General features: G+C 45.9%; 2 long non-coding RNA genes across 3 annotated transcripts; one reads left to right on the forward strand and one right to left on the reverse strand.

Moving 5' to 3' along the window:
* Nucleotides 1-21,643: 21,643 nt before the first annotated feature.
* Nucleotides 21,644-23,166, reverse strand: LOC142362581 (uncharacterized). The gene is made up of 2 exons (XR_012765174.1): nt 22,975-23,166; nt 21,644-22,212 (listed from the first exon to the last, which is right to left on the reverse strand). It is a non-coding gene; the product is annotated as an uncharacterized LOC142362581 (long non-coding RNA).
* A 7,830-nt stretch (nt 23,167-30,996) lies between these two features.
* On the forward strand, nt 30,997-47,458 carry LOC142362571 (uncharacterized). 2 transcript variants are annotated; one of them, XR_012765160.1, is made up of 4 exons: nt 30,997-31,246; nt 33,752-33,975; nt 42,701-42,780; nt 47,287-47,458. It is a non-coding gene; the product is annotated as an uncharacterized LOC142362571 (long non-coding RNA). The 2 variants fall into 2 exon arrangements; XR_012765159.1 differs by lacking the exon at nt 47,287-47,458 and adding an exon at nt 46,994-47,184.
* The last annotated feature ends 15,600 nt before the right edge of the window (nt 47,459-63,058 follow it).

The raw sequence follows: 63,058 nt of genomic DNA on the forward strand, positions 1-63,058 counted from the left end.
GACGATGTGCAGAAGGCCCCCTAGACTGTCTGAATTGGTCGTTGTTCTGGCTTTATTTCATTGCTTACTTTCGTGTAGCTTCCCAGTTTGCAACATGGGGCCCCAGTGTATTTCTACACAGGAAAAAAAAATAAAAAATAAAAACAAAAAAATCCAGCTGGGCAGGAGGTCAAATTGGTGATGCAGACTCTTTCCCAAACATTGGTGCGAGCGCTGCTCGCATGATTTATTATTTGTAAACACTGACCCTGGTGTTGGCCCTGCCTGCTCCGAGATGTTTGCCAGCTGCTGCTCGGCCTCTATCAGATTTCGCCGGTCACACCCTGCCATTCCTCTGGCAGGGCAGCGCTTCTCTGCGGGATGAAGGAAGAGGTGTAAGGGGCTTCTAAAGCGAGAACTGCCTCCAGCTGGTCACAGAGCCTAGGGTCCAAATCCACATCGACCGTTCGCCATTACTTGCAGAGCTCCACAGCGCTGTGTACTGGGCACGTACCCGGTCAAAGACACGCTTCACCCTCAAAAACTGTTATTCACAATCACTGGATGGGAACCCTGGGTGTGAATCCACTCAGGATTCTGCCTTCCGTGCTCAGGCGTTAGATAGGAGTGATGGGTACACGCTGGGTGATGTCCCACACTGGTCTTTACGTCCGTTCCTTTGGTGTTCCTTGGGCAAGGAGAGCTGAACTGCAAAGACTCCCACTCAGCCTGCTCAGAGCCGAGCGCTGCTGGCTTTGCTGTGGGGTGACGCAGGGCGGGTGGGCAGCACAAAATCCTCCTGAGCACGAAAAATCAACATTGCTGGACCTACAATTTCCCTGCGATTGTCTCTGATCTTATCTCGGCGTTGCTGCTGTGGTGCTGGACTGGCAAAGGGGCACTGTGAGCTTTGTAAGCCAAGTCATTTTGTTTCACATCCATTTTTTAATAGAGCCAGACTTTTTCCTGAAATAAATATTCTGCAAATTTGCAACGGGATTTGCTGTATTGTGTGAGCCTATCAGTGTAATTTCCTCTGAAACGCACAGCCCGAAGCATCTGTTACTTGACTAGCATAAACCGGGCAGTGGTACATGCTGGATCCAGCACTTTTGTTTGACTTTTATTGCTACTTCAGGTTTTTTTCGTGTTCCCGTGGCAGATATTTCAATCTACTAAGATTTAGGCTGAAAGCCAGCACAGGGAATTAATATTTATTGTCACTACAGAGTTGCTCTATTTGACAAGGTGCAATTGTACCAGTGTGTGTGGTGTCAAATATATTCCAAACAGTCTAGAAATGATAAAGCTCAGGATTCTTCTGGCTTGTTTCTGATCCCCCTAAGAAGTAGGCTTATGCTGTTGGGATTTTTGGTGCTCACGTGAGAAGCTGCACAGCAGAAGGAAGAAAAGGCAGCCATTACCCGTGTGCAAGGTGCAATTAATTCAATTTGTACCCTTGCTCTGTCCCCTGCCTTCTAAGGATCTTCTTTATGACCTCTTCTGCGTGGGTCTGAACATAGTTGGGTTTAACCAGCCACTCTGCAATGGTGGCTAATGGTTTGGATGCATTTTATTGCATTCCTTGCATTCAGGTGGTTTCTGATCGGCAATGTCTAGACACGAGGTGGGGTAGAGGCTTGACTGCGTTTGGAAATGGAGCCTGCAGAGTAGGGGGTCCCATCGTTCGTACCTCTGTGTACGTCTTGCGTGAACCCTGCCTGTCTTTTCCACTGGATGATGTCAGAGAAAAGCAGACGTGACCGAAGGCAGAGCGTTTCAGGAGGCTGGTGCTGAGCTCACATGGCAGCAGTGCTTGGAGCCACATCTGAAGCTCTCTGAAAGGGAGAGGAATCTTCCTCTTGGCTTAGGTGACCCTTCCATCACACTCTGCGTTGCTCTGAGGAGTTGAGCATGTGGAGGTGTCTGTGACCTTCCGTGAGGCGATGGAGCAGAGCTGCTGGCTGGCGCTCTGCAGCATGGGTCCCGTGGCTCACCGAGTGAACCGCAGAGAATGTCCCCTTCACAGGGCCAACGTGGGGTGGCTCGTGCGCAGCACCCAGCAATTCTGCTGCTCCTTTTGGCAAGGGATTGCCTCTCTCTGTGGCTGCCCTGAGATGTTGTACTTGGAGACTGGAGGACCTGGATTTATTCCATGGTGTCTCCATTCTGCAGTGCAAGGGGACATTATATTCCACCACGTTGTGCGGGATGCTGAGGAGCTGCTCAATTACAATTTAATTTGGTTTTGTTCTTTAATTAGGCCAGACTGGGCGTTGTTCCCATCTGTTCAATAGAAATCTCAAGCGACTGATTCTTAAGAAAATAATATCTAAGCTCTGATCTATTTTTTTCTGAGCTGTACAAGGTATTTAGTGTAGTCTCTTCCCCTTCATATGTTAAAAAGGCTGAACCAGTGGAAAATGGCTGAACTTGCTTGAGAACAAGGCATAAAGCCCCAGGAGGTAGTATATCTCCTGAGGACTTCTCAGCATCTCAGCTAACTTTAGACAACATAAACTGATCCAGCTGTCCTTGCTGTCTTAGCTTGCTTTGGAGCCAGAAGAGCGAAATTTTAACCCAGAAGTCAAAATACTAAACCAGCCTCAAGAAATGCTGTACTGGAAAGAAATCCCAAAACTGTAACGGAGGGGGGAAAAAAGCCCTCATCTCCATGATGGTCATGGAGTAGGACCTGCCATGTTTTAACCGTGCAGTAAGCTGCAGCCATTCAAAGACTCAGCTTTCAGAATAATGTTATACTTGCTCTTCATATTAACATTCAAACAAGTAAATAGGCTGTTGGAGCAGAGGAAGTGTGGAAGCTTTTTTACTGTCTCACCCCTAAGAACGCCATTAAAGTGGGAAGCAAGACATCCAGAATCTCTGTCAAATGGCAGTATCCAGAGGAAGTATTTGCAGATTGTTGCTATACAAATAATCTGTAAATATTGTCCCGAATTTTAAATTAACTTTGCAATCCTGGCTCCGTATTCTCAAGATACTGAGGACTTTTTGAGTAAATTTATTTGAAGAGTCATTAATATGACAGTTTTGGAGAATATAATTTGTTTCATGTGGCTTCAGGTTTTTTTGTTTGGTTTTGATTTTTTTGTGGGTTTATTTTTTTTTTCCTTGTAGATGCTTTACTGATATATTGCATGTCATTTGCCTAATTTGGGAATCATTCCTGGTTCCTCGTCTGGAATGTGGGATTTCGCAATTTTGTTCTTCAATGACATCATGTGGTTTGTTCTGCACAGAGCAGTAATAAATAAGAGCAAGGGGAGTTTACCAGCTCTTCTGTAATAAACGTTTTGTCTGAACAGTCATCTTTTGGGGTTCTGAACTAATTTGTGGGGTTTAGATTTTACCTAATAGGTCACATTTTCCGTGTATGTAGGACAAAGAGTCCCAGCTGGATAACAAGGAGACTACAGCTCGGTTTCATCTCCCCTTTAGCAGTGGTTGATGTGAAAGTCTGCGCTCCCAGAGCTGTGGTAGGAGAACAGGACCATGAGAATTCGAGAGGAAATTCAGTATCAGTGCAAAAGGCAGAAAGCGTTTGGTTTCCTTTCTGATGAGAGCTTGCTTTTCTTTCCTGACACAAACATGAACCTCGGGGAGAAGGCTTTGCTGATTGCAGGGGTGGGAGCTGGTGGAGCTTTTCTCCCTGCTCTGCTGTTCTTCCAGTTTTCACCTGTTCAGCATCATTAGAAGTCTGAGGTCTCACTAGCAATTGCACTTTCTGTAGAAGAATCTGGTGCTGGCTAAGCAGAATGAGCGAGAGCATTTCTATATGCAGTTGCTTCTGGGAAGGGCAGATTTCTGTATTTGTGGATGCCTGCTACAAGAGCATCCCCATTTGTGGGGAAGGCTCTTCATGCATTGCTTATCAATGCATACGAAGCTCAGGCTGCCCTTTCCTTTGTACTCTCTGATGGCCTCCAGGCAGCACCCAGATGTATTTTTAGCTCTCAGAATAGGGGAGAATTTGCAAGAAATTGTGCCGAGGAGAAATAAGCAGAGCAGTTGAAGCTGGCTCAATCGCTGGATTTAGGCAAGCTGGATTTGCAGGAAGGAATATGCGTTTCTGTGCAAGAAACGAAATGTATACAAAATGAGGCGAACTACCTTCCCAAGGATTTTCTGCAGAAGTAATACACCTTCTGGACAAAGACCGGAGTTCCAGTAAGGAAGGAAATAAAGTGTAACATGTAAGGGATCAGTGCTACATGAGCACACCTCTGACGTCTCAAAAGTAAAAACCCAGGCTGCTAGCAGAGATATAATTTCAAGAAGCGACCAAGTCTCGGTCAGAGAGTCTTTGAGTTTGGATGTCAGACAAGAGCGCACATGGTAATTGCAAGGATTAATCATTCTTCCAGTGACTATCGATAGGTAACCTCAACCAGCAGTGCAGTAAAACGGCAGTGCCTCATCTATCACGAGCGGTCTGAGGGCTGCTGTGAAGTCCGATTGCTAATTAAAGACCAGTGATCTAGAGCAAGCAGCAGCTTCAGATGTGCTTGGACAAGTCTGACTCCTCTGAACATTCCTAGTTAGCACGTTATATTAGCCTGTTAGTCCTGTAACACTGTAAAACGTTTATGGCTTTTTATGGACACCTAAAAGCCAGGGTTACTGCTGCAAAAGGCTTGCAATTTAAGTCTATGATGAGCAGCAGATTGCTTTCGAACAAAGGTTGGTGCAATCATTAAGCTGGGGTGCAGAGGTTCTCTCCTGAACAGGTTCCTACAATATCGCTAATATACACAGTGTCGCAGTGTAGCAGTTAATCTGAAAAAAAACAGGGAAAGGAAGGACACCAGTAAACCACCAATCTTTGTTTAGTTTGGATAACAATAATCAAGGAACACAAAAGCCGATTATGACTTTGCCTCCCACTGCTTCGCTGCCTAGTCATGCAGTACGTCCCGGCTGGTCTGCTGAAGTGCAACCTGAAGGAAGCTGACAAATAATTCAAGTCTGTTTTTTTTTTTTTTTCTAAAGATAATTTGCAGATTTTGTCCTTAGACTGTTTTTCTTCGTCTCAGCTGCATAAAATAAACTCATCAGGGTGGTAGCTGCTAATCTCGCAGCCTCAGATGGCTTTGGAGGTTTATTGATGATGTTACGGTGACTGCCAAGTAGCAGGACTCCATCCAGAATTACAAGCGGCCTGGATGTGAAAAAAACAAGATTGGATTTTAACCCCTACTTACGCTATCTCCTGGTCCAGCTCAACTGTTGTCGCCCCCAGACATGACATTTATTTTGTCAATGCAGGAGAGATAAGTCAAATCAGGTCAAGGGAGATACATGTGGGCAGTAACGGTATTTCTCATCCGTCAGTACCTGCTTGCCTATGTCTTAAAGTCCTGCGCAGGTATAAGAAGCGGAGAAGCCACCTGAGCCCTTCCAGGATGCTGCACTAACACATCACGATCGTTACCACCGTGAAAGCAACTCCGGGGTGTCTGCACGCCGTCTGTCACGCAGACATCCCTTTGGAGGGTGTAGCTGGTCTCCAGAAAGCCTGAGGCTCACGGAGTTGCTGTGTGGCTTACCTGTCCATCCCAGGGTGGGACACCTCACCCTGACGAGTGCCTCACCTCTGGGGAGGTCATGCTCTCTCTCCGTGACGCACGGCGCCTGTGGACTGGAGTGACCCCGCTGATCCCGGGTGCTCTGCGGTAAAGCCCGTGCCATGTCGAAGAGCTGCAGAGGAGCTCGCTGCTGAGAGCAACACGCCTTGCCAAACATCTGCTTGCAGTTCGCAGGAATCCTGACACCCAATGGAGCAGGGATGAGGCAAACTGCCTCCTGGCTCTGCTGAAACGTTCCCCTTTAAGCAGCAGCAGACTTTAATTCTGGGTTAACGGAGCAATGCCTGTAGCTGTCATCCCAGCACCAGCCTTTCCTTTGGAATGACAGTGATCTCGAGTTACCTCACAGAATCGTAGAATCATTCAGGTTGGAAAAGACCTCTAAGATTATCAAGTCCAACTGTCAACCCAACCCCACTGTGCCCGCTAAACCATGTCCTGAAGTGCCACATCTACACATTTTTTGAACCCCTCCAGGGATGGGGAATCCACCACTTCCCTGGGTAGCCTGTTCCAATGCTTCACAACTCTTTCAATAAAGAAATTTTTTCCAATATCCAATGTAAACCTCCCCTGATGCAATCCAAGGCCATCTCCTCTTGTCCTATCACTGGTTCCCTAGGAGAAGAGACCAACACCTGCCTCACCACAGCCTCCCCTCAGGTAGCTGCAGAGAGTGAAATAAGTCTCCGGGTGGAGCAGCTCCCCTGGAAGCCGTGAGATTAAACCCTTGTGGCATCTCGTTACAGGAATCAGCAGATGGAGGATGACAGATGGGCAAGTGGCACCCACTCTCTGGGGAAGGTAGGGAAATATCTGTTAACGTCTGCAGCTGGGCTTCCAAATCCTCAGTGTGAACCAGACCTAAGACTGTTTCATGACAAGATGGATACCGGGAGGATGTCCCAAAAGGTGTACTGGCAGGGCAGAATCCATGAGGTCTTGCTACCGTTTGTTGCTTTCAAAACAGGCTGAATGCTGTGGCTCGTTAATGGAGTTTTTGTGTGGTTGTTTCTGCTGTGATTTTCAGAGAAGCATTTCGCTGGTTTTACTTTAGAAACATGGGGCCTTATCTTTGTTTGGCTGGAACATCTGTAAGGATGAGTGGAGAAATACTAGGATTACGGCCTTACTAGATCAAAAGATAAAAGATAAGCAATCAGGAAAGGAAGGATTATTTCTTAAATTGCTAGAAACTCACTGTTGCTTGTTATCATCTATTTAATTCAAATATCGGAAAGACACCTGGGGTAAGAATCTAGATGTTCAGAAGATTCAGGCATCTCATTGCTTTAAAAAAAACCTCACACCTACTTTCCACTCTGTTTAAAAAGCAAAGCAGAAAGGGAAAACATCTTAATAGTTCTCAAATAACAAACACGTTTCTTCAACTAAATTTTTGATCCTCTGTTACACATGAAGATGAGTTGTGAAATATATTTATTTCCTTTACAGAGCACCTTTAAATCAGCTAAATAAAGGTAGCTACCCATTACACAAATTGTCACTTAAGCCAGCCTTTGTGAGCTGCAATTTCTACCTGCCTCTTGTTTTTGCTGCCTGAAACACCATTTAAAATATTTGCAGCATCACCTCAAATACAGCTGGTGATCTTTGGAAGCAAGCATTTCAAATAAGGTTGGCTGTAAAGAATTTGCCTGGCACTAAACTTCTGCTGTCAGTGCTGTTATCAGCACAGTCCCACAAACCCTTCCTCACCTGCGGGATGCTAATAGGTTTATGGCAGTCAAGATGAAAGATGTCTAGTCCATAAGCCTATCCTGTTTCTCCCCATTTTCTTTCCCCAATCCAAACACCTGTGAAAGAACGTAGTGTCTAATACCACTGTCTGGAGTCAAACAGAACATAAAATCCTCCCTAAGGAGGCCAATTCACCATGGTCCTGGCTGTGAGGATTTGCTAATCTAGCCTCTACTCGAACTCTACCCCTGCCAAATTTGCTGTGCCTCTAAATCCTGAGCACTAAGACCCCTAAAAGCACTTCTGAGCCAGATGTACTTACTATCTTCCAGTGTACCATAAACTTCATCTGAAATCAAGCCCCTTAAAATTTCAGTCCTAAACTTTGAGCACAGCTCTACCCAGTGATTCCTCACTGGTAGGCTGATCCATGTTAGAGCATCAACGCTCACACAGCCCAGGGAGCGGCATACCCATTCTCTAGAAGAAGGGCTGATATAGAAAGATCAACTCATTTGAATTCAGCTTGGGAAAATTTCCACTTTATGACATGCTTCATGCCAGCAGAATGCAAAGCCTTTTTATCAGACTAAACCTTCTCCAAATCCCTGGGCAGTGGGTAATAATGTCTACTTCTATAGTGTACTTCAAAGCATTTCTTCAAAGCCTTCACTACCTGTACAACACCATAATGACCTTTATTTTACAGTGAGATAAAGCCAGGCTCGGAAGCGGTGTAGGCCAATGGAGTAAGGTGAATGGCACACTATGCTCTGCATGCGGATCTGTACGTAGTGCTTTGCCTGAGCGATGCGAGTGGTAAATTGGAAAGTGCTTCTAGGTCACAGAAAAATGAAATCATGCAGACAGTTGCTCCACAGGCTGGTGGGCATTAGCTAATGCCAGACAGGGTGGGGTGGACCTACAGGCCAAGGTCATTCCTCTGCTCCCACCTAATACAAATCCTTCAGCACCGGGTGCTCTGGGGCCACCTAAAGCAATCTGGCGTTGGGTTTTCTTGTCCCAGTTCCCTGGCTGCAGTGCTCCGTCCTACCGCTCCTCCGGAACATTCTTCCCTGGCTGCTGGTGTAGACGCTGGAAGGGAGGGATGCCACAGCGTGGCAGGGAAACCTGCACAGAAGAGTTGCTCTGGACTGACTAAGCTTGCTCAGTTTCCCTAGGGCTTAAAGCTCCATGATCCATTTGCAGTTGGCAGCGTCCCTAGGAGTCCTCCACCTGCTCCTAGTCCCCTTCTCCTCCAGCCAAGGGGTGCTGGGAGATGGGTGCAATGGGTTAAGGGAGCTGCAGACTACCTGCACGCCACGGCAGATTCCAAGTCCTGAACCCAGTTTGGGATCTCTAGAATCCCTCCTTAAACAGAGTTTGTAAGTTTAAATCCAGCCCCAAACACCTAAACCAGAGGAAAGACAGTAGACATTTTCACTTGTGAATTTTCATCCGCCAGCAGAGGAGCGAGTGTAGGTTTCAGAGAAATAAGGGTTAGTTACGCTTCCTTGAATAATCCACTCTTGTCAACAGAGGTTGCTAACAGAGGCTCTGCCTGGGCGTTTGGATGGAAATTAATGCACTGAGGAGACAAAGCCTTGTGCTGTTTGCAGACATGACACTAGCACGGTGAATGAAAATGATACATCGAGTTTTATTACAGAAGATTCTTGGTAGTGGGGTATATTAAATGGCTTGCCTGGCAAAAGGGCTAAAGGATTCTCTGCTCTTTTCCTTCTGGCTTCCTGTATCACACATCTCTAGGTCTTCAGGTGGAGCATCTCCCCATACACAGCACTTTTTAGGCTTTTCATCCCGTGGCATGACCTTAATGAGCATAACCTTAAATCGCATCAGCAGATAGAAGGCTTCCAACCTGTCCAGGGCTGAGATTCATTGCGCTGCAATATTTTCACTCTGAGTTTCTGGTCTATCCAAATTCTTTTGCGTTATCTTTCTGGTTTCCTTGGTGTTTGTCATACCTTTCAACTTCATGTCACTTTTGTGAATGCCTGTCATACTTTTGTTCAATCCTTCTTTAGAGTCATCAATAACAATGTCAAAAAAGACCAAAGACCCGATCTCTGTGATGCCCCAATCAACAGAATTCTATAACACTGTAACTCCCTGTTTAGTATTCCTCTTTGTTCGCAGCCTCTCAGCTGTGATTTGGTCCATGGACTATTGCATTCAGATCATCCAAAGAGCTAAATTTTATGATATGATATTAAATGCTTTACCAAATCCAAACATGCTCACAGATTTTTAAGATCAGAAAGAAGCATGAGAGCATCAAATCTGCTCCTTTCAGTCCTCGGCTGAGCATGCTAACGGGTATCACTAATGCATCTCTTCCAGAATGGCTGGAGATGAAGACCCCGTGAGATGGGAAATCAAATACTTTGCTTCGTTAATCACACATATTGCTTTTTTTGGTTTAAATAACATATTGTTAAATTTAATCAGGCTTTACCTTCTAGACATTGTTTTTGTGTCTTTTTTCTCTAGATTAAAGATTGTCTAGTACCCGGTTGTTTCTCGCTGTGCTTATTGATGTTTCATGCAGTGATCTTTGGGGTTTTTTTTTTCTTTTTCTTACTAACACTGCTCTTGATTCTGCAAACTCTTCTTTTCATCTGTACCTGCGTGTAGAAGTCAGTCAGTCTCTGTGATGAGGAGGATCTGCTTTCATGGGGCAATTTGCAGACTTTGAACTAGAGTTTCTGATTCTACCCATAAACAGACGCCTGTCAGCTCTGGCAAGGCTCTCCTTCCTGCACACCTCGCTATCGCCTGTGGGTTCCTTGATGTACTTAAAGTTTCATCTCTCTATATAACTCGTTCTCAATCATCTACAGGCTTAGGTAAGGTTCAAGTCTATCTTTAAACAATGGTCTTGATTCCCTACTCACTCAAATGTGGGCAAATGCAGAGTAACTGCTTTGAAGTCAGCGATGGAAAACGGGTATAAATGTCAGGGGAGACAGACGCAATCTCTTTTGATATCTCTGGAGCAGGTCATGCAGAAATAGCATCCCAAGCAATATCTACAACCAGCTGTTCATCCTGTGCCTCCAGTCATTCTCCACATACCTCTGATCCCATCTCCCAGCTGGCAAGAAAATCAACTAATCCAAAAAATGGAATTACCTAATTTTCTTCCCCATTATCTGAGGCTCATAATAGAAATGTGAAACGACCTGCTGTATTTCAGCAGCAAAACCGAAGATGCTAGTTGACTCTCAGGTCTCAATTCTCACTACATCATATTTCCATTTGCAAAGGTCAGGGTCAAGCCTGGTGGGGTTTTTTGTTCAGGAAAACCTCCCTACAGACTGAATAGGATTCTTTCGGCGTTAAAGAGGGAAGGGGGAAAAAATGAAAGAAAGAGCCGCAGGATTTATTTAGTGGAAAAAGCCTACTTCTCAGGTGGTACAACTGAGCGTAGTTCCGCTGACTTACACCACCTGAAGACCCTGTGCTGGTGCTCCACTGCCTCACCCCATAAATTGTGGCCAGGATGATCCAGGCTTCACTGTGTCCTTTCCTTTCAGCCAGCGAGGTCTGTGTCCTGCCTTTCTCCATGGGAAGGGTAGTGACACAGGGATGTGGATTCAGGGATTCCACAGAGCCATTGGTGGAGGAGACAGGTAGGTGTCTCCTCACACTTGTACCTGCAATGAGTAGTAATCCCACAGGCAGTGAAGCAAGAGGAGGGGGAGATATTTAAACATTTTCTTTGCTTGCTTAACCTCTGAGTCCAAATGTATGGGTGTCTCAGTCTGGGCTTCATCTTGAGAGCAGTAAATAAGGACCTGTAAGATATCTTAAGCTTGTAAATCTCCCCGTCGTCCTGAGAAATCAACTGGTGTCATCAGTCAGACCCGCCAGAACAGAATTCGTTGCCCTCATTAGGGTCTCGCAGGTCAAACAGAAAGCAGGGCGAACACAGCACCTGTAAGGAGCCCGTGGCCCTGGTGCCACCGCCAAGGCAGCCAGCAGAGCCGAGATGCTGCTCCTCCGGGGCCGTGGCGTCATGCGAGCGTGGCTGGCAGCCGGCTGCGATGCCGTGCAGAGCCGGCGGTGTGTTCGGTTCCCTGGCATCGAGGTTGCCAAGGAAGCAGTCGCAGGATCCCCTCCACGACCATCTGCGTTGCCTCATAAGGCATCAAACACGTCAAGAAGATTTCTCCCCTGGGCCATCATCTAGACGCTTGCCGGTGTGTTTGACTTGCATGGTAGTGAAATGCCATGAAGTTAAATGAATTATTCCAAAAGCAGAGAAGATGAAAAAACTCTGCTGTGAGCTCAGTGTCACAGCAGTAGGAAATTATTTTGCTCTTAGTTTTGGGTTTCACAGTGTCAGAAAGGCCACATTTTATGTCTGAGTAGCAGACCTCTACATCCTTGTTCATGTGCTTAAATTAGCGTCAGCCCCAGGCTCTGAATTCAGACCAGGGGGTGTTTCCCAGGGCCCTGCAACAGCTTTCCACAACGTGCTGCTCCCAGACCAACGAGCTGTGTGGCTCGCGATGCATGGCACCGCTCCGCAGGCACGCCGGTGATGGAGGGCACAGGACCTGCCAGCAGTTCTGTGATGGTAAAGGCATCCTTTCTTCCCTGGCCGTCTTTTTGCAGTAGAGGCTGCAGGAGGCCTGTTGGCAGCACAGGTTTCTCTGGGGACAGTGAAGCCAGAGGGATGAAAGGGAGAAGGTTCTGTGAAGTGAGGAAGGGGGAGAGGGAATCAGGTGGGAGCACTGATCCATGTCCTGCACTGTGGAGCTGCTGTGGAACCATAGAATCATAAAATAGAATCATAGAATCATTAAGGTTGGAAAAGACCTCTAAGATTATCAAGTCCAACCGTCAACCCTACACCCCCATGCCTGCTAAACCATGTCCTGAAGTGCCACATCTACACATTTTTTTGAACCCCTCCAGGGATGGGGACTCCACCACTTCCCTGGGCAGCCTGTTCCAATGCTTGACCACTCTTTCAGTAAAGAATTTTTTCCTAATATCCAATCTGAACTTCCCCTCACAGAACCTGAGGCTTTTTGGAGCGAGAGGCCAGGCCCTGACTGTCAAAGATACATCCAGACAGTTGCAGTGATGAAGGGGATGTGATTCCTGTAGCAAATGTGCTCCCGTGATGGAAATTGCTTTGCTGGAGGATTGATGATGCTTGGCATAGGTCAGTTCGTCTCTCCCTGTTCCCTGCCCCTCTGCCCTCGATCCTGTGGGACCCAGAGAGCACAGCTCACCCTCCACCAGCCCCGAGCATCACTCAGGTTCTGGGAGTGACTGAAGGCATCTGCAGGGGCTGGCTCTATCAGAAGGATGGACGGTTGTCCAGATCTATTTGTGGGCAGCTGAGAGTTGTTTGGGAGCTCCAGCAGCGTGGCCGAATGCAGCTTTGCAGCCCCCACTGGGAAGCTGCCCATGGCTGCAGGGAGGCTGCAGTGACTTTATGCCGCAGACCATGCAGCCTGGGCTGGCTAAGCAGACGGTGGGGAGCCAAGGGCTCTGGAAGAGGGGGTTTCTTCATTCGGACTGCAAACAAGAGTGGAAGCAGCTATAGGGCAAATCCTTGGTGGGAAACAGCAGGAGGAATGAAAGCTGGTGACTTCTGTGCTACCGTGTGGAAAGCTCTTTGGGACTCCAGGGAGAAGACAGTCCTGTTACGCTTCTATTTCATTCCACATCAGAGTGCAGTCAAGAAACCATATAAGAACTGTAGTATGACCTGGGGACAGGCCTCCAGTTCTCGATGAATAAGTGATTAAACCCAAGCAATTTTGTGACTTTCTTTTCCCAAGTTCAGGACCATCTTGTGGAACCTTTGGGGATAACAGAAGGAAATTTTCCCCCTCGTTGGAAGCATCATTGCCGTGTGATGCAGGCAGGCGGGGAAGAACCACGGAGCCGCATGTGGTGGAGGAACAATGCCAGCCTGCCTCGGAGATTGGTGTTGCTGCAGCTTTCTCTCCTGCTATATTTCAAGAGGTTTTTAGTAACTCTCGGGTCCTCTTAAAAGAGATTGTCTGATTCTTGGCAGTATATTTTGAGCGCCCAATTTGTTTCATGGCACAGAAGCATTTGTGGACCATGATGTTTCTATGTCAACACATGCTTGAGGAGGTAATTTTTTCATCAGAAGTAGCAGATGCTAGAGTCCAGATCAGAGCTCTCTCCGCATCATTATTTTTAGTAAAGGACTTTTTTAATAAGACATGTTGATATGTTTTCTCTATGTGGGATTAAAAGCACTTTAGGCTCATGCACGGAATTTCGCTTTATAAATCTGTGGGAGTGCAGATTTTCTCCACTCTTGTCCACTCTTGTTATATTGCCTTTGTGAAATGGGAATAATAAACCTTGTCTGCCTCCTGAAGGGGCAGAGAATTAACTCTTTGAAGTTTGTAAGACCATATAAATGCCTTGCTATTATTAAAGTTACTACTACTCGGGGCTTTTAAACAGCTGCCACATTTCACTTCAGAGGAGGTTGCCTTGAACTGGTAGGTGAAGCAAATGCAGTATATCAGGGTTTTCGGCTGAAAAAAAGCTTGGGGATCTGTTAGGTTGAAAGGCACTATATAAATATGAGTTATTTGTAGAAATGGCTTTTATAACCCTATCATTCTCCTCTGGTGTACCTCTTAATCTACGGGTTTCAGTATCCTTTATGAACACTTAACAAGACCTATATTATTCTTCAAGCCTCTTCAGTGCACATGTTGTACATTTACATCAAGTCAATGCAGCCGGGCCAGCTCCATTTTTTCACCCAGCTCACACAGCAGGTCAGCGATGGACCTGACTGGCCTGCTTTGCTAATTAGAAATTCATAATGACCCACCGCACAGAAAACGGCAAGAGCAATGCAGTAGCTTTAGGAAGAGGTGGCCTCTCAACGCTGCCAGTTTTGGAAGATTCGCTGCCTCTTCCTGTCTTTGCAGCTTTTTGAGGAAGAGCTGAAGACCAATGGTCTCGTTTAATGAATTTAGGGTGGTTTTGGATGACAGGCACAAGGGCTGGTCTCCGAGCCTGCTGTCCGTGTTTGATCTGCACATACCCGTTCCCATATCTTTCATAAATGTTGGGACAAGAATAATAAATGAAAGCCTGCAAGTGTCCCAGTTAATGCAGTTATGGAGACACAATGGGTGAATTATACAGACTGGGAAACTAAGGCAATGAGCTGCTGTTTCAGACAATTCTGTAGGCATGGTGCCAGGCGTTTGTTTGCCAGAAGATGTAGGATTTGGGCCCAGATAAGCATTTCTTGAAGGAAAATACTGAGGACTTCACTACTCCTAGTCCCTACATTTTTACACTGGGAACCTTTTGAATCTGCCTTGAATATTTGTCAAGGGAGCAAACCCATTTTTTCTAGCGTTTGATTTAGTATTTCTGCTTGAGGAAGAAAGAATCAAATTTTGATGCGTGATACTTCAGCAGTGCGGAACGACACTGATGGGCAGTAGCAGTTTCAGCCTGTGCCTGGCAACTCTCTCTGAGCTTTCAAAGCCGCAGAGCAGCACCAGCACAGTGCAGCTCTCTGGCCTCTTCTCAGGCAAAGGCTCTTCTCGTGATCTCCTCAGGACAGTGTGTATGGGAAGGCAGCAGTGTGTTAATGTGGAGTGGAGGAAAGCCAACAAATTAGTTGCTTGATTTTTCTAGTGTCAAGCCTAGACCAAGTTCTGTAAATCAACAGAGGCCACGGGGATGCATGGACAAGCCCACGGCGCTTCTCTGGGTGTGAGGTAGCAGGGAGGTTCTCCATCCCTCGGTGACCCATCCCCTTCCTAGTGTTGGAACAAGGTCTGCGTGCACCATCTGCCAGGGGACAGAAAGCAGCAGGGTCAGAATCCTTCCAGTCATCTCTGCAATCTGCTTTCATGCCTCCCAACCTTGTCTTTGTCTTATTTAAGAAAAAGCAAACATTAGGTTTCCCCTGTGCTCATTAATGAAGCCCAAGTCCTTGGCCATACCAGATGGTAAATCTGTCTGGTCTTCACTCCGGTATCTCAACAGGTGCCTGCAGGCCACAAATCGGTGCGTGCAAAGGAGCCTGCTACTGCAGGGAAGGGGCTCTAAAGCTCCTGCCGGGAAGGTGCAGAGCAGGCAGTGATGAGAGCTGCCTGTCCCTGCCTTGCCTCCGCAGGCTCCTACTGATGTGCTGCAGCAGGTGCCACCCTGTCCACCTCCTCCTTCTCCTGAGTGGGAACAGCACGGGGAGTGGGATGCTGCCGACAGACGGAGCTGTGTTTGGATCCCCCAGCCTTGGCCTGAAGGGACCTTACCCACTGCCAAGGGGAGGGTTCCATTAACGAGCCTGTTTAATCATGGACAGATTTTTATTTTGCCTGTGAAGTTTCCGCTGGCTGCTACGTTACACATCACACCGCTCCTGAACAGCATGGTCCCCAGGTCTGGGACAGTGTTTTAGCACGGAATGGTTCTTGGTCTTCCAGCTGCTTCCCGGGAGCCCGAGACGTTCACTCCTTCTCTCTCCTTCTGTTGTGCCTGCTAAAACTTCTCCCACTGTGCCGGCTCACAACTGCTACAGGCGGCATGCGCTGTCTGGAAAGGAGGAACTGCTTGAGGCAGGGAAAACCATGAGCGGGCTTCAGCTCCTGGAGTGATCCACCCACCCCTCGCAAGCCCAGACAGCTTCAGGGCATGAACGGTCTGGTGAGTCTCTTCCCTCGTCTGGGAGAACTGCTGTTGCTTTCAGATTCATTGTCTGCGCAGCAGAAGGCTGTACCAACATCCCCGTTCTCCCGCTGCGAGCGGCAGTGGGCACGTTTCAGGGGGGAGCAGGAGTATGTGCATGGACACGTGTGCTCCCCACCGTGCATCGGGGCCAGGACGTGGGTATCCAAGTCCCTGTGTGCTTCCACACCATCCAGGTTCCTCCACTAGTGTCTCTGCCAAGTTTCTATTGATTTCAGGCATGCTGAACACAGCCCCTTAAATGCATTTGTTGCTTTATGTCTTCAAAGTACTCAACAAGCATTAGCTAAATAATCTTTCTAGTGTGGCCTGTAAAATAGGTAAATATTATTCTTGCTCTGGAGCCAGAGAAGTGAAAACAAGAAGCAGTGGTGGCTCCACCAAGCTATCCCAGAAAATTGTGTTAAGGCAGTAGCGAAGACTCCTGCCTGTTGACGGCAGCCATCATCTGTGCTGCCGTGGGCATCCATGTGTGTGGCACCCCTTTCTAATGGGATTAACAGCGCAGACCTCATTTGTCATCATGGTCATATGCTGAGATGCAGCATGAATTCCGATTTCTAGCCCTGTAACCCACATGGGCTTCACCAAGCACAGAGCTACCAGAAGGGACAAGGTGGAGCACGGTCCCCGTTCTCAGCATCACTGCGTGTTAGATTCTCAGCTCTCCATGCTCAGCTGCATTTACAGGTGCCGTGTGAGTTGGAAAATGAAAGACTGTGAGACAGCCTCTTCTTTTACAGCCACTTCATTCACAGCTGCTGAATAAATCAGATTTTAAAGACACATCTGAATTTAGGACAGTTCTTTCCACCAAACCACTGAAATTCTCAGACAGGTGAACTGTGGAGGCATGAAAATACCCTGGATGTGAAAAATAAAGACGCTTCCTATTGCTGTTCTCAGTTTAAGCTAATTTCCCTATAAAAAATACGTAGCTGCCAATGCTGTGGGTGGAAATTATTTGCCTCAGTTCTGCATGCTCGCCTTTTGAAGAACATAAGTCTTAATAAGAAAAAAAAGCCAACCTAAGAGCTTGACACCATTTTGCCCAGTTGGATATCAAAAGTGCTTTCGTACTTTCTGCTGCTCCTGTTGTTCTACATGGAGAAGCCTTCAGTAAACAGAGAGCGAGGGTGCCCAGGCAGCGGCAGAGGGGAGGATTAACCTCCAGGAGCCAGGCGCAGACAATACCTGGAGGTGACGCGCTTTGTAGCGAAGATTTCATTAGCTCCCACAAAGCTGCCCAGCTGGCGCCTGCTCGTCAGCCACAGCCATCCCAACCCAGCTGCCCATGCAGCTCTGCAAGGGGTCCCATTGCTTTTGCCCACAAAACAGCGAAGGTACAGATTTCACAGAATCACAGAATGTTGGGGGTTGGAAGGGACCTCTGTGGGTCATCTAGTCCAACCCTCCTGCCGAAGCAGGGTCACCCTAAGCAGGCTGCACAGCACCGCGTCCAGGCGGGTCTTGAATATCTCCAGAGAAGGAGACTCCACAACCTCCCTGGGCAGCCTGTGCCAGGGCTCTGTCACCCTCAGAGGGAAGAAGTTCTTCCTCATGTTCAGATGGAACTTCCTGTGCTTCAGTTTGTGCCCGTTGCCCCTTGTCCTGTCACTGGGCACCACTGAAAAGAGTCTGGCCCCATCCTCCTGACACCCACCCTTCAGATATTTATAAGCATTCATAAGGTCCCCTCTCAGCCTTCTCTTCTCCAGGCTGAACAAGTCCAGCTCCCTCAGCCTTTCCTCGTAGGAGAGATGCTCCAGTCTCCTCACCATCCTTGTAGCCCTCCGCTGGACACTCTCCAGCAGCTCCTCATCTTTCTTGAACTGGGGAGCCCAGAACCAGTATTCAAGATTTCAAGCTAGCCCCTCAGTGGGAGATGGAATTAGGGAGCCTGGTCCGTCAATATTTCGCCGCATCTTTGCTCCGTGAGGGAACGGGCTGCGGGATGTTTCTCTGGAGCTCATGCACTTCTCTAACTTATCTCCTTGACAACTCCTTAGTTTAAACAAAGATTATTTTGGAACCAGAGCTGTCAAAAAACCCAGCAGCTCCAGGAAGTTTTCTTGTTAAAATATGTTGGCTCGGCAGCACCATCTTCTGTTCTGCCCTTTAAACAGCCTCCGATGTCACACTTAAAAACGAGTGCGTGTGTCTTGGTTAGCTCGGGGCAAAAGAACGGTTTGAATAAGATCAAGTTAATGTTTTCCGTGCTGGGAGTCAAAGCCATAAAACAGATCCGACACAAGAGATTGGGAGCGTGAACCCAGCGCTGCAGACCGAGGAGAGGACAGCAGGGTCGCGGCAGGGACCTTGCCACCGCGGGCAAATCGCCCCGAGTCAGGCGCTTTCCCAGGTGAGGTACCTTCACTGCGGTGGTTGTACTCCTGCTTGTCGGATTTTTCCAGGACCGTGACCCCCTCTTGTTACTGCGCTGGCTTCGGGGGAGCGGGAGCGCAGTGCCTGCTCTGCGCAATCCGTCTCGCCCACTCGCTGAGCCCCGCTTTCCCCGGGTTTGTGCTGCTGGGTTTGCTAGGCTTGGAGGAGAAGATGTTCCTCCTTGCTAGAAAAGTTGCTTCACCATTGCTGCTTGGTGGTGCTGCCTAAATGCCAGGTCCCCCCCGGCAGAGCTGAGGGACAGGAGAGGAGGCAGGGAGAGGGCCGAGGGAGGAAGGGCTCGCAGGAGCCAAGGCAGGATGGGGAGCTCTCGTACAACGGCGAAAAATCAGGAATTACAGGAGCTGCTCCTTGTCCCAGGGCTCCACGGCACATTGGGATTCAGGCAGAGATCTGTGGTGTGACAGTTGAATTAAGAGGGCAGCTACAGTAATTTCTTGTATCTTCTTGTGGCTGGCTGCTGCCTCCTCGCAGCACCCTGCACGCATCCCCCGGGCTGGCAGCTCACCTCCTTTCCCTCCAAACACAGCTTTGCTTCTCCAGCCCACCATACAGGCAACTGCCCATATGCATCGCTACAGTGTGTGCACAAGAAAGACTATCTGTATTTACCTTTTTCTTTAGAGAATTGCTGCAGGCCCTCAGTAATTAATATCTGAGCAGCTCAGATCCTTGCAAGGCAATCACCACACGGGAGAAAAGTGTTCTTATGAAAAATACAACAAAGCCCTTAAATCTAAAACACAGCAGCTTTCTTGTAAGAGACACTCTGTGGCAGGATTCTGCAACACAGGAATCGGTCTCGCTTTAATATACAGACCAGGGTAATGTAAGAAATACTTGGAGAGCAGCCACAGCTTTCACAGCAGCTGCTGCTACATTCTTTGTCAGGATTAAGTTCATTTCAATTATAGAAAGGCTTGTGATCACCTGCTAGGAGGTTTTCAGCGGCGAGGCCGAGGGTGTGTGTGCAGCTATATTTAAATAGCAAGTGCGTAGCACGCTCCGGCACCACCCCATTTGCAGAGCACTCTGCAGACGTCCCCTAATTAAGTGTTTAAGTATAGATTCCTTCCTCCTTTATGGCTTGATAGGAGCGGATTTTTTTCAAGATCCACATAAATCCCAATTTGACGTGGAGACAATGTAAAGGAGCTGAGGAGACTGACTAAAGCGGACATCACGCCGGGCATCCCTTTGTTGCTGCTGCATCGCGCGGGCTGTGCCAGAAGAGGGCTGAGCATTGCGCCTTTTGGTGTGGCTTCGACCCTGCACTTCACACAATGAGGCCGTGAAATGCTCTGTCCCGGCGTGAGGGCACAAATGCCAAGGCAAACCTCCAGAAGGGAGAATTTTATTTTGCACGGAGGTCGACAGACAATGCAGGCAGCAAAAAGGCTGAGAAACCCACATGGAAACCTGGAGCCCCCCATGCAGCCTCAGAAGGAGGAGGACTGGGAGCTGGGACAGAAAATGAACGTCCAAGAAGTGGTCAGCGGTAGGAGGATGCGCAGTGTCACACAGCCCTTCTGCCCACCACTGACCCCAGAGATCTTCTCCACGATGCAGCTGGGCCCAAGCAGCCAGAGCCCAGCTGGCTGCAGCTTGAAAGGGACTGTTCAGAGGTTGTGGATTCTCCTTCACTGGAGATATTCAAGACCCACCTGGACGTGGTCCTGTGCAGCCTGCTGTAGGTGACCCTGCTTCAGCAGGAGGGTTGGACCAGATGACCCACAGAGGTCCCTTCCAACCCCACCATTCTGTGATTCTCTGGTTTTGCACAGTACCTGCAGCCTGCGCCGCTTCCGCCCCCACTCCGACTGGGTACCACCACAAACGCAGACCTCTGGGGCTCCCAAAGCTTAATCGTGTGAAGAGTTTGCCCTCTGGTGCCCTCATTTGTGGGAGGTTTGCAGAATTAGCAGCAGATGGTGCTGCAAGGAATACCATTCACCTCCTGCTTGGCCTCCTGCTCCCCATCGGCCGGCCGTAAGGGATGTCGCATGCAGGGCTGCCCAGTGAGGTCACCACTGATGCTCCCCCTTCCTACCACGCCTGTCTTGTCATCGTCAGAGCCTGCAGTCACTGCCAAGGTAGCAAAACCGGGACAGAAAACACAGAGGCCAGAGGACACTGACAGCTCCGGCAGAAGGGAGACCTTTCAGAGCGACAACAGCAAGGGCCTGGCAGCTGTGGGAAGTGAATTCTGGTGAGAAGGTCTGGCACCTCATCTTCTGATAGCCATGCTGGCAGGCGAGTCACAGCTATCATTTGACCTGGGGAACAATGTGGTTTCACTGTCCTTTTAAAAATAAATCAGGAAATTAGCCAATTTTTAAGAAGTGTCTGAACAACAGAAGCTTCCTAGCACTTTCCAAAGTGCTGCCAGAAGGTTGTTCTCAAAGGAATTAATTTTGTCTAATTAAATATCTCCACAGAGCTCTCCAAGTATCAAACCAAAACATCAACACGCAGCACTTTGCAGACTAATCGGAATGGCGCTGGAGGCTGGCACCGTGTGCTGAAGTGTTAACAGATGGAGCAGACGGTCATGATGGAGGAGTGGGAAGACAAACCTCCCGTTCCACCTCTGCCCCGAACGATGCGTGTCATCCCCCGTCTCAGCTTACCCATCTGTCAAATGCATGGAAAACACTTCCTATAGCCCAGATTTACCCCGAGGGCAAGCTAGCTCTGGTCACGGAGCGGTGCAGGAGAGGCTTGGAGGGAGCTGAGAGCTTTGGTTTCTTGGATGAGGTTCAGATGAGCAGGGGGGTGGAAGCCCTGGTGGGATATGGGGGATTACACTACTGCACCGGGACTCCCACTGCTTGCAAACCCTGAGCATGCAGCCCTGCCGGAGGCTGGCTCCCAAATCTCTCCGTTTCGTTGTACAATGGAGCAGGGAGGAGCTGGAGGGTTGAGCTGCATCCTGCGAGTCCTGCCCTGGAGCATCTTCTTCTTCGACTGCTAATTCACACCAAAAATCAAGCATTTTTGCTTTCAGCCTGATTCAGTTACTGTCACCGGCTCCTTTTTAAGTCCCTAGAAGTGGAAATGCTGTGTTACAGCTGGCTTCGCAGCTGCCCCCAAGTTGTTGTTCTGAACTCCTCCTCTTTATTGAAGAGCAGTGTTCACATGCATGGCCACGTTTTGGCCAGCTGGAGAGATCTTTGACACTTGGAAAAGAGAGCTTTCAAAAATATTTCTTACATCAATCCCTTCTATTTTATAAAATCTGGGTGATACGTTACAAATCAGGTTAAATGAAAAAAAAGTGGGAAACAGCAAAGTCCTCAAACAAAGTATAAATCACAGAATCACAGAATGGTGAATAGCCAGCTGAAACTGCCGGTGCAGCTTGGTGCGTGGTGTGATGCAGCCCTTCAGTGCAGGCTCAGTCATTTCTCAAACTGTTCTGGAAAGCCCACTCTCTTTGTTACCTGTTGTAAGCCTTTGCCCTATTTATAGGAGACATTTCCACACAGTGCAGACCCTGGGTGCGGTTTGACGTGGTGGTGGTGCTCCTGGAAGGTCCTCCCCGGGTCAGCTGCCACCGTTTGCAGCGCAGACGTGGTGCCTTCGCATGGGATCAGCTGCGTGCCGGACAGGAGCATCACATCCTCTGAAAAACTGTCACCGTGTCGATCCCTCGCGGCAGACAATAAAATCATCCCAGGATAGTAGGTTTTTTGGCTGTTTTAGTGGAGTGACAGACACTCCAATGATTTGTTTGCATGCTGGATGATTTCCGTTGATGGGGATAATCTTGCTGCAGTAGGGGGGGAAAAAAAAACAAACCAAAAAATGACCTTTTGTTTTGTAAAGCCACTGCAAATAGTAAAGGAGATGAACATAAATTATCAGTGCTGTGCATCTACATCCATTTAAAATTTTCTATTTATAGCCTCTCAGGATACCAGTGGCCTGATCCCCACAAATGCCAGGTAAGAGCAGCAAGTCTCCCGGGGTGGACGGGGGCTAAAGATGGTTTTCAGCAGGAGGGGGAGCTCCCTCTGCACCAGCTGCTGGGGAGCCACCGCTTGCTCCCGGCAGAGAAAACGTCCGGGGAAAAGCCGCGCTCACCATTTTGTTCTTTATGTGTCTTCTCATACATTTGCACGAATTTCACAGGCTGTTTAACTGCAGTGATTGGTTTTATATCTATAGTAATGCTCCATAAATCTAATAGTAAAACAAGCTTCCATGCAAAGTGTGTTTTCATTTGGTCCAAGCAGAAACAATATGCCTGCTTAAATGCAACAGCTTATGTTTTTGGAGAAATTTGGCGCAGCAAGGGGAGAGCATGCTTGTCACACCCCTTAGAGGTCTGCAGGATAGAACCTTTCCCTTATAATTTCAAGAAGTTTACAGAATGCTAAAAGCTGTGCAAGACACAGCCACACTTGCTACCTGAATTGCCTGTCAGAAAAAGAAGAGAAATTCAGATCGGACCAAAGTATCACTGCCCTTTTTATAGCCTCAAGTTGTATCAGGGGAGGTTCAGATCGGATATTACAAAAAAATTCTTTACTGAAAGATTGGTCAGGCACTGGACCAGGCTGCCCAGGGGAGTGGTGGGGTCCCCATCACTGGGGGGGTTCAAACAATGTACAGACGTGGCACCTCGGGAAATGGTTCAGCAGGCACGGTGGTGTTGGGCTGATGGTTGGACTTGATGATCTTAGAGGTCTGTTCCTACCTTAATGGTTCTGTGATTCTATGTTTTTGACCTGAATAAATGAAAAAAAAAAAAAACGTAGTTGCAATTTATTTGGAGAGAAGGGAAGGGAAAGGGAAAGGGAGAGGGAGAAGGAGAAGGAGAAGGAGAAGGAGAAGGAGAAGGAGAAGGAGAAGGAGAGGGGAAAGGGGAGGGGGAAAGGGGAAAGGAAAGGGGAAAGGAAAGGAAAGGAAAGGAAAGGAAAGGAAAGGAAAGGAAAGGAAAGGAAAGGAAAGGAAAGGAAAGGAAAGGAAAGGAAAGGAAAGGAAAGGAAAGGAAAGGAAAGGAAAGGAAAGGAAAGGGGAAAGGAAAGGGGAAAGGGGAAAGGAAAGGGGAAAGGAAAGGGGAAAGGAAAGGAAAGGGGAAAGGAAAGGGGAAAGGAAAGGGGAAAGGAAAGGGGAACGGAAAGGAAAGGGGAAAGGAAAGGAAAGGGGAAAGGAAAGGGAAGGGGAAAGGAAAGGGAAGGGGAAAGGAAAGGGGAAAGGAAAGGAAAGGAAAGGAAAGGAAAGGAAAGGAAAGGAAAGGAAAGGAAAGGAAAGGAAAGGGGAAAGGAAAGGGGAAAGGAAAGGGGAAAGGAAAGGGGAAAGGAAAGGAAAGGGGAAAGGAAAGGGGAAAGAAAAGGAAAGGAAAGGGGAAAGGAAAGGAAAGGAAAGGGGAAAGGAAAGGGAAGGGGAAAGGGAAGGGGAAAGGAAAGGAAAGGGGAAAGGAAAGGAAAGGAAAGGAAAGGAAAGGAAAGGAAAGGAAAGGAAAGGAAAGGAAAGGAAAGGAAAGGAAAGGAAAGGAAAGGAAAGGAAAGGAAAGGAAAGGAAAGGAAAGGAAAGGAAAGGAAAGGGGAAAAGAAAGGGGAAAGGGAAGGGGAAAAGAAAGGGGAAAGGGAAGGGGAAAAGAAAGGGGAAAAGAAAGGAAAGGGGAAAAGAATGGAAAGGGGAAAGGAAAGGGAAAGGGCTGAACGATTGATTCCTTTGCCTCAGTTTGGTGCGTTCACAAACACACAAACTCCTTGTTTTCTGACCGGGTCCGGAGCCCCGGCGCAGCCCCCGCGCAGTCCCCCGGCACCGCAGACCGCCCCTCGCTCGGGCTGCGCCGGGCCCTCACCGCCCGCTTGCGGCACCATCGGTACCATCGCTCCTCGCCGCTCGGTTCCCCTGCCCCCCGTCCCGCAGGGCTGGCGGAGCCGGGCTCCCGTTCCCCTCTCCGCGGGGAGGTTTCTCCCCGCAGGCCGGGTCCGCGTGTCCCGGCACGGCCGGCACCCCCCGCCCCGCAGCCGCACCCGGGGGCCGCGGGCGCCGCGGCCGGGAGGTGGCAGCAGCCGACGGGCTGCGGCGGGGCGGCCGCTGCGGGCGGGGCCGCGGGGGGGGGGGAGGCCTCGGCCCCGCGGGGGGGGTCTGTGACCCGCGAGAGGGGTCTCGGCCCCGGGGAGGGGGTCTGTGCCCCCGCCCCGGGAAGGAAGGGGCCGGCGCAGGGCGGGCGCTGGGTGTCGGGGCCCCTCGCCGGACCTGCGGGGCGGTGGGTCAGGGCTCCCCTGCCGCCGCCCTCTGAGACCCCCGGGCGGGGCTGGGGGGGTTCAGCTGCCTTTTCTCTCCTGTTCCTTTGCACTTCGTGTCAATCTCAGATGTGGTTGAACTCTCATGGCCGCTAACACACAGAGCAAGCGTGGCAGACCAGCAGCCCTTTCATTTGACTTCTTAATTACTGCTCTTATTTTTTTCTTCTTTGCAGCGGGAATGCCTTAACTCATCAGTGAGAATGAGTTTCCAATTTGCCGCTGAGGACAAGGCAGTGTGTGGCGAAGGCACGGCTCCTTCCCGCACGCCGTGTAGGCTATGGCTCGGCTTCGAGCCCGACCTCTCCCTGTGCATGTGTAGGTATCTACAAGGGGTTTGTGCACTGTCGTGGTTGGTGCTGGTCAGAAAGCATCACCAGACAGGCAGACGTTCTTTTCTTTCTCTTTTGCAACGGCTTTGTCTTTAGCTCAGGGGACCTAATAAATGCCTATAAATATCTGCAGGGTGGGTGTCAGGAGGATGGGGCCAGATTCTTCTCAGTGGTGCCCAGCGACAGGACAAGGGGCGACGGGCACAAACTGAAGCAGAGGAAGTTCCAGCTGAACATGAGGAAGAACTTCTTCCCTCTGAGGGTGACGGAGCCCTGGCACAGGCTGCCCAGGGAGGCTGTGGAGTCTCCTTCTCTGGAGATATTCAAGACCCGCCTGGACAAGGTCCTGTGCAGCCTGCTCTGGGTGACCCTGCTTCGGCAGGGGGTTGGATCAGATGACCCACAGAGGTCCCTTCCAACCCCTGCCATGCTGGGATTCTGTGATTCTGTGATTAGCTCAGAACAGGAGGGATGTAAGTCTGCTGGTATCAATTTGATTAAGAACACGGAACATTTTTCGTTATTGCTTTTTTGTTTCTTCTCTTTTGGGATATTCTCAAGCACTAGAAAATTATGCAGCAAAAATGACTGGTTAACTCATAATTGCAACAGCCTTTGGACCCAAGTTACGCCTGCCTGCTGAAATAGTTTTATTCACTGGTAGAAGATTTCTGAGTTTAAAGAAGAAAGCCTATGATACATACCCTTAAAGCCAGGACTTATGCTTCAACCTTATAAACAGATGGGAAAACCATAGGGTTTGTTTTGTTTCTTAGCCTAGAAGATCCATATTTACCTCTCAGCTTTGGTCACAAAATTCCTGGCAGAGTAACGGCATTTCAGGACTGATTTAATCTCTCTGTATTTCATAGTTACTTCCATGAGGCGCACAAAGGACCTCAGCATTTCACAGTGACAACAGGACTGAGATGTGGACCTGCCTCTGCAAATCTCCCTCAGCCAGCAGCAGATGAGGGTCTTGGGGTTAGAGCAGTCCCAGACCCACCTAGCAGAAGGAAACGGGGCCAGAGTGCCACCTATTAACCAGCTCCTGGCACACCCCTCTCAAGAGAGGTCCACCAGTTTCCAAAGGTGCATATGCAAGGCCTGCATTTATGGACGCGGGTGAGATGGCGAGGAGACACCACACATCTCGTCGTAGGCCAGGCTCTGAATGTGTGTCAGGCAGCACCACGCTGAGTGACTGCCTTCACCTTTAGCTTGAACAGAAGCTGGAGCAGCAGGGATGAAAATTGATGCAGCTCTCCCAGCAGGTCAGTGGTCTCATTAGGTACGTATTTAACAGGAATAAGTTCCAGCACGGAGCCACACCACAGCATTAGAGGTGAAGTCAGAATCCCTGAGAAACCCAGTGCCCCCGCACACTGCTTTAATCTCTTGCCTACCTTTGGTATTTGCATTCATTTGTTCATTAAAGGTTTTTTGTTTGCCCGGGGTAATGTCTCACTCTTCCCAGCAGGGCTCAGATTTTGGCCAGGCGCAAGTCATGGCAGTGCTTTGCCCGGTGACCTGTGCTGGTATTTACTGGCGCAGCCGTGCTCTCAGCAGGGCACAGCGATACGGCTGGGACGCCCATGTTTGACCCAGCCTGCTGAGGGGCCTCCCCATCTTCTAACACCCCTGCAGTGGAGGGCATCAGCCAGAATACCAGCTGCCCTTACAAGTGCTCTGGTATTGTGTGTGTCCTGCAAAGGAACACGTGTCCTCTAGCATGCCCCTCCAGGTCTGCACAATAAAGCAGACAAATGGGACGTGCTTCTCCATGAGCAGGAAGTAAAGCCTCGTTTCCTGCAAATCGGTGTCCTGTATTACGGCAAAAATCCCGGCTCCCTCCCCCTGTCTCCCATCACACCCACGCCACGTGGAGAGCACGTGCTGTGATGAGATGCACGCTAATTAGCAGGCTAAAATGCACGTGCAGCCTGGCCGGGCAGCTGCCGCCAAGCAGGATGGCAGATGGCCGCGCTCGCAGCCTTCCTACCCCGAGCTCAAGCGCTTGGAGGTCAGCTGGGGGATGGGGTTTTGGGAGACACGCAGAAACTGCGCTTTGGTTCTTCTACGCGTCCTTCCAGTGTGGTTAGATTCGGCAACAGAGCTCAGAGCTTTGCAGGAGGCACTGCCAGCCCATGCAGCGCAGCATTCCCATAGGAAAGTGGGATAACAGGGCTGGGTTGAGCTGAGCAGGCTGCTGTCTCCCATGACTCCACAACCTTCTGCATCTCCTGAACATCCTCAGCAAGTCTGGAGTTGCAGATGTCCTCACAGCAGAACAAGCTCCCGTTGGCTGCAGCCTGTAGCAGTTTCCAAACTTCGCCTTTTCTGGGCTAACACAGAAATATGTGCCGGAGTTAGAAAATGTATAAACACTGAAACCAGAAGTGGGGGAACTTCTTCCTAAGAGCGAAAGAGTTGGTAGGCTCCCTCGTACGGTTCCTCTTCCTGTAGTTCCTCTATGCCTACCAGCCCCCTTCGATGGTCATTTACCCCGGCATTAAGGCAATGCAGAGTGAGCCGTGGGCTCCTTCTCTTCCCCTCCTGACTTCGCAGTGCTCTGCAGGCTGTTTGGGGGTCAACGCGCACCAACCCCAGTCCTTGGAGCTGCTGGCAGCAGGCATCTGGCACTCCTCTGTCCCAGTCCCCTGCTCCCACTCCGGGGTGCTGGCCCGTGTGCTCAGGGAACTGATCTGGCTGAAAAGTAGAGAAAAAAGGAAAAAGGTGGAGTTTGATTCTGGATTAATTCATCAGTCTGGTGGACGACATGACCACTCCATAGCAAGCATCTCCTCGAGAGAAGGGGCCGCTTTCTCTTTGAGCAGCAGCTGATATGGAAGCCAGTTATTAAAAAACACCTTCCACAGGCACAAGTACTGGTGCCAAGAGCAGTCCTGGCTCCCTCCAGCCCCGGCTGCTGTCTCCCAACACCACAGGACCCCCGCCTCATGCTCATGGGGGGATTCAGCCCGATCTGAGCTGGCTGGAAGCTCCTGGTTAGCTGTCAGCTAAATGAGTTCCCTGACCCAGCACCCTGGGTGGCCACGCGTGGCTGAGGGTGGTGCGAAGTACATCCGTCTCTCTCATTCAAGGCTACCATGGATTTGTGCCCAATTAAAATGACTATCAGCTGCGGCCTTCGTTAGTAGGGTTGACAATGGCAAGTTTTAATCAAGCGGTTGGCTTGTGGAAGAGGCGGAGGAGGGAAAGGATTGCTTCTCCATTTACCACTGACACGTCGTAAAATAAAAAAAGAACCTAAAAAAAATTCCCCATGAGTAATTTGAGTGTGATACAGCTGGATTTTAAAATTCAGGATTTAGGCGTGGGAGGGATAAAATACATTTTAAATCCCCACATTCTCTCCCCAGCCAGATGAATTTTAGCAAGTATCAGGTTAAGGTGGGGACTGTTTTCCATGTTGGCTCTTGAATGTTTCTTCCAGAACTGGATTTTTACGTCCCATTTATAATGTGGCTGGAGCAGGGGAAGGGTGCTGTAATGGAAGTGCTGACACCGCTTCGTCGCACGGCAGCCCTGCTAACGATGCTGGTGGAGCTGGAGCAGCCGACTTGGCAGCTGACACCGGGCCAAGCCTGACAGAAAAGCTCTTTGAAAATAACTTACTGCTCTAAAAATAAATACAAAAAAGTCCAACCTTCTTTGCACTGAATGGGTGGCAAAATCACTTTTGGCTTTATTGGGGTTCCAGGACACCATCCAGGGCTTCCCCAGCTGGCGCTGCCATGGGTTAATTGCTTGAGGTGTGGTGGGAATTGTTGGGTGTGATTTATTGACATTCGTTATCTGATGTAGGAGGTTCCTGAAGAAGAGGAAAAACCGGCTGAGCCGGAATGGCCCTGGCCTTGCTGAGGGTGGAGGCGAAGCAGGGTGCAAGACTAAAGGTGTCTGATCTAGGCTAAAGGTGTCTTATCTACGCCATGTCCTTCTGTCCCTGTGGGACCGCAGGAGGAGACCGCGGGCCACCAAGTGTCCTCACCCCAGCCCCGGGACTGTGCTGGGCTGGTGCGGTCCCGCTCCAGGCTTTCTCACACATTTTTCATGACTGTGATGCCTTTTGCTTGTGTGGAGTGGAAATCCGTTCCCAGGAGAAGGAACAAAGTCCAGGTGCTTCATGCCACCACGCTGCGTTCTTCGAGAAGTTTCTCATTATGTTCCTGGAGGAGCTGCCTCTCTCCTTCCTCCTGCTGAGACACACATTGTGCCTCAAACCGCAGGGCAAACCCAGCGCAGGTGTGGGCAGCAGCTGCTCTGCTCGGCACAGGACACACCGACCTGGGAGAGGTGGTACGGCAGGAAAGGAGTTGCTATTTAACACCACGTGAAAGCCCTTCAGCTGGGGACACCACCATTTATCTCGATTTTTGAAGAAACCAAGTCCAACGCTGAGTTTTGAGCAGAGCTGAACTCAATTGCTCGCGGCGGGGAGAACTGTGCAAAAAATCAGGAAGTTCTGAGGCTTGCTGAAGCGGAAACGCTTGCTCAAACCGCAAAATCTAAAGGGAAATTTAAGGGAGCCTGGGGCTTTTCACAAGAAATTGTTCTTTTACATAACGAGAGTTTCTCACAGCAATGCACCAATGTTTCAGCAGGGAGGTGACAGCTCACCAGCAACACCCAGAGCACTGGAAACGCAAGGGATGCTCAGGAGGTGGGAAAGCGACGGGGACATCACGAGAGCTGGGCAGAGGAATTCAAAATATGTATTTCGAGTGGACTACCGCCGTTTGGAACAGTGTAGGGCTTACTTGAAAAGCGGGCTATGAGCAGCTGTTTTAAACTCAAAACGCGTTAAGGTGACAAGCCCCAGCGCAGCTGAGCTCAGCGAGGCCCCTGGCACGGCGCGGCACATCCCTCACTGCAGTGCGCTGCCTCGCTTCGGAAAACATATTTATATTTAGTGGCGGCCAGTGGCTGTGTTTAGCCGTTCTCCTGGACAGTGGGGTCCACTGCGTGGAAACCCAGGTTGCCTTCGTAAAGCTAGAAAGCTAACAAAGCTGGGGCATCTTTGCATTCACTCGCTTGTGCGTGTTTACTGAGCTCAAGCCCTTTTGCTTTCTTTGTCTCAGACCGCAGCCTTGGAAAGGCAGTAGAAAATTCCAGCAATTCCCTCCAGCCGAGCAGAGGCTGCCACGTGGGCAGGTCCATGCCCGACCAGTGGTCTTCTCCTCCATCAGATGTCTTTATGTAACTCCAGACTCAGACCCAGATTAGCTTTCGCCCGGAATGCAGGTTTGCAGCTCTTCCAAGGAGCCTTGGTAAGAAGTCTTGTGTGCTGTTGAAGGGTTTCTTTTCATTTCTCTGCACAGCTTGTAAAAGGCTTCTTGGAAACCAGATCTTTGCATTTTACTTGAGTTCACTTATCTGCCAAAAGCTGTTTCAAGTTACTCTTTCCAGGTGGTGTTAAATGAATCCTTAGGTAAGAAGGAGGTAGCAACAACAAGTACTGTATATCTTTGTTGAGAAGTCACCGCTTCTAATTACGTTCCCTCCTTATAAGCTTTAATATCGAGGACTACAAAATGAGGTCAACCTCTATTAAATGTAATGACTTTCCCTGTGGAGCTTGCAATGAAAGCAGCTTCACAACAAAGGTTTCTATTTAAGGGGAAGGAGTTTCTATTACAAAGAAGTCCCCTAACTCAGCACAGGGGCTTCATTTCCATTCGCTGGCTACAACAAAATGAAAAGATTTGGGTTGAGACCTTAACTAGCGCTCATCTGAGAAAAAACAGATAAAAGGAGATGAATTAAAACATGAAGACGGGGAAAAGCAGAAGCCATGTTGCTGCAGGAGCTGACCTAGAACCGGTCTGGCAAGCAATGCCTTAACCTGCAGGCAGTTCCAGAGAGGGCAGCAAGCAGAGCTGCACCCTCCAGCCAAGCCAGGGTGACAGTGAGCCACCGCTGCACGCCCTGAGCAGCAAGGGCAGGGCAGGAGGAGCGCGTTTGCCTTGCTCTTTTCGCTGCAGGCTGGACGGAGTTGGTTCCCCATAGGCGCCCCGAGGAGCAGGCAGTGCCCTCTGCTCCTCCAGGAGATGAAATGAACCCCGTAACGGATACGGGAGCTCATTTTGAACCCCCAGAGAGCTCTTGTTTGTGTGGCAGCGCTGTGACCTCTTGCTGGGCAGCTCTCGTGGCCGGGTGCCCGGCAGGCAGGGGTTGCCCTGCCCAACCGGTAAGTCTGCAAATCTCCCATTTTCACATGGCAGAAGTGCAGCAGCTCACATGGGCTGTTTGGTGCTGCCGTGGCTGTCTGCGTGGCTCTGCAGCTTGGTATTTTAAGCTAGGTAGGCACAACGCTGTCTTCAGAAACAAGTTCTCTTTCATACTAGAAGCTAGAAGTAAATATGGCCATAACTTTTAAAACTTGCTGTTGCCCTTATAGTAGCCTAACAACTAGCAAGGTACGTTTCGCTCTTTCTTTAAAGGCATTTTTTCTTCCTGCAGCCTTGCAGGCAGAAATTTGCCAGGCAGTTGTTAAAACACTGCGCCTGCCAAGCGCGAGCGGCTTATTTTGGCATCAGCTCTCGGCTAACATTAACTGCGCGGCGTTAAGGTCGCCATGTTTGAGGCTGGGCGGAAAGCAGTTGTAGAAAGGCAGCTGCAGGCTTGTTCACCTCCTGCCTCTGGCGGCTCAGCTCTTCCACCCCCCACCCCACCCCACCCCACCCCCCGCCGCTTCGCTCTCTGCTTTCCGTTTTTTATCGCCGCAGTCAGTTGAAACATCATGCAAATGCTACCTGCCTTTATTAACGCCCCGGCGTGCTAGTGACGCACTGCAGCCTTTCTCGCAGGAAACAAAAAGTTACCCCGGGGCGCGCTGGGAAGCGGGATGCGGACCAACCTTCTCCGCCAACGGAGATATTCTCGCCCTTTAAGAAAAAGCCTGCAGTAATTTTCCATTACCCTGCACGGTCTTGCCTACGTGGCAAGAATTGTTTGTGGAGGCTGGAGCATCACGGGTGAGGCGCAAGCCCCGAGCCGGCTGCCGTTGCTTGGCTACGCGCTCGGCATGCCGGCAGCGCGCCAGGCTCCTGGGAAGCACCTTTGTTCCCGAGAAGGGATTCGAGTTGTGTTTTCGTGCTGAAGGCAGGGGACAAATGCTGCCTTTCTCGAGCAGCCTGGCAGAACTGGGGTTTCCAAATACCACGAGCCAGCCAAAATACTCGGTAGTAATAATACGCTCGGGGTCCATCTCCGGTGGTGGTTTCTCTGCCTTTGCAACCAGGAAACGTCTTATAATGAGCTTGTGTTGTTTGTTTGCCGTTGCACTGATCATAGTAATCACTTAATCAAGGCAGCGTGTTGGATCGGGGAGGAATAATGTCAGCAAAATCTCCCCCTGCTTTTCTTGTTTCCATCTAATAAACTAGATGGATAGCTGTTCTGCAACTTGATAAACAGATTTTTTTTTTTTTTTTTTAATGCAAGCTCTGGAGTCCTGACAGGTGAGTCCCTGCTCTAGTCTGCGGAGGCTTGTCTGAAATGCCTGAAATATTTCAAACGCCGCCAGCAAAATCTGCAGCAGCGTGGAGGATCGGGTTTGCATGCATTCCCCGCTCACCAGGGCTAGGCTTCAAGGACGGCAGCAGTGACAGTGCAACAGGCATTTATTCTCATGAAGTCTCGGGCATGGCCTCAGCTCCAGGGTAGCTTATTTGATTTGTGTGAGGCTTGGTACTTCCATTAATAACCCAGCTTTGTGTTCCTCTGCTAGCAGCCTGTGCTGTCAAGGACTCTCCCTCCACCAGCAGCCAAACCTACACTGATAACGGTTAAGCAAAGAAGTCCTCTCTTACTTGGTATAGGTGGAACACATTGAGGGTCAGCCTTAATTTCGGTTCACAGAGTATGAAGCCAGAGGGGAATTTTGTGCTCGTAACCTGGCATCTTTCATTGCATGGATGAACGAACCTCACCCAGCAGAGCCCTGGCACAGCTACAGATGTGACCACCTACACAGCCCTGCTCCTTGGAGGGCTCTGGGTGGATCGTGGCTTTCCGAGGCACCTCTCCCCGGGCACTGGCGTAGCCCTACCTGCAGCCCTCCCCTGTAGCCCCATCACCCCATAATGTTTGTCTCCTAACCACAGCCTCTCTGAGGTTTAAAGATGTTGGCTTCCTGGAGTTTCTCTAGAAAATTAGCCTTGTTCTCTGCTTTCTGTGCTCCTTTTTGGTCCTGTTTCTTCACATCCAGCCTCTCCACCAGCTCGTCCTCATGCCTGCTGCCCCGCAGCAGCTCGGCTGCCGGCCCTGCCAGCTGGGGACCTGCACAGCACTCCCCGTGTCCTGGAGAGCCGTGTGGGAAGGGTGGAGATGGGCACGTTTTGCAGCTGTCTCTCACCTGGAATGTGCTTGTCCTTCATCAGTGAAGTCTGCTTTGTGTGTTGGGAATGACTGAGCAGATGTTTAGGACGGTGAGTTTCCGTATCCCGAGGTCAAATTTTCCCATATAGATACCTTGATGGTTAGAAACAGCACCTTTTCCACCTTACACACTGCTTGGCTCTCTGTTCAGCTAAGTTTTTGACTTATCTGTCCTTGGATTTATTTTTTAGGAAAAGTAGTCAACTACTGCCTCTTAGCAACTTAGAAAACCTTGGTATCTAAGAAAATATGAGTTTGGCTCTTGAAAAGCAATTGTTAGTAGCAGCCCTTTCTCTTTTCATTCTGTTTTCAGGTGTGAAAAGCAGAACTTCTGAACTCTTGAGTTTTTTCGAGAAGGCAAGCTAACACAGCTGCTTGCGAAGGAGGGTCCTGCGCACGTCTGGCCGTGCTGTCTGCTAGAATGTGCCACCGCCGCGGCTTGCCTTTGCTTGGGATTTGCTCCACACATAAAACCCGGAGGATCCGGTCTGCCAGGAGGAGGGTTTGCCTCCCTTGTTGGAGCAGCCAGGAATGTGGGTGAGTCACTGCCTTGTCTGAGGAATGAAACCTTCTGCTCCCAGTTTCTTACGCCTTTGTTTGCCTTTAGAACTGCGGTGTTGTTGAAGGTAACTCGCACCCCCGTGGCTTCTCTGTGGCTCAGTCTCAGCATCTGGTTTCCCATTTTGTATTTCCTTCTTAAAAGCACATAACTGGACTACATCTTTCTAAGCGCGCTTGGAAACCCATAGGATCCAGCAGAGCTTACGAGATCAGAGCAGGCAAAACCACTGCTGTCCCCAGCGAACGAGGCTCGCTCTCGGTACAACCGGCGCAGCAGGGTGTAGCTCTTCTACAGCAACGTCGCTAATTAAAATAGTAGCAATTTCCAAACACAGAATTAGAACAGTCTTTGAGGACAGTTTGTTTCAGGAAGGCAAGAAAAGCAGAGAAGGACAGAATGCGTAGGAAAGACACAAAAAACACAGCACAATTTTCTAACTCTTCTAGGTTTCAACTATTTGATTACACTTAGTGAATGAATTATCTGATTCCAGAGAGTTTAAATACCTCAAATGAAACTGCTACCTTTGAAAATCAGGTCCTTACTTTATGTGGATGCTGAAGTATGAGTTTAGGTTCTTTCTTTTGTGTTCTGCAGATTGAAAAAGGGAGATATCAAAAGACTCTTCATACGTACATCGTGCCATTTTCCTGTACTGCAGTTTCACAGCTAAAACTGATCTTTTTTTCCTTATATAATAAATAGCTCTCAGACTTGGGGTTTTTCTTACACTTCGATATAAGTCTGCCAGTTATTCCCAAATGCTCAGTATTTGTATTTATTCCACAGCAAGCATGTGACTCATGTGACTGCATAATTATATCAAAATGAATTTGGGTTCCCTTTGTTGCAAAATGTTCTAGGGCTATGGATACAATTTGAATGCATGATAAGCTCTGAGTATGGAGATTACAAGAAAAACTATCTGCAAAATCCTACAGATTAAGGTCATGCATGAGATATTTAATTCTCCCTCCTGTGAGGTTCGATTGCAAGATATAGTCTGCTCCCACTGACTTCTTAAAATGAGAAAGCTTTAAAAATTAACCAGATTCTGTCAAATTTGCTTTGCTGCTAGGGGGCTGGAGGTGTTGAAGAAATGGGAAACTGTGAGGAAAGGAAGAAGCAGGGACAAGGAGGGTCAAAATCCCTGCTGGCTCGCAGCTTGAAAGCAAGAAAAGCCACCAAGATGACTCCCTTTTTTTTGCCAGAATTTGATGCACTATAGAATTAACCGTATCAGAAGGGGAAGCTCTTCCTCTTCTTCCTTACTGCAGCGTTTCGAGGCTGCTGTTAGGATCAAGGCGCCACTGAGCTGAGCCAAAGGATGCGTGCCCTTGCAAGTGCAAGGTGAGGGTAGGAGAAATGTGGAGATCAGAATAGAGGTGATGGGGAAGCACCTTGGCCCTATGGAAATTTGGCTGTAGGGTTTTTTCCCCCCAGAGGCAGAGCTGTGATCAGACAATATGCCACAGAGCCTTGACCTGATGGAAGGTAAAACTGGGATTGCTCTCCGTTGGCCAGCCAGTCCCTGAAACACTGAAGACCACTGCTCACCTCTAAATCTGCCAGGAGCTGAGGTTTGGTTTTGGTTTTTTTTTTGAGGTGACCGTTCTTCTGTTTGAATTTGCTCTGAGATAACCAGTTCTTTTTTTTCCATAAGCTACCGAAAATCATCCGATGGGAATTAACTTCCAGTAACTGATGCTGACGCACAAAAGGGGTGTTTCCTTATGGAGAACACACCACCCTGTTTTTAACAGTTAAATATCAATCCGCTGCACGCACTCCCGCTCGAAATAACCTGTGGATGTAACAGCTTCACCCTGTTGCAGACATTATTAGGCTCTTCTGTCCTTCATGATGCCTGTAACTAGGGCACCGCTGCTGCCTGACTGCATGTCCCAAGGGAGCCTGGTGCTGTTTGTGCAAACCCGATTGGGCTGAGAAAGGGGTGGAGAAATGCAGTTCTCTGCCCAGGATATATTTAGTGAATGCAGCTGTGGGAGGCAGCAGGAACAAGAGCGCTCTTGTATTGCCAGAGCTCTGACAGCTCACGTGCTTAAATAATCTGCTGGTTTCTTACCAATATATTTTTCCCCCCTCCACAGTGTTTTTTGTTTGAATGTAAAGTTATACTTTAACATAGCCAGATTTCTTTCTGGAGCTTACGGTGCCAGCCTTGCTATAGCCTTTCAACGGGAACAGCACACAACTTCCACATGCACCGGACCTTCTCCAGGGCAAGGAGGGAGATTTGACTTCATTTTCATCCATCAGAGAGGCTAGTGCTGTAGGAACATGCCCTTCATGTACACTGCAGCACTTGTCTGGACTGGAAGCAGCCATACGGCCCCTCCCAAGCTAATGAACTGTGCTTCTTGCTCGGGCTGATGAGCTGCGGTGGAGAGGATGCTTTTGGTGTGCCAGGACACTTCACTGTGCTCTGCAAACTCTGCTGGTCTTCCTGGCATCCCCCAGAATCTGATCCAATATTCCTTGGTGCGTCATGGAATAAAAAAAGAGCACAAAATAGGTTTACCGCCCCGCCGGGTCAAGTGGGAGCATGTTACTGTTGCTCTGCATTAGGACTAATTTGTCTGTACTCTCTGGCTGCGTTCAGACTTGCCCCTGGAGAGAAAGACAGAGGCTGCCAATTCCCAGTGCGTCTTCTTCCCTGGCTTGTTCAGCAGCACACAAGCCACGAGGTGGTTTGCCTCGGGCATTAAAAGTTTATGACAAATTAAACTGCAGAAATATTTTTTTTGGTCTTGTTCTAATGCAGTTAAGGGGTTAGAAAAACAAAGCTGGTGCAGGGAGGTCTGAAGCGAGTCTCTGTGTCGGGGCACAGCCCAGGGGTGATGGAGAGGTATTCATCCAGAGGGAGAGCTGCTGGCAGATGCTGAGGTCACACAGCCGGGTTTCTCCGCCGGGCAGCACCCTGACCCTCCCCACCCCACGCTGGGCAGCACGGGTTGGGCCGCTCCCATGGCAGGGACTTGTACCCACCCAAAATCTGTGTCGGAAATGCAGCTCCTGTGGGTGGCTTTTGTGGTTCCAGCACAGGCTGGCTCAGATCCTGAAGCACACCCAATTAAAAATGTGTGGTATGTGTTCTGGATATAGCTGTCCCACCTTTTGCACGCTGCTATCTGAGGGAGTTTCAGCGGTCAGTGTGTGTATCGAAAGTATTTAGTACTAAAATGTGTCTGAACAAATCTGCACCGTGTTCGATGCCCTGGGTGCCCGCACAGTCACTTCTGTCCCTAATCTCGCTGAGTCTGTGCCTGAGACTGGAGTTTTTTTCAGCAGTTAAATGGTTAACTTCAGGACTAATTGGCTCTGAGAGCTCCAGTCCTTTGCAACAGATTATTGGCATGCTGGTAAGAGCAGCTCCCTTCCTTCCCTTCCCCCATCATTATAAAAACATGTACTGTAGCGAGAAACCAAATACCACATGGCGCCCTACGCGGAGCCCACCAGTGCTCCCGCTCGGTATTTAGCACAAAAGTCCCTTTATATTTGGGAAGCGGAGGGAGAAAATTCTGGAAAGGCAAGACCGCGGTGCTACCGGCTGAATCGGCAGATTTCTTTGCACCGCGCGGAGCCCCGCGTCCCGGCCCCGGCTGCACGCGCCCACTCGCCCCACGCCAGCGCGGGGCAGAGCCCCGGGCGTCTGCTGTGAGCCGAAGATGGGTGGGAAATCCTGGTCCGTGCCCACGACAGCTCTGTGCGCTCCCCCGTCGCCTCTCTGCTCGTCAGGTTACGGCTTTGCGGAGGGCTCTGCGGAGATCCCGAGGGACGGAACGTAAAGAGAGAAAAATGAGAGCTTTAAAAAAGAAAAAAAAAAAAAGAAGAAAAGTTGCATTTCTGGTTTCCTGCCGGGCCGGGTGTGTTCTCAGGCAGCTGGCTACAGAGGCAGGCGCCATTTCGTGAGGCAGCGTCACTGCAGCAGGAGCAGACATGTCGTGCTCGTGCGAGTTTGTATTTTAAGGTTTTTCCTCGGTTTTAATCAAGAGACTCACCACACCTTCACCCGCTGTCAGTCCAAAGGCTTTCATTCTTAAACTTACGGTAAAAAAGTAATCACAACATGGAAGAAAACAAGGAAAAAGGGGGAGAGTTCTCCCGGGGGGATCACAGCGTGCAACCAAAATCGGGTCTCTCTCCAGGAGACTGCGAAAATTTCAGAGGTGTAACGTGGTTTCAGAAATGGCACCAACCCCGTAGCGGGGATAAGCAGGATGATAACGTGGCTGCGCGGCCAGCGTCGAGAGTTCTCCCGGGGGGATCACAGCGTGCAACCAAAATCGGGTCTCTCTCCAGGAGACTGCGAAAATTTCAGAGGTGTAACGTGGTTTCAGAAATGGCACCAACCCCGTAGCAGGGATAAGCAGGATGATAACGTGGCTGCGCGGCCAGCGTCACGGAGGCACAGCTGAGGTGTTCAGGGAGAATGCAGTAGATCGGGTATGGTTTAAACAGAGCATTTAGTCTGAGCGTCAAAAGATGTCTGACGGGTCTGGGCACGCACGCTACCGGCTCTTTTCGACTTGCATGGGCTGACTTGACTTCCAGGCATTGAGATATTAGTTTTGATCTAAAGATCTTCAACTACCGCTAGTGCTGCAGAGCAGCTCATCTGATCCAAAGAGAGCAGATACTGACTGTGGCAGGAGCCAGGTCAGACTGAATCCCATTCAGTGCAGAACTCTTAGAGCAAGCAACAGCATTTTTGTTAAGGGTCTTCGGTGTGGAGTTTACTTTCTCCACCCCAGGATCTTTCACTTGCAAAACACCTTATCAGGTTCATTTGTTTAACAAGTCGCTGGGAGAGGGAGCGTTAATGCTGGCGTTTGGGAATACAAGAGATACTGTTGCATTTGATTTTGGTTTCGTGTCATTTTCTGGTTTCGGAGTCAGGAAAAGCTGCTCATTTATTTTTCATGTAGCTGTATTTTTATCCTGGCTTCTTAAGGAGAGAGGGCTTATGAAATCGTGCTGTTGGAGGCCTTGAGCTTTTGATCTGCTGTTCCGTTTCAACAAATTTCAGTTCTAGAGCTCTGCGCGTTGGGGGAGGCTGCGGGTTATAGGGACAAATTAGTGCTTCTGCTAAAGAAAGAACTGCAAAACGAGTGCACAGGCTATCTTTTCAGCTTTCCTTGCTGACCCAGCAATCGGCATCTATGTGCCAGTGGACCGGTCAGTAACGTATGGCTCAGAAACCTCGCAGCCTCTGCCCGAACATGGCGCAGGAGCGGGGATGCTGCAGCAACGCAGCGCCAGTTGGGTGTGCGGCTGCCGACTCTCGGGAAAGCAGGCTTCGTTATTTCAGCTGCTCGAAACACACTTAGCTTCTAACCGTGATATTCAGATCCAAACAAGCATTTCAAAAAGTATTAGTCATATTTAAAAGCAAGAGCCAGTCGATTGCACCCTGTTAACTGCAGCTGAATTCTGCAGGGTCTTTGATCTCCTTGCTCTGGGTCTAAAAGAGCATTTCCTTTTACAGAGTATCATATGCAAAGGTTTCTCTCAGACGGTGATTCCTTCGTTACTGAAAAGCAATGTAAAGAAACCTTTTTGCCACTTCAAGATCATTATTTTATTGATTGCCCTTTTATACTCTGCTAGGGTTACGTTCAATCCTCGGGTCAAATGTGACTTGAATGCAGCGTGCACCAATGACCAGCAACACATGGGGTACAGAGCTCTAGCGTGAACTTCATGCAGAGCTTTGATTTGTGTGTGTAAGGCTGTGCATTATAATGATAATATAAAGCATAAAAGAATTTTCATATATAAAAATTACTTTTCCAGAATATACTAATATGCCTTTCTGAATCTCTTAATTAGGTTCTATTTTCTCCTACGTTTAATTCCATTTTATTAACATCACTTGGGTAGACTTTCTGCATTTAAATAATTGTTCTTCAACTTCATTTTTGGTTCCAATTTTCATTATCTTTAGTGTGTGTGTATGTGTGTGTGCATATATATATAAAGATAATCCGTTATTAATCTTTTGAACAGAACAGTTTTTGTTCGTGCAGCAAAAGTACTGTTCCTGAATATTCATTATCAGCACCTGATATGCTAGCCAGGAGCACAATATCTTAATAATTGGAGTTTAAGAAAAAAACCCCAACGGTTATTAAGTCCCAGTGTTTCATTTTTGTTCATGTTATGATTCTAAATTATTCAAGCATTTGACTTTATCTCCTACACATACAAAGTCATGTTCCCCATACATTTTTTTCCTCCAAAGTGTTCTATGGTCTCCTGTACCTTATACACCAGGTCAGAGTGTTCAAACGCACTCTTTAATACCAGTAAGGTCTGACTTGTTACAAGACATTTTTAGATAGTTTCCCCGTTAAATGTGTTTTATTTTGACCTATATGCTTCTACTTAAGTCTTAACATTTGGCCTCTTGATAGTCAATATTCTGTTTTACGGAAAGGTTTTAAAGGTATACTGAAGGAGATGAATAAGAGGTGAAGTACTCAGCATGAGTTAATTTATTTTATTCCTTTTGCCATTACTGATAAAAATAGGCAAGAAAAAGAAATGTTGGAGAAAATACAAAGAATAATGATACAATTATATCTGCACATGCAAAACTACATGCTTGCTCTTACTCTTGAAGTTCACAGACCTCTCCTTTATGTTGTCTTTCCCTTCTATGGACTGGGTTAGTTCATGGCAGTTACATTTTCCAAGTACTGACATACATGTTCATTCCCAAATTCACTTTATATGCTGCCAAATCCTTAGGACAACATTCCATTTAGACACACCAAGAAAAACCTGGAGTTATTCCACTGACCTAAATGTAATTACTCAGCGCTGAATTAAAGGCACAGGCACATAACTTAAGGCCTGTATGTGTGGAGTAATAACGCGAGATCAAAATCCCAGGTTTTGTTATTAATCTAAATGTTTCTAAAACTTAAAACAAGACACATTTGTAGAGAGAGGTAATAACTTCTTTTTGCAAGACTATTAAATCTTGAAGCAAGTAAGTCATCTTTTGGGCGCATAGAATCTTGTTCGGGTCTGCCGCGGCGTGAAATGGCCGCTGAAGTTGCACTCAGACTTTTCAGACAGTGATCAAGGGCTGTGGGTGTCTCGCCCAGGCTGTCTTGCGTTCCCTTTGCTGCTTTAGCTGTACAAAAAGCCGTTGACCTCATTCTGCGACAGGACTGTACCAGCGGTGTTCTCTTGGGCTGCATACGTTTTCTTACCAGCTCACCTTCTAATACTAACCTTTGACTGGATATATGTTAGAAAAACCCCTACTGTGAATGATTTCAAGCTGAGACAAGATTATCACGGCTGATGACTTGGTCAAAGAGAAAGAGTGTTTTTTCAGCATGCAAATCTGTTGCCTGCAACAGTGAAAGGTGCTAACTCTTGAGTTTAGATGGAGGACACGCTTGACAGGCACAAAACTGCTCTAGTCCCCAGGCTGATGAGTGCTCCTAGCTGCATAAAGCTCTGTCAGGAGCCAGTTTATAGCAAATTGACTGTAGGAAGAAAATAGAAAAGCTCATGGGAAACATCAGTCTGACACAGGAGCTATTTCTGTTCAGGTGACATTCTAATCCAAGTGTGTCCCTGATATAGTATCACTACATCAAAAATTGATTGGACTCCACATCTAACAAGTGTTGACAAATATGAAGAAGTTTGTTTTGAGATACAAATATAAGGGGTCTTCTCTTTTATGTATCTGTTGCATTACAATAGGGTGGTTCAGTGCTTCATCGGACTGTCTTTAAAATAAAAAGTATATACTTGTAAGATTTCAGAAAAGAAGACACAGTTTCTTTTCACTGCATGTGGCAATTTGCTGAATAATGCATCATTTTGTCAACTATTATATAGCAATCAATAAAAAGCTCTATGGTGCTACCTGCACACAAGGGACAAGAATGAAGATCCATTATGGAAACAGGCTTGAAACTTGCTTGAAATAAAAAATCCAGTTCTATACTTGCATTTTTGGAGGCCTGGGTTGTTTTTCTTTTCATTATAGAGTAGCTGTAATTCATCTTGTTCGATTTGAGTGAAATTCATCATGTTTGCAAGCCTGGTATAAAGCCCCTGGGCCTCCAAACCTCCAAGGAGATTTACCAAGAAAGCATACTTGTTGTTATGCTTGTCATCTCAACTTTCCAAAGTTTCCACTAGAACTCAAATGGAGAGTTAGTAGAAAATAAAAATTAGAGCTTATAGTTGGGGGTTTTTTTTGTCCTTGATTTTGATGTGTAAACACATATTTGTGCTCAGTCTGTTTTCCCTTTTCTGATCATATTCCTCAAATACTTAAGCAATCAAGCTTTACTGGCTCATGTTTGCAGAAAATAAATTTCAAGGCTAGACAGATGAATGCCTTTGGAAAATGAACTTTAAATCTGCACAAGGAAGTAATCATGCTAGAATTTCAAATTAAATGAGTTTTAAAAACCCCTCAAAATTATTATTAATTTCATTGTCTAGTTCTTCTAAAAATGTATTTTTTCGCAGATACATTTAACATCCAAATACTCTCAAGATTTTGCTTAAAAGTTATAAAATTCTTCTGACTCTTACGTACAAATTGTGTGATATATTGGAAAATGAGAGAATTTATTTTGAAACACAAGATTGGGAATGGCTCTCTCAATGTTGCCAATGCTTTTTTTATTTTTGCAGACTTTTGATAAATCAATGACCATCTCCCAGCTCAGCAGAACACTCCTATGACTCTGCAGTCCACGTTTACAGCCAGAATGGTAAGGAAAAGAACACTGTTTGCAGTTTCTACCTTTTGAACTGATTTAAAAGCCTACCAATATGTCTAATCCTTGCATGTTTCCAGTCCTGTGAGTTTCCAGGCAGCAAACTTCATCAGTATGGAGAAGGTAAAGCATGTAAGTCAAGTCACAGAACCTGCCTTTGCACGCTCTAGCTGTAGGTATTAAAGTTCCTGGGAAGGTGCACTGTAGTTTCTTATTTGCTTTCAAAGGTAACTTCAGTAATAATAACAAAAGTTGCATCATTCTTTTTCATGTAGGGAGACATGTAATACTTTCACTTACAGAAATTTTAGTGTCTAAGTACAGGCAGAAGGGTCAATCAGTGTTTTTTCTACCACGTCCCAGTTCTCTTATACAAGTCTGCCAAGCCAAGCAGACTAGTTTGTTACCTAAAAGCCGACCTTAAAAAACCAGATCACTTCATGGAGGGGTTAAAAAGAGGGGTAAAGAAACAGTTTTGTTGTTGCAAGCTCCAGTGGCTTACTTTCAGAAGCAATTCAACATATCATTAAACAATCACTCAAATTCCTCTAGTTCAAAAAAATCTAGTTTTAAACTGTCATATGATTTCATCTAAAATAAGGGCTACTGTGTCTTTCCTACTTTTCTTTTACTCTGAGACTGCTGTTTAAGGCAATCGCTGTAAGTTGGTATTTTGACCAAATACAGCGTAAGTACCTTGACTGAGATGGTTACTGTTTCTTACCAGTTAAGATGGCAACAAAGAATAATTTTAAGATGATCTGTAATAATAACAAAGAATTTCAAGTTTCAAACCTTCTTAAGAAAAGCGGACATGATTTCTCAAGAAAAATGTATACGTATATGTGTATATTCCTTAGTCAAGCTAATATAAGGCACAATAATTAATCCTCTCACTGATCAACACTTACTGGTCTTTTATTTGCCTTATTGTATACAGGAACTCATGCAAAACTGAAATGGTGAGGTGGGTAGGTTGCTGAGCAGCTCTTAGATCTAAAATTTGAGCTCAGGCCACAACATCACGTGTACAGAAACAATACTGATTGTTTGATGCATTATGACCAACAAGTTAAAAATTTGCTTAGGAAAGACAGTTAAATCCCACAAAAGATACTGGTTCCATTTCTCACTTCCATTACATCTTTATGCTTTTTATTGTTAACTTAGTTTTCTTCGAAAACAGGAATAAAAAGAGCTGAATCTTGGTTAAAATTGCTTCATTTTGAAAAAAACAAAAAAGCTCTGGAGTTTGGCTTAGCAGACTGAAAGATTTTTTTTCTTCACCATATGTTTATGACACTGATAAGAATTTGTTTCTAATTATTCTTGGTAATAAATCTTTCTCTTGCTGGTCACAAGGTTCATCCTTCTAAACACATGCACCAGAAAAGTGCTAGCAAAACCACCATATTAACATAATTGTAGTTTTCAGTGTTACGCCCTAGAAACAAAAAGGGCATATGTAAAAGTTCTCTCCATGTGTGTGGATGTGTTTGCAATTATTCATTACAGGCTGGAACAAAAGTTGGGATTTGAATTCCAGTTCCAGACCCGGAGCAGAAAGAACAGCACGAGCTGATTGCTAGAACTGGGTTTTTATCCTTGCTGCTGCTGTTGTTGTTGCTTGTCTTGTGGCAGCAGCAAAAGGCTTTAGCTGAGATTGATATACCTTAACCACCTTCACCAGTCACACAGGGAAGCTGGTTCCAGGCTTACAAGAACTTCGTCTTTATTCACATTTCTGTCCGTTGATGTTACTCTGTGTTGCCGCTATGAAAAGCGCACAGATGACAGCAGCGCAGGCACAGCCGTACTCTTTGTGCACGCTGCTCCAAAATCCCAGGGTTTCAGAAGTTTCAGAAGGCAATTTGTATCTGCCTGTACAATTACTGTGATTTTAATAGTGAATTACTGAGGAAGGAAACAGAAGGGAAAAAAAAAAGAATATTGATTGTTTTAGGAATATATTGCAGGTTACATACAAAAATAGAAAATAGGACTACACTTTATTCAGGACAAAGCGACAATTTTTGTGAGCACCCAGTTTAGAGGAAGTTAAATGCCTACCACAAAACAGCTTGCTGCGTTCAAAGGGCATTCGATATCCTGTTTGCATATTCTCTATTGAAATAATCCAAACGATTATGTTTGGCTCAGGGCCTAGAAAATTGTTAATGATTTCTCCTGAAAAGCAATAGAGTTTTAGGTTGAAGAAAAGTTTGTTGACATTGCACATCCCTCAATCTTGTTTAGGCTCCCGTGTTCCACTTCAAAAAGCAGATAGAATACTTCACTATTTTGTGAAATATTGGTGTCAGATCTCCGGCCTTTCCGTTATATTTGTGTCTCCAAGAGCTGTATGCTACATTTGCACCTCACGTGTCGCAAAGATCAAGCTTCTCCACCAATCTTTTGGTATCCTCTGCTACAGAGGGCAGGCTGGGGCAGGCAGGGAAGGGACGCTGCCCTGTGAAATTACAGTGCGCTCTTCCGTGCTGTCCCTGAGGGGTAACAACAATCTTCATGGGAGCTGGGGGGAAGGAAAGAAGGTTGTAGAAGAAAATCATTTGTGTGAGTACCAGAAAGTGAGGTTGTGTGCCTCCATCTGGAATTCTAGCCACAGATGCAGGCTCAGAAAATAGTTCCCAAATTAGTAATGGAAATATTAAGTTGCCTCATTACTATCAGACATGTGGTTCATAAAACATGGCTGAAGTATTTGGCCTAATGACACACAAAGCAAGAAAACGTGTCATCTGAAAGAGAAAAAATAAACCGTGTGGAGGAATTTGCAGTTGGGTAGAAACGCTGAATTTGGAAGGGAAAAAACCTGGGGCAACCACGGAGGTGGTAGGAATGAGAATTTTGTGTTTATACAGAGCTGACCATGGGAGATAAAAATGTGAAAAAGGACACTAGCACTGCTCCACTGTTTCATTAGGAAAAAATGCAGAGAGATAGCCTGCTACCAGTACGCGAACGGCAAAGTTGTCCGACGAGTGCCGTGGCTCTCCAGTGAGTGACTGCACTTACGTTCACATACATACATAACTCACTTCAAGCCAAGAAACAGAAGAGGTAATGGATACTTGTGTAAGCTTTTTTGGAGCTGCTTTAGGCCTTGGTGGCCAGGAAGAAAAAGAGCAGCACTGAATATGTTTAATGAGGATATTAGACTTCCAGTAATTTTTCGGTTACATGTAGCAGCAATACAGTAAGTGATTTTTAAAATCATTTCTATCTGTAGACATACATGAAGAATTTTTTTTAAGGAGGGATAGTCTCTTGTACTAGACAGTCTGGTACAGTTAGAGAAAATCAGGTAACAGTTTGAGCATCCAGGTTAGGTCTTTTTCAGTTACAATCTCAAACTGTTCTGGATGGAATCACACTGGTCTTACACAGTGCAGTTATGTCCTGAATTCCTGGTCTCTTTTCTCCCTTTCATGTGGTTATTGCAAGTGATCACAATTTATATATTGTTCTAGGAATGTATTGTGTTCTGGGAAGAAACGATAGAAAGGCTGGTGGAAATTGTACATGGAAATTGGTCCTTGCTGTGTGGGCGTACCTTGCGGTGTCGGCTGAAAATGCTGACTTAAGTAGAAGTGCTTTTGTTGCACCCTACTTTTATCTAGTTCCTGCCTTATCCTAGGTTGCCTTTCCTCTTTCTTCACTGTTGGTAGTTTTCCAAGCAGGACAGCATCTGGGTTCCGTCCACAAAAATATCTTTCCATACAGTTACGCGTGAGTAGTTCCACTGAGAGCAAGAGGATTAGCCTTCACAAGAATCCGAAGGCGAATGAAGTTGCAGAACAGGCTTCCTGCTCTCCATAGTCTCCGTAGACCAGAACTTCAATTCTTCTTCTTGTGGGGAAAAAAACCCAGGCCTTCTGCCCTCTTCCAGTAAGAACCAGTATCTGCTGTTTTGCTCCACCATTGATTACTTGGCTGGAGGTACCTTTATGCAGGCCACCAGGCCACCACCATCCCTTCTTTGGAGATGGTAACCACCTTCTCACCACTGTCTATGGTGGTGAGATAAGCCAGGAGATTTGTGCATTCCTCCCCTGCCATCCTATACAGGGAGGTCGGCTTTTCTCTCTGGTTTGAAAGGAGACACATCTCGGCTCATAATCATTTCTCCTCAGGGACATTAGTGAGCGATTCTTTACAGCTGACCAGCTACTTCTGGCTTTTCCAGGACCCAGCTCAGGAGATGGCTGCTAAAGTCCAGCTGCATGATTTCAAGTGCCAGACTAGCTCCGGAGACCTTCCATCATCATTTGAAGCATTGTTGGTTTAATTGCTCCCATAACTACCCACATTGTTAGTATAAAAAGGAAGAATAGGCCACCCTTTTCTCAGCTTTTAATAGACTAAGCTATGCAAATAAAAGGAGGAGAAAGGCATGCATATCACTCAAAGTGACTGCTGAAGTATGTAAATATTAATTATGCTGTTCTGTCGTGTTTTCTGGGTGTGCCTCTTGCATAGGAACATCGGGACTGACCGGCTGGGGACAGACGTTTATCACAGTGACCACAATGTCGGGGATGCCCCTCTATCGTGCTGGTATCTGAAGTGGTTTCCATGGCAGTAGTCAAAATAGGAGACGGTGTCCCGGTGAGGTTGGCGCATGAGAGAGTTTCTATGGTGTTGGCTAAAAATAGCGCAATACCTAGTTTTGTTTGGGTGTCTGTGGTGTTTTTGAGAGGTACTAACGAGGACTGGGCCTGATGCTGCAGACAGGCAGGTGACGCGGTCGCTCTGGCTCTTTCCACCGGCGGGGCCTAGGCGCAGGGGTGCAATGCAGAGGAGGCGCAAGGCGGTGGGCTGCACTCGGCTCCAGAGAGCACCGCTCTCTGCGGTGAGGCCCCAGGCCAAGCTGCTGCCGGCTAGCGAGAACAACGGCCCCTTCCCCGAGAACGGCAGTGCGGGGTGCCACAGCGAAGCGGGCCCTCAGGTGAGGGCCAAGCTGGGGGCGGGGGGTGAGCATCACCCTGGCTCTACGCAGCCGGCCGAGGGTCGCCGTGGGCAGGCTGAGGTACGGCGAGATGGCCGAAGCGTGGGCTGGAAGAGAAGGCGGTGCTCGGAGCGAGCGGGGTCACGGCTGCGATGAGGCGGGGTGGAGCCGGGGACGCCCCGGCCGGCTGGGGCTGGGGAGGGGGTGGCGGAGCCCGGGGCCGGCGGCGGGGCGGTCGCTCCCCCCTCCCTCAGGGGAGGCTTGTGCGCACGGGGCGCGAGGCTGCGGCGGGCGGGGCGGGGCGGCGGCTGGAGGAGGCGGGCAAGAGCCAATGGGGAGCGGCCGGCGCCGCTCGCCAATACTCGGCGGCGGGGCGCGCGGCCAATGGGAGGCCGCGTCCGCCGTGCGCGCGGGGCCCGGGGTGGGGAGGTCGAAGGAGGGCGCGGCGCGGCCAATGGAAGCGGTGCGCGCGCTCGGGCCCGGCGGGGAGGGCGCGGCGGGGCCAATGGGGAGCGGCGCGCGGCGCGCGCGCAGCCGAGGGCGGGGCGGCGCGGAGGGGCAGGGGGCCGGCCCCGCCCCTTCCTCGCCGCAGTGAGTAGCGAGCGGGCGGCCATGTTGTGCGGGGAGGCGGGGGGGGAGGGGAGGAAGGAGTCGAGAGGAGACGGGAGCGACTCGCTCACACACACGGCACAAGATGGCCGGGGAAGCAGCTGCAGCCGGGCTCCCGGGCGCTGTCCCCGTCGCTCGGAGCGGGGAGACCCGGCGATCGCCCCCCCGGGTGCCGCTCTCGGGGGCCAAGTCGGGCCCGGCGCTCTGGGGGTTCCGCGGCGACGGAGGGCGGCGAGCCGGGCTGCCGACGGGCGGAGGGCAATGGCGCTGGGCTCCGGAGCTCTGCCCGCGCCTCTCCCTCGCCCGGGCGGACGCGGGGCCGTCCTTGGCCGCGGGCAGGGCGAGGAGGGGAGCGGCGCCCCGCGCTCAGGGCCCCCGCTGCCTGCCGAGGGGCTGCTCTTCGCCGGGTAAGTGCCTGGGTCTCCTGGCTGCTCATTGTCCTTTGTCCTTGGGAGGAAAAACAAAATGTCCTTGGAGCCGGGAGGGGGAGGGGGCGCCTGCCTCTGCCCTCCCCCCCCCCCCGCGCCGCTCCCTGAGGGGAACCGCGGGGACGGGGACCCCGCTTCGGCTTTGGTGAGGGGGAGCCGGGGTGTCCGGGGAGGGGGCGGCGGGAGAAGGGGTGCCGCAGCGGGAGCCCGGTGGGGCGGCCGCCCCGGTGACCCCGGAGGGGCTGCGGAGCGCTCCCCCCCCCCCGCCCGCTCCTGCAGCACCGAGGGGGCTCCTCACGCCCCGTGCCCCGGTGCGGCGGGGAGGATGGGGGCAGCGGGGAGCGGGGGGGCTGCGGACCTGTTCCCCTCCAGCGCAGCGTGGAAGGGGGGCATCTGCAAACCAGCTCCAACTCCAATGCAGCAGCGGGGGGGGGAGAGGTGCAGGCGGCTACATCATCAGTGAGATGTTGAGCCCCGAGCCCGTGTCGGTTTGAGGAGCGTTCGCTGCCCGTTGCTGCTCAGGTGGGGATGTGTTTTCGTAGTTTGTGAGAACAAAGACGCCATGTCCTTTTCTCTTAAAAATAAAACTTGGTGGTTTTTTTTTTTGTGGGGTGTTGGCTTTTAACTCTTGCTAAACCAGCAAGGAAAAAACAGGCTGCGGATGAGGCAGCGTAGTACTTTACTGAAACAATAGATAGAAATTTACTGCACTTGAAAAACAGCAGTTCAGGTGCAGAACTTTAAAGAAAACTCTAAAGAATTACGTGCAACGTGATTTTGCAATTAAAACGGCAATACAAAAACTTACAAGCTTAAAAAAAAACAAAGCTCGGCCATGCCAAGTCTACAGTTTAAAGTTGGCAAAATACTGCAGTTGTGATTTAGAGGAGACTGCGAGAAGAAAAGGTAGTTACTCCAGTACGAACTGCGTGATAAGGGAGCAAATGGGCTGGTGTGTGACATTAGGAGCTTTTTAAAAGCATTTATTGGGTGTCAGTTTTGGGTTTAGCGTTCAGTTTATGCGTTTTTCAGGGAGCTCGCAGTCACGTAGCATTTTTATCGTTGTTTCGATAGTTAATAATTTCGAAGTTGTATAACATCTATTGCAAGACTTTGTAAAAAGGCAAGTTTAAATGGAATGCGTGATGTTTGTTTTGCGTTGGCTCCCATTTAGCAATTACCAGTTTAAGGGTAAAATCGTAGTTTCAGATGTATAAAAAGTCACTGTAGTAGAGCATGAGGTAAATATTAAGAACTTTAGTTTTAATTGAAGATTGCGTATGGCCCTATTTGTTGGATTTATCTGGTGTACACTTGTACAGGACTATAAAACTCTGTACAGATTTTAAATATTGCAATTGGAGGTAAATCAGCGTTTTTAGGTACATCCTCTGCAAAATGAATTCGTCATTACGACAATGAATTTCGGAAATATCAATATAAGTTTCAGCAACCATTGGACTTCTACCACCTTTATGCAAAGTGTTCGGTACCTTTATGTTAGATTTGGATTATGGTGGCTTTATAACCCCAGCAACAGTTCTGCAGTGTAGAACAGGTTCTGACATACACATTTTGCTGAAAAGAAAGTTCTAGCTTTAGGTGGGTGTCTGCTGTATTTTTCTTTTTTTCTTTTTAATCAGGGGATAATTTTTTAAATAGCTTTGACTAGTTTCTTTCAGCTATTGAAAATAAAATAGCAGCTAAGTGTCTGAAAATAAATTGCTTTTAATTCTCAGTGTATTTTTTTAATAGTTCTGCATTTTTGTATGCGTAAGGTGTAAGATTTTTAACTTATATTTAGACATCTTTTAATGTAACATTAAAGTGTTTTTTTCTAAATTACTCAAGTATTTGCAGAATGATTCTAGACTTCTTCTAGAGTATGAAATAGTGGTGATAAATATAACTGCTGCAAAATAAAATGTTAAGCCTTTTCGCAAAGGCGAGGAAAGTTGGCTAGAGGTAGTACAAATATGGTGTTCCTTGTGTTAAAGAGCATAGTTTGGGATCTGCTGAAAGGTTAAAGAAGCTGAAGGTTTTGAAAGTGTATTCTGAAGGGCAAAAAAGGTATTTTTGTGGGGCAGATCAAGTAACTTATGACTTAAAATTCAGAGAAGCTGATGACAGAAGCCATTTTAAAATGGCTTTGCTGTCACCAGAGGTTTTATTTAATTTTGCATAGTCTTCTAAAGACTTTAATGTCGGGAAAAATGTGCAAGGACTGAGAGGTATTGCATGATAGATTTCTCTTGAGGCAAAAAGAAACCTTACGTTGGCTAGACATTTGATCTTTAAGTCATTCACAAAGTAATGGGAGACAGAGCAGATTGCAGTTATTCACGCAAAAATAGAGATTATACGTGTTGTATGTCAGTCACTCTTCACCTACAGTGTTTTTCTTCAGCCAAGTATGTACAGCCACCCGTACTTTTATTTTTAGAGTTGAGTTCTAAAGATACAGTTACTGCTATCATAAGTTTTTCTTAACTTAATTACCTAAAGATGAATAAATTCCAAGCATCTGACTTGTTCTGCTTTTCTAAAGCAAAATGCTGAAAATTTCCATACTTTCTTTTTTCAGGTAGAATTCCGTGAACAATACCTTATTTCCCGACTGGCTTCCAGAAGAATCGTTCATACCTTATTTTCTTAGGTAAGAGTGGTTGTAGCTTGTGGTAGTATGTTCATTTCCTTGTTATTTTTTTTGATCTTGGGATTTGCCTTTTTTGCTACTGTGAATCTACTGAGGGAATCTAATTTTTAAATTGGAGGGGATACAGTTTATAAATTATATGGACTTTTTAAAAGCCTTTTTTTGCACATGTGGGTAGACTGTCTTAAAATGTGATGTTTATGCTGTTACTTCTGTACAAATGTGAGTTTACTAAAGCTATTTAATAAGTGGATAGTTAGGTTTTTTAAAATATGTATACACATACATATGCATTGCATTTGGTGGGAAATGACAGTATTTTCATATAAACCCAGAAGTTCCATGTGTTACATTTCACCAGTGAAAACGTGCACTGAACTTTAAAAATTGCTTGGTTTTTGTACTTAATGAATTTGTGGTATTAATGCTTGGGGATATTGTAGAATTTGTATATGACTAATAACCCTAGACTTCAAGTATTTATACAGAAGGAGATTTTTGGGGCCTGTTTCTCATTTTGAGAGACCTGAATGCTAATGCTTGGCAAAGGTACAATGTTACGTTACGTTATTGTAATGTAAAATTTTTATTAATCATGAGACACCTTATGTGTGTCGAAAAAGTTTCTGTCAGTGCAGAGCATTAGTACTATAGATAAAATCTGTTGTACCTTTGTTTTCAAACAAACCTGGATTTGTTTTTTTTTTTCTTTAAAGGCTATTACTGGATATTGTTCTTACTTCCAAAGATTCAGATGGCTGGTTGGGTAAAAGACCTTGAGCAAAATTCTGTACTGTGCATACCAGGTATGTTATACTGTGTTGTGTTTGGGTTGTTTTTTTTTTTTTTTCAAGTTATCCTGGAGATAATTTTTTTTTTTAGTAAAATAAACATTTAAGCTACAGTGTTACACCTTGTTGAATTTTCTTTCAAGTTTTAGAGCATTTGAAAACTGTTAGCATGTAAATGCAGGAAAGTTAATGTCTCCGTAGATGAAGATCTTCTAAGATTTTTATGGTCACTCATAAATTAGGCTTTTTTTTTTTTTAAGAATCTGGAATGACCATGTCAACACATAGTAAAATAAGGCTGTACTTATGAGGATTGCCACCTCTACTAAGGACATCCAGTCTAATCAAACTTTAGAAATGCTTTTCCATCAGTTCAAGGTATTGGTTCGGTAGCAAGTGACACTCAGAAGCTTTTCCTTCCCAATAAATTATTTTTATACTGTAAACATAGAAATTCTCTTTTCAGTGTAAATTTTACTGTAAATGCCTGAACCTGCACCCAGTCGTTACGAAGTATCTTGCTGTCCCTCTTGCAGTATGAACAAATCAACTTTCTAATGTTTGATTATTGTTTCGTTTGTTTTTTTTTACAGTTAAAGGTTGTGCATTTAGAGACAGTAACATGTTACATTTGAGTCATGCTTTCACCACTGTGTAATTAAAAGTTTGGGATCTTGTTTGCCTGTTTTAACCGATTCCTTTTCACAGTTTACCGTGCTAATGTACTTCAATACATATTCAAGACCTCGAAGCGTGAGACGTCTTCATGAAGACGTGTGTATCAGGATTATGAGAAATACTCTTGATAGTTTGGTTTTAAAAGTTACATAACTTACCACAATAAGAACACAGATCTTATGAACCACTGCCTGAGTCCAGCTGTTGTCTGTGGCTTGGATGAAGGCTTTGGCCCGTTGGTATAAGAGAAGTTGTGTACCAATTTTGCATAAGCTTTTTAAAAATGTCGCTTTAGGTTGTAATAAATCTCTGTTTGCAGTAAGTCATTGCTACTATGTGAGACAGAATTCAAATAGTATTTGTAGGTAATAGATATGTACCATACACTGTGGATGTTCTGCCACAGAACACAGCTAATGGACAAGGCTGTTAGGTACGTTCTAGAACTTCATTGTGTAACTGTCTGATGAGAAGTTTGAGAACTGGAAGTTTTGGTACGTTGAAAAGAACATCAGAACATATTTGAAATCCCACGTGAATTTTCAATCCCCAGATGTTGCACAGTCCATTATAATAAAGGCCAGGCTAGCCTGACTCACGTGAAAGTCCTGATAGTAATGGTGGGACGGAACTTGTCAGACTCAGGACTTGCATTCCTAATGTTAAATCCTTAAATGTTTAAAGCTGCAACTTTTGACCTGCTCTGAAAACATAAAGAAAAATATATTGAAGAATACCATGCTGAAGAGCAGAGTCATCTTGACTGATCTGAGCGCTTTATGATGAATATGAAATTGAGCACTTTGATCATAATGGGCTTACATATTTCCTGTGTTGGCATGGTGCTGTTTGTGCTGAATAGGTATTACAATAAAAACAGTTTTACATGTCCCTTGTTACTTTTGTGAGCTCTTTGGAGCTGCCTTTTTCTTTTAAGAACCAACATGTTTTCATCTAGTAAGTAGCAGCTTGATCTTTAGGTTAGGTGGACATCAGCAGGCTAGACACATGCTACTGGGGACTTGAGGAAAGTTTTAAGTTCGTGACCACCCTACAGCACGAGTGAGGATGGATGAGGTCAGAAGAATCCTCTCTAATTGAGTCTTAATAACTTTTTTGGTAGAGGAAGCTGTTCCTCTGCTGATATAAATCTATATCAAATATTCTTACAGAATTAACCGTCGCATTGACAGCTTATGTGGAAGAACATTGGTGTGGTTGTGATCTATCATCTTTGCTGATATACTTTATTAGTTTATCCCGAGAAAGAATGTGATGTCAGGTAAACAGCTTCAGAGCACCTAACCTCACCTCATGCTTTAAAAGGACATACATTTTTCTGATTCATGGAGCTAGCAGTGCCAGTCTTTTGCGGAAGGAGTCGTGGACCTATGATACAGGGCATGTTTTATGTGGCGTAGGCTGTACTGTACTTATGACATCTCATTCTACAGTTTAAAAATAAATATAAGCCACAACTATAAGACTACCTAAAAAGACAATAAATCCATGTTTATTTTTAAATTGAGGTGGATTAATCACATGGGCTACCGCAATTACTGCAAGTAGTCTGACTAAAAGATTTTTAGTTTGACATTTATTAAATAAATTTAATGTTAAATAGGAAATACAGGTGTTAATCTGAAAGGCTAATTTTTTTCAGCTGAAACTTGTATTTACTAGCTTTATAGTTCGTGGCTCTTGGCATAAGCCTTCAGATTTTGCAGTGCATTCTGTAATTTGGGAGTCAATGTGCTTTGGATATTAAAATTTGAAAACTCAAAATACAGTGGTATATTTTATAAAGGTGGCAAAATGATCACTTATGATCATATGAATGAAGTGTAGTACGTTATTAACATCTTGGTGCTGTTTTTACAAAACTCACTGTTTGGTTCATCCATTCACTGTGGAGTAGAGAAGTCTTACCACTGCTAAGTGATACCACCATGACAGTTACTGGATTCCTGTTGCAAAACTTTGCTGAGGTCGGAAGAATGCACTCTGGTTGAGTCTTAATAACTTTTTCAGTAGAGGAAGCTGTTCCTCTGTGGTGATACAAAGCCATTTTAAGTATCCTCTTTAAAGTTTCTGTGAAATTACCATAACTGGATACTAACTGGAGAATTAAAGGAAGTGGGAACCAACTTGAATGTATGTGTAGCTGTGCTGTAAATTATTAAAAATGGCTGTGAGCTCCCAGTTGAAAAATGTTTCAATGATTAACTTTACCTAGTCTTTATATATTAAATTGTAGTTTCAAAGTAGCTTTTTTTTGAGTGAAATGGTACGTGTAGGACAAAGACATTTAAAGGGCAGGAGTAAATCTCTTTGCCTAGTTCATGTCTTATGCTTTGCATGACTGATAGATGCATCTTGGATGATCAAAGTCCAGCAACCATGTTGTGTTACTTCTACAAAGTGCCCATCCACCATTTTGGAAGTACTTAGTTTTGTGCTTCCATTTAATAGCAGCTCTTGGATCAGATTTTAAATATGTGTTTTCAACCTCTAAATTTCATATTCATTTGGATATTCTACATGTTTGTGCCAGCTTACCACTAATTTTTATCATTTCCTCTTTCTAAAGGGTTCTTTTTCCATATTAATAATTTCAAATAAATTACATCAACAAAGAAAGTACGGTTCTGTTTATCAAAGCTTGCTTTCTTTCTACATATCTGAGTAGCTATTAGTTTGAAGAGGAGAATTTAGAAGATTATAGAAAATTATGCATAGTATGATATCACATAATAAATTCATTAATTTTTATGTGTTTGAGGCTATATTGCAATATAAGTAGGTACTGAGAAATCGTGAGAGAAGCAGTTTGCTTGTACATTTTGGGTGTGTAACTTGTATGCCCCATGATAGTGGATGACCACGCAGTTAAAATTTACAGTAAAAAAGGGGGTTCATGAGCTGTTTTGGAGTTTTAGGTCTTGTTTTAATCTTACTACCTCTGCTTAAGGTGATTTTCATTAAAAGCTTATTGATGTGGATTGCCAATAAGCATTTTTGAAGTTGAGTTTTCAAATGTGGGACTTGCCCACATACAGATGACTTTGACATACAGAGTAGACAAATTGTTCCATATCAGTGTGTTAAAGAATTATACTATATCTAGCTGATACCACCTCTTAGTAAAGTGAGTATTTTAATTATTTTTTATGTGGAGGGCAGATCAGTTAGTTTCAGCATATTTCTACTTGATGCTCGAATTGTTCTTTTTCAAAAATTTCAGTGAAGGTTTTTTTTGTTGTTGTTGCTTTGTTTCTCAAGGGATTTGTTTACGGGACTGGGTCTGAATTTCTTGGGTGGCTTGCACAGGTTCTTTGATAACGAGCTGCCTAGTGATACTTCAAATTTGTTATAAAATTGTCTTTTGTACCATATGCTGTGATCTGCTGAGAATGTTGGGATTTTTTTTTTCATTTGAGGATGATAGGGCTTTTGTAATAGTCTTAGGCTGATGCTCTGGTCTTCTAGACCGCTAAGGGATTTTAAATTTTTTTTTAGTTTTATTTTAATTCAAGCATTTAATATATCATTTTTCCTACAGATGTGTTGAGGAATTGGTTTACTCACTGTAAGCAAAATAACTGCTCTTGGTTGAAGCACTGGTAAGTTGTTATTCCAAATAACATATACTTTTTAGCTTTGAAAAAACCCAAAGAAACAACACATATGGCTATAACGTTTAACTTGCTGAAGTTTTTTGCTGAATACATCCTGAAGTTCCTTGAAACGTGTCTGTGTGTGCATGTGTGTTTCTAGAAGGCTCAGTTAGAAGGACCACAGGAGCATTCTTGATGGGCTCTTAGGAGGTGAACCCATGCTTGAGTAGTACTCTCAGCCTGTCTTGCTGAAGAACAGCTTTCATATCTAATTGTAGTTCTTTGGTCTTCTGCTTCTGTGACTTGACTCCATATTTCGTTGAGAACTATTAAATCATAGATTTGCTTATTGAGAAGGGTTTGGTACACAGATGTCTGTCTCTACAGAGAAGTGGCACACACAGTTCAGATAACAAATGATGTGGAAAGTATAGCAGGAAGAACTTGTCTTACAAGCATCTTTTATTGCCCTTTTATGCTTCTGTCAGGAGAAGTGAGGGTCTTTGTGCAGATAGTAACTGTCTTCTGTGATTGTTCTGTTCCTCTTCTTCATTCGTAAAAGTTTCAGCTTTGCAGAAAATGGTATGTAATGCTGATACAGATTCCTATATTAAGCTGCTACCTGAGAGAGTTCATTTAGGAACCATTCCCCTTGTAGTCAAGATGCAAAAATTGGCAGGCTTGAGTAGAAAAATTCAGTTCTATACTGGATGACTACAGAGACAGGATTTTCTCCAGTTTGATTTAGTAAAAGGAATTTAGTCTTGATGACCTTTTGCTGTCTCTGGCACATTCTGTGACTCCTGGGAGTTGTCTCTAGAAAGACCCAAGTCCTTTTGTCTTCCTGTCTGCTTAAAATTCAGACTCCTTGATTCTACATAGCTAATTAGGGCATCCATTGCATTTTGTGTACATGAATTAAGTATTTAATTTTCAGTTCAAATCTCTATTCCTGTAGAACTAAGCTTCAGAATATACGCTCTTCTTTAAAAGAGACAGTTTCTTGGAGACAGTTCTTTCAGTATGACATGCTACCTGATTGAGTAATGCCTGCCTTAGACTGCAGACAGCTTGAGAAAATGTTGTTCCAAGAAGCAACTATTCACTCGTTTCAGTGAATAGATGATAGTGATTTTTAACTGTCCAATGGCTACGTATGCTAGCAGAGACCTTCAGCTGCCATGCTTACCTCGTACAGACTGCCGTGTATGCTGCTGCAGCTGCTGGAAAAGCAGCCCTTCCAAGTCCCATGCTTGCTTCTCGTCTAGTCTTGTGATGTCGAGACTAATGTAGAGCTCTATTGAAAGGAAAAAGGAGTAAGTAGGGGCAAGGTGCAAACCTTGCTAAGTCAGGTTATTGTGACCCCTTGCTGCTTTTTGGTACATTTCAGTTTGAGCCAATTTGATCACTGAGTTCTCAGTCCTGAAGCAAAACAGTAGAGCTTAGGAACCTTGAGGAAGTCCATTCTTGTTATCCATGTGTTTGCTCAGTTTTGATGATCTTTGATTAGTGTTTCATGTCTTCTGCTACTGTGTTCTGTAAGTTTTATTGCTTTGTTCTTTCAGCAGTCTTAAGCTATTTTTCACACTGCAGGTGTGGGTAGAACAGCCTATTTCTTGCTCTGTTAGAAGTAAGTGTTACTGCTTCAGACTATTCCCTCAAAACTCTTCCTATGCTATCCACTGTTGCCTTTTTTCCCCTGTCACCTGCTATAATCTCTAAACACGTGACTCATGTTCCATTTTTATATTAATCTTCATCAGTTACCAACATCACCTCTATGTGCACATCTTCTGTTTTCTCTCATTGGATTGTCAATTAGCTGTTGTCAGAGCTGGTATCTTGAGCAGGAATTTGGCTTTTCAATTACACACTGAGTAATTCTTCCATCCTTTTCTGTTTTATAATCCTTACCTGAAGGAAGGGTGTATGTGAATGTGAAACTCTTAATTGACCTAGAAACAGTTGTCTTCAAAAGAAGTTGCTTCAAAATGTGTTTGTAAAAACATCCAGATGTATGGATCTTGAAAGATCTGGTATTACCTTTAACATAAAGTGTAGTTGAAGCACTGATTTTTTTTTTTTTTTTTTTTTTTTTTATTTTTTTTTAGTAGAAGGGGGGAAAACACCAGGGGCTGGACTGAAGTTGGCATACTTTGCTTAATGCAATAAAATTTATTATTTAATAATAGTACCCACAAAAGAATCCATCTGAATAAAGTCACCTCTTACCTGAAATTAATCTCTAAATCTGAGAAACCTGGCAAACAGCTTTTCTTGGCTAAAAATATCTGATCCTACACGAGTTGTGCTTTTACTGCTGTGCTTACTGAACGTCTAATAGTGGTAAAAGTGGACTTAGGACTGTCCAGAGTACATAGTTACTTTTAAAGATTGGACAGAACATTATTACGGACTTTAGATGTCAATAAAGGGCATGTCTGCTTTTTCCTTGAGTGTAAAAGTTACCAGGGATGTGTCTTTGAGAAAAAAATCTTGCTTTAATGAGCTTTGAAGTGTAGAACTTCAAGTTTGGTTTGCTCAGAACCTCGATCTGTCCAGTCAGCTCCCTCTGTTGGAGTGAATTCCTTTTACTAGCGGTATGTCATCTTGGTTTTTAAGTTTATGTGTCAATGTGAGAGATTTCACTCTGGAAAACTCTGTAAATGTATTGGTGTCTCATGCACTTGCGCTGATGCACGGGTGTTTGGCGTGTTGCTGGCCTTCAGTCTCATGCTTGGGAAATGCAGCGTTTCAATAGACAGGAAGTTGCTGAGGCCGTGGTTTTGGCCAAAAGAGATGCCTTTTATTGCTGTGGTCTCGTAATAGGTAGAGAACAAATAAGGAATTACAAAGAAAATGAAGAGAAAAACTTTGTAAACTCATGTGTTTCAAAACTATTGCCTTAAACCTTTCGGCATGGTTGTGAATGGTTTCTGTCTGTTGATACAGAGTGTCAATATGTTACCAGTGATTTGAAGGAAACTTTGAAAGTTTGTAACTATCCGGGTCCCTTATTTATCAGGACCAGAATACTGTGTTTGGAAACAAGCACAGTGAATAGTAGATAATAGAAACTTGAAAAATGGAGTGATGCCTAAATGATCGTACAGAAGGAATGAAATACTCGTGTCACCTAGGAAAAAATGGGGCTCTTCAATGGGTATCTTAAGTGTAGGATCACTGCATATGTCTTTAACAGAGGAGGAGTATATTTTTGCAACATTGAAACTTCTTAGTTAAATGTGTCTTAATTTATTAGTAGACCAATGCTGTGAAATATTTTAAAGCAAATGTGGATTTCTCGTGAAAGTGTGCAGGTTGCTGTTAGTATTTTGGCCATTACTGTGGCGTGTTTTTGATGTATGAATAACTTCTAGAACAATAACTGTTGTAGTGTGTTCTTAATTATACTATATCATCAGTTCCATTAACTACTAATTGTTTTACAAGGTCAAGAGAAGAGTTTAAAATGAATGTGGCAGGGTTACTTGCAGAGTTTTTGGTACAACCAAATGTAGCTGAACCTAGCAGGGAAGACTGCCCTTAAATTGCTTTTGGCAGATCTCTTTAGTGTCTAAGGCAGAAGACTAACTCAACTGAAGAGGGCCTTTCAATATTGTCTAATAAGTAACTAAATTACATTTTTGAGAGGTGGGGAAAGCTGATGGCAGTAATTTACTTATGTGAAGTTTCCTACAAAAACTGTAAAAAGTATTTGAAAGGTCTTATTTATGGGGTTTCCTCTGCACTCATGTTAGTACTTCCAAATATTTGATAGTGACAATGATGGACAACTTTGTGGTGGTTTTATTTTTCATGTTTTGGTACCTCAGTCAAGACATTAACATAAAAAAAATTTAAAAGTTTTAACTTTATCTTCAAATGCCTAAATGGATTTGAAATTAGGCTAGTGGACCAAAAAGAAATAAAAGAAAAAAGAAAATCAAAACTACCCCAAAAACCTGTTTATTCAGTTAAGTATGGGGAAAAAAAAATCTTGCAAAATATTTAATTCCTGTCTTAACTGAGGATGAGTGGAATGCTTGAAACAGAATTTCTGCAAACTTGAATGTTCAATTTCTGGTTCTGAAAATGTGAAGATCCCGTGACTGAATGCTATTACAATGACGCACGTTGCACAATGCAAATCAATGTGAATTACCTGAATCTGCATTCCACTTATATGTGCTGTACTTCTTTTCCATTGTATTTAAAACAAGGAAGTCTGTAGAGGAATATAAAACAGGATATATGGGCAGTTGTGAAAGTCAGACTGAGGCTTGTTGCACTGGTTCCACTGCTGTTTGCTTTGCTGCAACTGGTTATTTTGAAATGAGGATGGGGAAACTGGAATGATGAGGCAGAGACCACTAGATGGCTCCACGATTTTTGCTGTACTGTGGGTAATTTCTGCATCACTTCTTGTGAGAATCTGCGCAGGATTATCAAGGGAACAGCGTAGTGGTGGAGTTGGCTTTCAGACTAAGATGATGTTAAAACTATACACATTCAAAAGAATAAATTGACTTCGCAGTGCAGATACTCAAAATCACAAGGACATTTTAAAACCTTTTTTGTATGCCAGTCTCTTCTACAGTTAGCCTTGGTTTTAAAACAGTGTTCTTAACACTTAGTAGCTTCCTGTACTTGGTTTTTGCGTGTTAGAAGTAGTAGGTTTTTTTTAAGTACATGAGCTTATTTATTGGAAGGAAGTGTAGAGATGGGGGTGTTTGGTATGTATTTATCCATGTGGAAGTCATTTGATCAGTTTGGTTTGTCACTCACCTATGGGCTTGATTGCTGTTACATGAAGAGTAAAGTTGGAAAGTGGATGAGGAATAGTGTAGTGGCCTTGCTAAAGGCAACTTGTGTAACTTGTTACCATTTTCATCTGACTTCTGACACGTTGGTTCCCACCAGTAACTAAACCAGTCATTCCATTGGTTTATAAATGTGTGTTTGCTGTTGCACTGTATGTCTTCCATGAGCTGGAAGGTTGGGTTAAGATGGTGGAATGTCTTGTCTCCAATCACCATCTGTGTATGGGAAACCAGTTTTCATGCCTGTTACATTGGTTTTGATGAATCTCTCTCTTTGAAGAAAGGAGCATGGACAGTAGTTAAAAAAATTGGCTTATTATAATAAGCTTGGCTTTCCACTAAGCAGTGTCAGCTTTGGTAGATGGACCAGTCCAGTAAAGATGGTTGCCAGAGCAAATATCTCAGATTTCCCACTACTGATTTCTCTAGTGTTTTAACGCTATGGAGAAATTTCAAATGGAATTTATGGAGCCTGAAAGGTTTCTTTAACCTGTAATGGTTCCTTCCCTACCTCATAGTTTTGGTTAAACTTTATACTTTTGACTCTTGAACTGATGATTTGACATTGTTTATTCATGATAAAAGTAGATGTTCTGGAATGTCTAATATGGAATGAAGCATCAGTTATACGTTTGAACTATCTTTAAGGAATAGTAGTTGAATGTCTTAGTTTAAAGATATGATCTGTATTCCAACAGCATTTTTCTTCTAATTTTTCATAAAGAATCCAATCAGACGAAGAGTCTCAAAAGGAGTCTACGAATGAGACACCAAGATGGCAGTTCCACTGTTGATTGAGAGGTTGAGGAAATGGACTAATGCATGAGTGCTGTCATATATCTGTCCAAGAAAAGGATGTTAAAACGTGGACTCTCGTGTTATTAAACCAGAGAAGATCTGGGTTGTGATCATCCTATCAAAATGGACTTTGCACTTGAATTAATCAGGGGACTGTATCAGTGACTGTCCAGTGATGGATCTGTTTGAGGACTGGGTGGCAAAATTTCTTGCTCGGGTTGTGTATGCCTAACAGGCAAATTCATTTGGTAAGAGATCTGTTGCTACCCCTTTGGAGAAAATGTAATGTTTTTTTAAGTGACTTAATAAAAGGTTTTGGTTTCTTTCACACTTTGTGTTTGTCCTTCCTGGCTGAATTTTTTTTCCTTCTTATTGTGTGGGTATTGAAGTGGATTACATTTTTGGTTGCTATTAAAGTGAGAAATACTTTACCTGCTAAGCACTAAAGGCAAGGTAAAATTTTGTGCTATACTCGATTTAAAATACGGTTTTCATTTGCAAATTATCTTCATTTTGTCATGACTTTCAATGAATTTTTGTCCACTGGTTTGTTCATTCAGGTGCTTAACATTAGGGGCTTTTCAGTACTTGGCCTATTGTCAGGGTACTTCTGCTGAACTTTCTGAAGTTATTTCAGGGTGGAATTGATATTTATTGAAGGCTGGGCAAATATGACAATAAAGGACTACTTGAATATTTTGTGTAACTTTTTTAGGTATGCTTCTTTGGTTGTGTATGGGTACAGAAACTTTTCAACAGGTTTCCTGGACAACGTGCTTCCTAAACAGTCTGTTCTGTCTTAGAATTGTTCTGTACAAGTGTCCAATCTGCTTCACTGCTATTTACTGTAGGCTTAGCTGCATGATACTGTATTGTGTATTTGATGGGGAAAAATGGAGTTAT

Source organism: Opisthocomus hoazin, chromosome 10 (genome assembly GCF_030867145.1).
Source record: "Opisthocomus hoazin isolate bOpiHoa1 chromosome 10, bOpiHoa1.hap1, whole genome shotgun sequence".
NCBI lineage: Eukaryota > Metazoa > Chordata > Aves > Opisthocomiformes > Opisthocomidae > Opisthocomus > Opisthocomus hoazin.